The sequence below is a fragment of the Dermacentor variabilis genome, chromosome 2, assembly GCF_050947875.1.
Source record: "Dermacentor variabilis isolate Ectoservices chromosome 2, ASM5094787v1, whole genome shotgun sequence".
Lineage (NCBI taxonomy): Eukaryota > Metazoa > Arthropoda > Arachnida > Ixodida > Ixodidae > Dermacentor > Dermacentor variabilis.
The window spans coordinates 161,904,218-161,976,306 of NC_134569.1; the positions used below are offsets into that span (position 1 = coordinate 161,904,218).

Sequence of the window (72,089 nt, forward strand, 5' to 3'; positions counted from 1 at the left end):
CAAAATACACTATACTGATGGGCGACTTCAATGCCAGGGTAGGCAAGAAGCAGGCTGGAGACAAGTCAGTGGGGGAATATGGCATAGGCTCTAGGAATAGCAGAGGAGAATTATTAGTAGAGTTTGCAGAACAGAATAATATGCGGATAATGAACACCTTTTTCCGCAAGCGGGTTAGTCGAAAGTGGACGTGGAGGAGCCCGAATGGTGAGACTAGAAATGAAATCGACTTCATGCTCTGCGCGAACCCTGGCATCATACAAGATGTAGACGTACTCGGCAAGGTACGCTGCAGTGACCATAGGATGGTAAGAACTCGAATTAGCCTAGACTTGAGGAGGGAACGGAAGAAACTGGTACACAAGAAGCCAATCAATGAGTTAGCGGTAAGAGGGAAACTAGAGGAATTCCGGATCAAGCTACAGAACAGGTATTCGGCTTTAAGTCAGGAAGAGGACCTTAGTGTTGAAGCAATGAACGACTATCTCATGGGAACCATTAAGGAGTGCGCAATAGAAGTCGGTGGTAACTCCGTTAGACAGGAAACCAGTAAGCTATCGCAGGAGACGAAAGATCTGATCAAGAAACGCCAATGTATGAAAGCCTCTAACCCTACAGCTAGAGTAGAACTGGCAGAACTTTCTAAGTTAATCAACAAGCGTAAGACAGCGGACATCAGGAACTATAATATGGATAGAATTGAACAGGCTCTCAGGAACGGAGGAAGCCTAAAAACAGTGAAGAAGAAACTAGGAATAGGCAAGAATCAGATGTGTGCGTTAAGAGACAAAGCCGGCAATATCGTTACTAATATGGATGAGATAGTTCAAGTGGCTGAGGAGTTCTATAGAAATTTATACAGTACCAGTGGCACCAACGACGATAGTGGAAGAGAGAATAGCCTAGAGGAATTCGAAATCCCACAGGTAACGCCAGAAGAAGTAAAGAAAGCCTTAGGAGCTATGCAAAGGAGGAAGGCAGCTGGGGAGGATCAGGTAACAGCAGATTTGTTGAAGGATGGTGGTCAGATTGTTCTAGAGAAACTGGCCACCCTGTATACGCAATGCCTCATAACCTCGAGCGTACCGGAATCTTGGAAGAACGCTAACATAATCCTAATCCATAAGAAAGGGGACGCCAAAGACTTGAAAAATTATAGACCGATCAGCTTACTGTCCGTTGCCTACAAAGTATTTACTAAGGTAATCGCAAATAGAATCTGGAACACCTTAGACTTCTGTCAACCAAAGGACCAGGCAGGATTCCGTAAAGGCTACTCAACAATAGACCATATTCACACTATCAATCAAGTGATAGAGAAATGTGCAGAATATAACCAACCGTTATATATAGCTTTCATTGATTACGAGAAAGCGTTTGATACAGTCGAAACCTCAGCAGTCATGGAGGCATTACGGAATCAGGGTGTAGATGAGCCATATGTAAAGATACTGGAAGATATCTATAGCGGCTCCACAGCCACCGCAGTCCTCCACAAAGAAAGCAACAAAATCCCTATAAAGAAAGGCGTCGGACAGGGAGATACGATATCTCCAATGCTATTCACAGCATGTTTACAGGAGGTATTCAGAGGCCTGGAGTGGGAAGAATTGGGGATAAAAGTTGATGGAGAATACCTTAGCAACTTGCGATTCGCTGATGATATTGCCTTGCTTAGTAACTCAGGAGACCAATTGCAATGCATGCTCACTGACCTGGAGAGGCAAAGCAGAAGGGTGGGTCTGAAAATTAATCTGCAGAAAACTAAAGTATTGTTTAACAGGCTCGGAAGAGAACAGCAGTTTACGATAGGTAGCGAAGCACTGGAAGGGGTAAGGGACTACATCTACTTAGGGCAGGTAGTGACCACGGATCCGGATCAAGAGACTGAAATAACCAGAAGAATAAGAATGGGCTGGGGTGCGTTTGGCAGGCATTCTCAAATCATGAACAGCAGGTTGCCACTATCCCTCAAAAGGAAAGTGTATAACAGCTGTGTGTTACCAGTACTCACATATGGAAATTGAGGACGACGCAACGAGCTATGGAAAGAAGAATGATGGGTGTGACGTTAAGGGATAAGAAAAGAGCAGATTGGGTGAGGCAACAAACGCGGGTAAACGACGTCTTAGTTGAAATCAAGAAAAAGAAATGGGCATGGGCTGGACATGTAATGAGGAGGGAAGATAACCGATGGTCACTAAGGGTTACGGACTGGAATCCAAGGGAAGGGATGCGTAGCAGGGGGCGGCAGAAAGTTAGGTGGGCGGATGACATTAAGACGTTTGCAGGGACAACATGGCCACAATTAGTACATGACCGGGGTAGTTGGAGAAGTATGGGAGAGGCCTTTGCCCTGCAGTGGGCGTAACTAGGCTGATGATGATGATATGTGTACCCCATCTGTAATGAACCTTTGCTTTAAGTTATGACCAGTGTCATGTAATCCCTGTGTGTAATTGTGATTTTACACAATATACCTATAAAGCTTTTGAGCAGCATCCTAGTACATTTCCTTTTATTTGCACACAAGATTTCTGTCGCAACACCCATTTCGCACCCATTATAGATGCTGCAGTCAGTAAAATAGAGCTTTAGATTTTTTCCTAAACTGCTTTCATTCCAGCGAGTAGTCACTGAGCGGACGCTGTGCCGCAAGTGAGCATTCATGAGGGCGTTCATGCTTTCTGCTTACTAATGAGACTGTAAGGTAAATGGAGGTAAAGTGTAGAAGTGAAGCGAAGCTCCGCTGTGACATGCACGTTAACAAAGCTTATGGTTATGGCGTCAAAACATTTTTTGCGTCAGTCCTCCAACCATGTAGCATGTACGGACAGGATGGAAAGCAGAGACGGAGCAGACGGTGCGGCGTGATTGAACACATCTTGAGGGGCATTCACGCTTCCTATTAGCTATGGAGCCCAGCAGATACACCAGTGCTGCAAGGAACTACTGAGATTATTAAGAATAGTACGTACGATGCCATTAACACCATTACCACCATGCCATCGACACCATTAACACATCTTGAGGGGCATTCACGTTTCCTATTAGCTATGGAGCCCAGCAGATACACCAGTGCTGCAAGGAACTACTGAGATTATTAAGAATAGTACGTACGATGCCATACGATGCCATTAACACCATTACCACCATGCCATAGACACCATTAACACATCTTGAGGGGCATTCACGCTTCCTATTAGCTATGGAGCCCAGCAGATACACCAGTGCTGCAAGGAACTACTGAGATTATTAAGAATAGTACGTACGATGCCATTAACACCATTAACACCATGCCATCGAAACCATTAACACATCTTGAGGGGCATTCACGCTTCCTATTAGCTATGGAGCCCAGCAGATACACAAGTGCTGCAAGGAACTACTGAGATTAATAAGAATAGTACGTACGATGCCATTAACACCATGCCATCGACACCATTAACAAGGTATGGCTAGATGACGTTGTCCCTCCAGGGTGGAAGTCAGCTATTGTGATTCCGATTCCGAAACCAAACAAGTCGCCGACTGACCTTGGCAACTTCCGACCCATTTCTCTAACGTCAACGTTGTGCAAGCTGGCTGAGAAAATGTTTGCCACACGAATGTCGTGGTGGCTAGAGCACCACGGTTTCTACCACCCTGCTCAAATTCGCTTCCGTCCATCCATAGGTACTGAAGATGGGCTGGCTGTCTTGGCATCCTCGGTTTTACCGTCAACTCGTAGCCACAGTGTCCGTACAGTCCTCGCTATGGACGTCGAAAAGGCGTATGATAACATCAGTCATGCTGCTATCTTGGCTTCAATTGATATGCTGCATTTTCCCCCTAGACTACGGAATTTTGTCAAATCTTTCCTTGAAGACCGACATTTTGCAATTCGCCTCAGTGGTGCCGCCGTCGGCTCATTTGTCCCTCTTCGTGGCGTACCCCTGGGATTTCTATTATCACCCACATTATTCAATATGGCTTTCATCCCGCTTGCATGACGCTTACACGATGTACCCGACATAAAGTTCTTGTTGTACGCTGATGACATCACGGTATGGAGCACTCTTCACGACCTGCTGACTCAAGCCGCTGCCCTTCAATCAGCTTTAGATATCACGGCGAGTTACGCTTCTTCGATCAGCCTTGGGCTTTCCGTCAGCAAATCTGCTTACATGTCAGTCACCAATCGCTGGGGCCGGCGTAAACTCTCTGCAACACCCATTCGTCTTCATCTATCCGGAACCCCTCTTCAACAATGTTCAACCATAAAAATCCTGGGTCTGATGGTACACGAGTCGGGAACCGGAACTGCTTGGCTCTCGAGCGCTAAAAAGCAGGCAATTCAAGCGTTGGGTCTGATTAGGCACATTGCTCCTAAAATGGGCGGCGCCAGTTCATATGCTGCGCGACAATTGGTGAAGGCGGTTGTGCAACCACGCCTTATTTATCAAGCCCAATTCCAGCATTTGACGAGGCACAATGGGATCACCTTGAGGCTGTTAATCGCGAGGCAATGAGGGTCATCACTTGCCTTCCCCGCATCACCCCGATCGTGACTCTCCAAGAAAATGCGCAGCTCAACACATTAGATGAGCTGGAGCAGCAGCGACGTGATGCTCGCAGGCTTAAGGCCAGCCTTTCACACGCAACGTGTGCTCTCAGGGCTTACGCTTTCTCGAACTCGCTACTACCACCACCATCGCCAGTTCTTCCTCCCAGGAGTTTTGTACAGCTGAGTGATAACAAGCCAACTGATATACATCGCCCGACATCAACTCACGCGGCAGCGTCGCTTCGTGACCGAATTGTAGATCAAGATGCCCACCTTGCGCTTGGCTCCATCGTCCTTTACGTTAAATGCAAGCATTAAGGGCTGTGAAACAACCACTGCAATTTATTGCCCATGCGCACCTGCCCTTAATAAGACGACCCGGTTTGAAGTCCAAGAACCTCCTTCCTCCTTTTGTGCTGAGCTCCTTGCTGTCCGAGAAGCGTTGTGCTCTGTGGCCGCCTTTCCCATGGTCCCCACGGCCCGCATCGTCATCAGCACTGATGTCCTCCAGGCGACGCGGCTCCTGCGACGCGTCAGTCGCAGCCCTGACATATGCCAACAGATCCATCTTCTGGCGGCACGCATCCCGCAGTCCATATCTGTCTAGTGGATCCCACGCGACCTTCTAAGCTTCCAAAGCCGTGCGGATTCTGCGACCCGTCTAGCGACCTCTCCATCGTCACTGCCTCAACTCTTTCACCTGGATGATGCCACCCTCCTTTTAACAAGAAAGGAGCACCTCCGGCGCCGCACACGTGCTCTCATACCTCCGTGTGCGGTAAAACTCCCCCGCGGTCTTACCCGTGCAGAGGAGGTTGCGCTTCGGAGGATCTGGGTCGGGGTAGCCCTCACTCCTGCCGTGACTAGGAAGTAGCCGCACTTTCGCCCGCTATATCCTCGTCCTGAGAGTCCACTCTGCAAGTCGCGAAATGTTGAAGCCGACATCCACCACCTGCTGTGGGTTTGCCCTGCACTGAAACCGACGAGGCTCCGGCACCTCACAGCAGCGGGACTCTCGCCGCATAATCTGAGCCATTACACTGCTTGGACGCAGGGACCGCATTATTGATCCCTCTTGGACTTCCTTAGGTCAGCAAATCTATTGTCATTTATTTAATCATCCTTATTCACCCCCATCCCATACCCTTGTACGCCCTGAGGCATTTATCCTCGCATTAAAAAAAACTACTGAGATGGAGTACAGCTCACAGAACACATTGTTAGCGTGAAAGGCTGGTGTTGTGTTCCAGGGCTTCCGTAAATGAAGAAGCAGACTGAGCTTCAAAAATGCTTTATTTCATGGCAGACATTTCACGTGGCAGAATAACAGCCAACGAAAATAAGGACAAAAAGCACACACGGCTTGGCGGCCAGCGATTATATACACATAGTGGATGAGGGTGATGTGATCGCGATATGGCCTGTGTGAAAGAAAGGGAAACGCTACCCTGCAAGTACATGTGCACGGATATGCGACAGTTGGGCAGTAGCAGAGAAGGTGCTTTGGCTGTGTCGTCACAAGTGCAAAAAATTACAAAAAGGAGAATCGGCATAGTTTACATTACAGCAGATGACACCTAGCACAATAAGAATAATTGCAATACGTGGAGCAGTGATACATCTTCTAAGCTGTTCCCTAGCCTCCCCTCTTCATGAAACGTCAAATGTGCTGGAAACAAATGTGTATAAAGCAAGGATTCTGCTTTGTTACAATACCTATATTAAGATGTAGAAGAGCATAAGCGACCAGTGCTGCTTCTGCAATGTCTATTACGTCATAGACCACGTAATTTACAGAAAAATGTCCCAGACGATGACGACACTCCCTAATACGAAATTTGAGTGCAGCTCTACACGTGTTCTCATTTCGCTAGCGTGGACAATCGGTCTCGTGTGGCATGTTGAAAAAGGGGCGATGTGCGGCACCACTGCCTTGCTAATCTGGAGATTGCGTGAGCCAGCGCGATCTCCCCGCATCACCCACGCACGGGCGATGCGTGGGTGTGATTCACGGAAACCACTGCCAACAAACTCCCTATACATTGCGTGCTACTCTGGCACCATGTCGTAGCTACCGTCACCGCACTTCGCTTTTGTTCTCACGCTTTCGCCATACACTCCTCTGTTTTCTGCCTCATGGTTCTGCTGCACCTTCCTGTCCGCTTTCCTCCTCGTGCCTCTTCTCACTTGCCGCTTTTTCATCTCCCACTGCATGGAGTGTTCGCGCTTATCTTTTGCTGTGCTCATTCGCTTGGTTAAACTGAGCGCAATAGTGGTCCTCACGGTACAACCAAAGCTAAATGGAATGTGCTTAAAAATAAAGGGAATGACCAGCGAAAGTAATAGCCGGAACGCATGCGTTAAAGGACTGGTTGAATGAGCGATAGACGTGGTGTACAAGATACCTGTGACACGTGGAGCTGATTATTTGGACCAAACAGGCTGGTGCGTAAATGATTGACTGTGCGAACATCCATACAACAGCAATCTGATAAAAGCACCCGGAGGCCTTGCCATACATTGTGCTTCATGCAAGTGCAAGCGTATTTACCACAGGTCGGTGATCTTGCTGAAATGTAGTAACCAAAGAAAAAGAGAAGTCGTGGAAGCCTACAACATGAACACGTCCCCATGTGACATCTATATTACTCAGCAAAGAGATTAGCTTAATAATTGCCAATAGAAGGCGTGGGTAGACTAGGAAGAGGATCCCTGTACATGCGAGTAGGCTATATGAAGCTCTCATTTTGCGAAACATACAACAGTTGTTATTTACACTCAGGTGTCGCACATTGTTTTTCTCTCTTAAGCACTGCTCCTTCGTCCCTTTGTGCAACAGTATTATGTCGAAACAAGTAACCCACTGGGAGGTTGTCATTAATTATTTGTAATATGTACTCAGTGCATGTTTGTGTGACTGTCTTGTTTACAATGCACATGTGAGACAGCACAAGAAATATGCAATATTAGTGGTGAGTAGATAGGAATTTTGGGACCGAATAGAATCGAGCCAGAAGCAAATTGAATTGAATACTTTTCTAAACATGGATAGCCATTATCAGAATAATATAAATTGATGTTTACATCCCAGTATTCTTGAAGTTAGCAATTTTCTGTCCTCATATAATACCTTATTAAGTATTGCATTTTAAGAACACGAATTGAGCATTATATTAGTAGTTTATTCCCTTGCACAGGGCTTTTCAGAGGATGCAAAGGACCCCTGTAGAGCCTGTAAAGTGTGGCTACTTGAATGACGTTGCCCGCTCCACTACGCAAGTTCTCATGTTTTATGGCTATACTATGTCTGTCGTGGTGAAAATTTACCGCACTTTTCTGCGATTTATAGTTTATGTGGGTGCAGTTGGCGTTTTCAAATACCGATAGGTATGACAAAAATATTCACGTCTACAAAAAGTAATCACCGAATTGAATAGCGCACTATTCAATGCATTATTACAAAGTTGCAAATATTCGCACATCGCTATGCAATAATAACATCTTCAAATATTGGTTGCGACGCTAACATACACACTACATGCTCCAACAGACAACAGAATATCATAAAGTGAAACAAGGGTGTTTAAGGGGGCTGGTTGGTTCATTCTTCGAAGATTGTAGCAGCAGAACTTAAGGGACATGGACGCAGAAGGAACGACTAGACGAGGACGCAGCTGAACTGTCAACTGATTTCTTTATTGAAATTCCGACTCTTATTTATGTCGCTTCCATATCTGTTCTCTAATCAAGTCTAAGGCTGTCTCATAAAGGTGAGTTCCTTTCTTGTCAGCGCGACTGCCGGTGTGCTTACGCATTGCGCTACTGTTTTACTTATCTCACATGCCTCAAGAAACTCCCGAGTTCGCCGATCGTTGTTCCTTTTCAGGACTTGCATTTCATGAAATCTGGGGGCGCACGTATTTACTCGTCTATTTTTGTCCCTTGTTCATTTCGCAAAGTTTGCAGTCCAAGGCCAGATTGCTGCCAGGGGTCCCTGAAAGTGATGATGCGTGCTCTCTTGTTGGATCATTAAGGCATCTTCCCGTTTGCCCTGTCTATTGTTTTCCACAGGAGAGAGGGATAGTGTACACTACTCCTTTAACACAATCGCAGTCAAATCGAACTCAACAAGAAGGGACAAGATAGGCAAGTAAGCATGTGCACCCCCAAATTTCATGAAAGCAAGTCCTGAAAAGGAACGACGATAGGCTAGCTCGCGAGATATTTGAGTCATTTGAGATACGTAAAACAGGAGCGTAATGTGTAAGCTCACCACTAGTGACCTTGGCAAGAAAGGAAGTCACCCTTCTGAGACAGCCTCACATAGATAAGAGAAGCGATATGGCGAATAAATAAATAACAGTGGGAATTTCAATTAAGAAATCAGTTGACAGTGCGGCTGCGTTCTCATCCAGTCGTACCTCCTGTGTCCGCGTTTCCAAATTTCTGCAGCTAAAATCCTCGAATCATATATTAACTATACTAGTAGTTTTGTCGTCTTTTGTCATACTTTGTTACGTGCATATAATTTTTATCAAAAAATGCGAATTTGCCAAGAATGAAAAGGAAGTATCTAGTTTTCACACATTACACGCTCATCATGCCATGCCACTAGTCTTGGTACAAACAGTATGTACGCGGACCTTAACAAGAAACAGTTGCATTTCTTGTACATGCAAAGCGCTCACATCCCTCAGTATAAAACTGCATACTTTCCTTAATCTAGAAATGCACCAGATGATTTCTGCTGTGCACACCAATGTCCACATGACAAAAATGAATGGCGCCCGAAATTTGCGTGCATGAGAATGGTGCATAAGGGTTTCCACATATGACGACAGCGCGCATGTACGCATGTAACTTTTAAGCTGTTCCTCTATTGCCCTCACCGATTTTAAACACCTTCATAACAGAGAAGTAACTTCTGAAAAACACACAAGATACGCGAACGAGGCAAAAGGGGCCGGAACCAAAACTCGCCCGCAACGCTTATGCACGGGTCACTTCAGAGCATACGAACACTTATACGCCTAGCACCACTGTGACACATTGCACGTACACATCGCAGCATACTTACACTTCGTAAAATTAGGAACACTAGCGCTCGAACGATCTGTACGTGTTTGTGGTCACAAACGCACATCGCAGCCTGCAAACCAGCTGAAATGAAGCGACACACAAACAGCAGATTTTCAATGACGGCGATGACACCACAATGAAGCTCATCGCTACACATCGTATCATCCCTCCTTAAACAAAAGAAAGAGCACTGCACAAACATACAATTTTCGCATCGATGAAGCGCGCACACACAACACCTACGAACGCCATACGCTGAGGTGGGCGATCGCAATCTTTTAATTTTTTAGCGTAGCGAACATGTGCCATGTTTAGTATACACGTATATGCGATGGCCTTCGCGTTTATAATGCACGTGAAAAAAACGGCCTAAAATGCACGAAACCAGCGGCTTCATTCCTTCCGACGCTCGCATAAACACACACATCAGTCTATTTCCTTTGATAAGAGTACAGCGGCTTGCTACGTTCGACAGATAGCTTTGCAGGTGATGAATAGCTCTTGCCATGATCAAGATAAACCACACAAAAAATAAACTGCCCCTGCAGCCTACGCGCTTAGGCCTCGCGCTCCGCTTGGCTTCGAACCAGTGCCATGTTTGGGCGGTCGCCGCATGGAGGCAGAAGTTCACGACCGCCTCTCGTGACGTCAGTTCAGCCATTACGGGCGGACCACCCGCTTGCGGTACGGCTTGCGGAGATGCGCGGCTCGAGCGTAAATCGGCTCTAAGGGGAGCTATAAGGCAAGGGTGGAGGCGGGAGAAGGACAGCCAGGCGCAAGCACTGCCAGAGGCGAGAAATGCCACTGAGGTACGCGCCCCGCGAACGGGGAAGCGAGCGAGACGGTTGAGAGCCGTACAGCGACGCGACGCGAAGACGGAGGAGTGGAGAGCCGTGGATGACGCGCGAGGTGGCAAGGAGCGCCTGCCGCCGGCACCGCGGAAGTGCTGCGACAGCGGGGAGAAGGAACGGCGAAGGCGGAGTAGAGGGTAGCGGTGAGAGTCACCGAAACGGCGCTGCGCGGTGGAAGGGGACGAGACAATAGGCGAGCACACGTGATCCGGCTTTGGAGGACAAGGGGAGAGCAAGGCTCGCACGGACAGGCGTTGCTTATACACTTCGTTCCCAGTTCACGCTGATGGGATTTCAATAATTACAATAATAGCTTTAGCGTCTAATTTTACTGAGAGCTGTTCTCCCTGTTCACGTCTAGGTTAGCCACTTTGACACGAAGTTCAATTTGTCACGTGCCTCACGCAGCACGAGCAGCATCAGCATTTCCAAACATGCTCTTTTCCCGAATCAAGTGCCGGCGGTAGATGAGCCAAAGGTAGTCAGAGGCACACGAGAAAGCGTCTATCAGCGAAACTTTTCATAAAGCTAGCATATCTTGCATACCAGTATCGATATAAGAGCCTTCAGATGTCCATAGTAAAATCCTAGAGTTGTTGGTTATCTTCAAGAGCCACAAAGTAGATGTTCGATAGACAAAAACTGTGCGTAGTAACAACGAAAAAATAATATCTCGCAAATATACAGAAATAGTGGGACTTTACTACCTCACAGCCCAGTTCTCTCGTAGCACTGTTTTCAGAGAAGTTGCAAAATATTATTTGGCTGCAATGAAGCCATGCGCTTTGTAGTGTTGCCCGCAGGTGGCTCGTCTGTTTGTCCCTTTGCCTGCACACATTTGTTTTGAGTACATGTTTAATAACTCTTAAGCAAATGAGGAACTTTACTCACATACCTTACCTGACACATTCGCATGAGCCATAATATTCAAGCAATGTCACCAAGTTTGATCCCATATTTCGTGCTGTAATTGAACCGCACACCGCGAGCTTTCCCTACGCACACCCACGAGCTGCCCCAGATTTCCACGAACTATAAACGAGGTGAATTCAGCTAGCAGAAGACAGCGCGAGCGCCCACTACAACCCCTCATTCTAAGGAAAAATTCAGATTAATTAAATATTTGCAATGTCCTTAATTGCAGCAAAGGTAACTTTCTCCAAACATCCCCCATAATATTGCCCCAAACTCAATTGATTTAAACATAGTATCTCATATAGTTATCCGAAGGCGCTAGAAAACTTCGTGGATAACGACCGGATGACGCTTTGAAGCACTTGCTGAAGAAATTTCTTGCAAGAGCTGCAATTGGTGCACGCATACCCAAATAAAACCGCTCTGTCATAAGCATCCCCCATCATTACTTAATTGGATCTTGGTGACGGTAAAAGTCCTGCACAGATATGGTGGCTCGTCGCTCGTTAAGCACGCTTATACCATTCAAAAAAGACTTGATTCACTTATTTCAAATTCATGTTCAGTCATTGTTTGTATATATTGTTGCGGGGAGTTGTTACGCCACTGTTGGCGACAATATAATTGACTGCATAGAGCAAAAATAGCTTCGGAATTTTACGCGCAAGCGTAAGTGGCCAGCTCTTGAAATCAGCGGTCGTTAACTGATGCCAGGAAGCATTCTATACGACACTAAAGTTGCTCACACATTGGCACTTATTCCTCAGAAATTTGAGAGTAACAGCCCACAAACAAATGTCATGAAACAAAACACCGTCAGCGCATGCTTTTCATGTTAAATAGTTTCATACATACAGTGGAAGCTTTAGCTCGGGATCAACTCCAACATGGCCAATTGAAATACATGTAAAACACAAAAACGTTTTTCTAAGATAACCCCAGGACCGATTTTAATGAAATTCATTACATTTGAGAGAGAAAGTCAAATACAAGTCACGGTTGGAAGCGGAATTTAGGTTTAGGGTCTGAATGTTGTTAAAAAGATTTTCAAATATTCGATTGTTTGAAAAAAATAGAAGCACGAAGTTTACAAATTCATAGCTCTGCATCAAAAACAGATATCGATCATTCAAAGCGCAGAAATTTGATATGTCATATTATATCTTAAGTGAATTTGTTATGTTCGTTACAAGGGTTCTGCAAAAGCTGTATATCAATGTGACTAAATTTGTTATATTCATGTGTAACATATCAGTTTTGTCCGCTTTAGATGTACTATTATATGGAATTCACAAAATTATATTATCTTGCTTGGTTTTGAGTTACAAAGTGGTAAACATGATAGTTTCGATTTTCGAAAATTTTCGATTTTTGCCGATTTTTAATTAAAAAAAGACAACCTATCTCAAAGATTCGAAACAAACAGTCACTAGATTTTAAGTATTTTGTTTGAATGCAACAAACCTCGTCAGATTTGGTGCAGTGTTTGCAGAGAAAAACGAATTCTCCTTTTACATGTATTCAGGTAGGAGCACTCGAGCTAAACCTTCCTGTTAAGAGGAAGCTTTAGCTCGGGTGCTCCTATCTAAATACCAGTAAAAGGAGAATCCGTAAATCGGGCGCCCTGGTACAGAACGCGCCAGAGGCTTGTGATAGCTCCCAACTTCTTTCTTTTAAAATCAATTGCGCCGCATCAGATTCGGACAGTTACGCGGAATCAGACAGTTAAGCGACCGTCTTCTCCTAATTTTAGTGACTGCGCTTGACTATCCTTGAGGCTTGAGAGTTCTGCATACGCGGATCGCGCGCACTTTTTTGGAAGTAATCTGCGCCGGGTTGAAGGTTGCAATCCAAGATGGCTGCTCTCTTCACGTGCGGTGTGTCTCCGCTCGTTTAGTTTGATGTTTCCGCTGGTGCTTATACAGCGGAAAATACGCTTCCTTATCAAGGTCACACATGCTCTCGTGAAGTACGGATGAGCGACGTGCCCGCTGTTGCCACTTTAGTTAGTGCTCATGCCGCGTTCGTAGCCGGTGCAGATTGCGGCGACCGCAGCCGCGGTAGAAGCGAGCTCGACGCATGTTTTTTGCTTCTCGCTTTGTTTCTCGTCATCGCCTGACGTTCCGCATAAAGTCTAAATGCGATATGAATGAGCGACCCATACATGGTGGGTGCGAGAAAAAAGCACGTAAGAGTGAGTCCAAATAGATAGCGGCTTGGTGGGCATTATCTTCCCACGTGAAGATAAAGCCCACCAATGACCGTCAATCTTCCCACGTGCTCAATATTAGGCTTACTTGGAGTTCACGTGATCAAACGCGCGCTTGGAAAGGAGAGCGCGCGTGTTCTCCTCTATCCCTCCCGTAGCTGCGGATGTCTGTGCGCGGCTCACATCTACGCGGCCCGCTGGCGGTATTTAATTTTTGGCAATCATTAGGGAGTGCAATGATATAGGGCGGCAGGGATGGCTGCCAGCTTCGTGCACGCTGTCTTCCTTCCGCTGCTATCTTGCCCTCTCCCCTAGTGTTGCAGATCTCGTAGTCTGAGAGAGAGTGGTGATTGGAGATATCGCTCACAGAGACCGTCTTGTTGTGGATATAGTAAACCGCCTACGATGGTGATGATGACTCCAGTTTGCGGAGGCTACGGCATCGCCGCCGGAGGGGCTGCCTCCCCCCCCCACCCATTTATAACTTCGGAGGTGCTCAGGCCCCGGTTGCACTATTTGAGCGCCTAGGCAGACCACGGAACATCGAGTACAACGCGGGGCCACGCAACAAGCTGAAGGCACGTCAAAAAGCACGCAGTTGTTTCTGTTGAGCTTTTATTGCGGGTCATTTAGGCTTTTATTCTACGTCGTCTCACATATCGCCTCCCTTACCAGGACTTAACAAAAACAGAACTAAAGGCCCTAGATGCGTCGATGAGCACGTCGTGCAAGGGCTCTCAGCCAACCACAGGGAACCTCCACTAAACGCCAGCTGGCCCTCGGGATTCACTATATAATCATGAGAAATTAAGATTCATTAGTGCCCCAATTGTGTAAAAAAGCACAAATCGACGATTCAGCGTTGATCACTATTCCGTAGACACGCAGACATCCACTCATATAAAGAAAGATAAGATTTTATATAAGTCGGTAAGATGCACATTGCATGAACAGCGAGATCTCGCCAGAAACAATGCAAAAGCAACGGCTCCGGAAAGGCAACTTGAAAAAAAAATGCAGATAAATCCGTTCAGAGTTCTCTTCGAGGAGCAGTGCGAACATTTCAGAGGTACGCTCGAAGAAAGGTACAGCTAATACAACGAGGAGGCCGCCACGACTAGATGAGGTGGAAGGATTTTCGCCTCGTCTTCAGCTTTAACTGGCTCAAGCCCTGCCAGTGACACCTGCTCCTGATACTGAGGCACGTCATTAGAGTCATCGTCAGGCCTTTCAACCTGGAAAACATCGAATGGGAGAACGAACCCTCAAAATTCAGAATAAGTGTTCTCCATCTTCACATCCATTGTCAAAGCAATCGAGGTCTTCCTCCCACCTTCCTCCTGGGTGAAGGCGAAGCCACCTTAACTCTCCTTCAATTTATTTCTCCACCTACCACACTACAATGGAATATGAGAAGTCTTCAACGTCGAATTTCAGACATCCGACACATTCTGTATAAAAGCTTGCCTATATTGCGCGTTCCTAGCACTCAAGTTCTGGCACGCAAGCACTTTCAGTTTCCTTAGATATAATCGTCTCAATAACACAACTTAGTGATGCGTTGAGTGTTGCATGTGTTCTGAACGGTGCATGCAATTTCATTTTTTTTCATGCCCATGTCGAGTAGCCAGCTATCCCTGCGGCCATGCCGACTTCAACAACATCGTTTAAAGAGCTTCCTTTCCTTTCAATTGGCGCACTGATATTTTCTCTCATGAAAAAGAAATTACTTAACAAAATGAGACGAAGAACACTGAACACAATCAAAGGGCAGGAACAAAAAATTGGCCACATCACCTTAAGGGCGAAGCATGGACGGTCATAGCCTGGCTTACCCTTGGGCTCGAACCCCTGGGAGCGTGTTCTAAATGTTTGCTATTGACATAGCGCGTAAGATAGCTAATGCTCGGTAGAAGTACTGGCACCTTAATAGCAACCGGGGGTCTAAAAATGCTGGCGTGATTAGCAGCGCCGCTGTTGCCAAAGCAAGCGTCACATCTTGATCGTGCACTGAATTAAACTGACGCGAAACCGTCGGCGTTAGGCAGTTTAGGCAACGAATGTTTAGGCAACGTTCGCTTAACGTGTAATACGCATTCTTCCCAGACTAGTTCGCACATAGAGTAGGTCAGCGGAGGCACTAGTATGACTGGGGTATGCCTGCGCACAACGCATATTCCAGGAACGTGAGGCACAACTTATCCTTGCTCGCCACTGAGGGCGACCGCGTATTGCGTTGACGCTGTGTGCCCTTTGCCTGGCCGTTTTATTAGCCGCACTGTACTCCGCCATCTCTGGAGACCATCTGCCGTCCATTTGTATGTCTTAAGAAACCGAACTTGGCAGCGGATATACATCCGTAAATTTGAACTGTGTGTTATACCGTACCCCTCAGGCACAACGGCTACCGCTATATTTGTGGGTCTGCGTAACAAAAAACTTGGCAGAACAAATGTCATGATGAATGTAGACTAATGCGTTTAGCATTCAAGGAATGTCGCCACACATCGTGTTGCAAATGCCGAACCGTGTATGCATCCTCGCTCCTTTCTCGCGCTTCTTACTGCACAAGCTGCGCCATCTAGCGATGGCGACATAAAGAGCACGCGTGGCGCGGGCTTGATTTCGTCGAGCATTGGATAAATCTAAAGGATGGCTTTTTTTCTTTGTAGAGTATTATATACACCCAGCGCGACATTATTAATTACCCAATTTAATATCACAGCGGTTCATTGACGAGGAGCGGATACCTTCTCGCATGTACACAATGACCAAAATTTGTATTAGAGAGGTTGAGGGAAGAGTACCATAGGCCAAGTGGCGCACACGAAATGCTCCAAATGGGGTCAAAGAAGTTCGTTGAAGAACGGAGTAGGAGAGGTCGGCCTGGAGAGTGGGTCTCTAAGCTGCTACTCCTCAATGGGGAAAGAGGAAATGGTAAATACAGGGAAAGGTAGGTGGCACGTGATTATGTTATCGCGCAATGAACTACTATATACTTGTTTCCCAATATGCGGATGCGCACTGTAGATGCAATACACGCTAGAGTAATCTTGTCCAAACAAAAAGTTAACTCCAAACACATTTCGCACTGTCTGCACGTCTCACACGTTCCAGAGGCGAACGTCGAAACTAGTCTCACGTAGAAAGTGCAAGAGTGACTTGATGGCACGTTGAACGCAGTCAACTCTTCTCCACGAGCCCAAATATTTTTCTTCCCATAAGGGGCGGGAGTCCAAGCAGTCACCATCAGACAAGTGCTCTTCGTTTGGCCGCGTATTGAGGGTACACGCAAAGTGCGTGAGCTGTTGTTTCGAGATTGTGACAGACGCTACGGAGAGGGTCCCGTGCTTCTCCAATCTTCTAAAGTTGTCGGTGAGTGTGCACCACACCCAACCGTAATCGATGGATGAGTCTTTCCTGACCTCTCGCCAACCGAAGTGGAAGCCGGAATCGTAAACCAGCATCAAGTCAATGCAGCCGCTCTTGCTTATGTTCGGGGTTGTCCCATTGTCACGGCGTATAAGTTTTTAAGGAGATATGGAGGAACGCGTTTGTGTCATACTGGAAAAAAAATGAACTTTTATAGGCTTTCCGTCATGTGTGCCTTTTTTTTTCCGTCTGCGTCCACCTGTTGAATTCCAGCTGTTCCACAATGCTAGGAATCCACTGCAGCACGACTATATGCCCGGATTGAGACGCCACAGCAAGCGGATACATGATATCTTAAACCGGAGGACCATGTTCGGTTTCGTGGTTTATATAATTTAGAATGAGTTGCACTGATCTTTTTGAGTCACAGAATAGTGTGCACTTCTCGAAGATTTGTTGCAGTATGCAGAGAATTGCTTCTTGAACTCCGGTCAACTCAGCTGCTGTAGAATATGTTATGTGTGCTATCTTGAACCAGTGTTTACCCGCCGTGGTTGCTCAGTGGCTATGGTGTTGGGCTGCTGAGCACGAGGTCGCGGGATCGAATCCCGGCCACGGCGGCCGCATTTCGATGGGGGCGAAATGCGAAAACACCCGTGTGCTTAGATTTAGGTGCACGTTAAAGAACCCCAGGTGGTCAAAATTTCCGGAGTCCTCCACTACGGCGTGCCTCATAATCAGAAAGTGGTTTTGGCACGTAAAACCCCAAATATTATTATTATTGAACCAGTGTGCAATCCCCGTTCCAGGTACCGTAATAACACGCCGCGGAAGAGGTCTGTGTCACCGCACCATCTGCAAAAACATTTTCGGAATATTCGTACATGTAAGCAATCTAGGATAACGCGAAATCCTTGAGCCCAGCAAGCGGCATTTTCGACTTCCTCGTTATTCCAGGGAATAAGTCTCAGCGTTGGTGTTGCCATCGTCCAGAGTGTAATTTCTGGCATGCCATGTGGTTCGAAGTTCGACGGCAATAAGTCTCGCAGCGCAGACACGGCATCTGAGTAGGCGCAGCGAGTACACGGCATCTGTGACGTTGGTCAGTGGATCATTGCTGTGTCTAGTCAGTAGCCTTCCATGCACTGCCAATGACTCATGTTGCAGATAAGCTCGAGCTGGGCACGCGCGTGCCTCTTCTGTAGTGCTTCAAGGAGACGCACATCGTGTTAGTCCTAGGCAAATTCTCAGCGCGCAAGCCTGAGTAATTTCAGGTGTGCGTACAGCAGTTGTACTAACCTGAGAAAGTACAGGCTCACTGTAGCGGTGGTAGCCAACAAAATGGGCCTGGTAGAGCTGTAGAAGGGGTGATATGGATGGCCCCCACGATTTTCCGAACTTATGTCGAATTATTTGAGTGAAGTTGTCCATATTTTTTCTTAATGCAGAGATGTGCTTCCACCGAGACAAGTAACGGTCGATGATGACTACGGTAAACTTGTGTTGGTTTACCGGAGGTATAACCTTCCCATCAATCATAAGGGGTAGCAGGCCATTGACCTCCGTGTAAATGCCACAGTTACACTTTTTATCGGTGAGAGCTGAAGTCCGCAACTGTTTATGTAACTCGACGGCATTAACAGTGCAAGCAGCAGCTTCGTCTGCACAAGCAAGCGCGCTAAGCTTGTGGTCCATATACAGATGTCACCTGCCCACACAGGAACCGAGACTGTGCCTGCTAGTTCGGTGACGAGTCCAACGAGAAGGACATTACATTAAGTTGGGCTCAGTGCACTTTCTTGATGCAACCCACGATAGACGGGATGGTTCCCTGCTTGACCGTGTAGAGTTGTCATGATTATACTTCTTTGTTGAAGATAGCTGGATATCCACTGACGCATGTGGCGCCCGATGCCATATTGTTCCAGGTCATTTAAAATTGCATCATGTAGAATGTTTCCAAAAGTACCCTTGATATTGCGAAAGGCAGTCGCCATCAAAAGACCGCGACGTTTCTGATGTAGGACGGTTGATACTAGGTGACTAACGCTGTCGATTGACGAGCTGCCCTTTCGAAACCCTGTCACCACGGCTATATATATATATATATATATATATATATATATATACATATATATATATATATTGCGCTTCTTCAAGAATCGCTCTAGACGCGTCACGACCATGCGTTGCATGGTTCTTCCTATGCAACTGGCAAGGGCCGCAGGTCTGTAGGAAAGCATAGAATGGGGTGTATTGCCTGGTTTCAATACTACCACAATCTTCCTTGTGTTCCAGTGTGCAGGCACAGTTTCCGAAGACCGAGAGGTTGTATAACACCAGAAGCTCTTCATTCGAATAGGTAATGCCATTAGGCCCAGATGCACCAGAGTGTGTTGAAAAGGAAATCGCTGCACGTAACTCTTGCAGCGTGAATGGGAAGTCGAGAAGCCCTTCCAATGTTGGAGGAGCGCACCTGAGTAGTGAAGCTACCGCTGTTGTCGAACCGGAGAGGGGCATGCAGAAATCTTCCGCGATTTCCTTCTCATCGGACGTCTGGATGATAGCCAAAGCTCGAAAGGGACGTAGTTGCGGAGGAGAAGATGGTAGGGCACTTCAAGACAGAGCCAGCAGACCTCAACTCATCGTTATCACCAACCCAACGGGGACATGACGTCTCGTTCGCGCACACAGAACTCACGTGCCCGATGCTCTGGCATTTGCGGCACTCTCATGGTCTAGGGATGTATGGACGGAAAGGATGCCTTACATAACCCCCTTTTACGTGTGTTGGTAGGCTGAGTTCTTCAAAAATGAGCTTTATGCACCTCGACCGTCCACATTTGAGGAAATTAGCGTGGGTAGATCACCATTATCAATATCTGTATCCACATCCTAGATCACAGCGGCTACGGTGCTGCCCCCATGAATGATGGATCAGAGGACAAGTAAATTTTCTTGTTGAATTACACCTTTCGTAGTGATCATAATGGTTCGTGTAATCCCATCAACAGTAAGTATGTTCTTTCTGCGAATGATTCGGGCCTCTCTGATTTGCCCTGGAGCCAGCCTCTTGAGATAGGCAGAGAGAGTTTGGATATTGAGGGAGTTGAGAATGCCTGTAGAAGCGACGGGGATGTAGCAGATTGTGCATGCTTGCTGTGAGGGCGGCTTATTGTAGTTAAACTCATTCACCATTGAAGTCCTACGAAGTTACCTCTTCAACCGGTGATTTGTGGCCTAGGTATATCCACCGTCAGATTCCATGTCGTGGACGTCAGAGCAGCTCGATGACCTTGGTAGAGTCACGTTCAGGTGTTCGGGTGCAGCAGACCGACTTGAAGCTTGGAGGCCAGTCTACAACCTTGGTAGCAGAGGTGGCGGAACGTCCTCCATTGCTTTTGATACCGTAACCGCCCCGTGGGTGTCGGTACGCACAAAGTTATCTGGAAAATAAGAGCGAAGCAGGAATAGCAGGTGATCCAGAACTCGTCTTCTTCGTCCTGTGACCATAATAGAAATAGAACTGAAGTTATCTAGCGAAACTCTGCATTACCACCGCAGATATACGTCATTTATAGTGCGCATAGTGCTGGGGTCCTGCCTCACGTTTCGCTCTGGACACGATGCGCCATCAAGCGCCACCACCGCGATGTGCATGTTTGCACTGACACGATTGATAGAAAATATATTACGCTCCTTTAATTACGTCCACCACCGGAGATTCCCTCCACTGTCGGGGACCCAAGAGCCACGCATACCCAGTGGCATACAGTTCGTGTCCCCAGGTTGGCGTCGATGAGGTAGTGGAAGACGGGAACAAACGTAGTGGCACAACAGTGTCATATATTCAGTGACCCGAGTAGGCACCTGTGAGATTTATTAAACAGGGGCCTATAGCCATTGATCCAAGTTGGTCTGGTGGTTGGTTTCGAACAGTGTTTTGTTAAAACAGCTGCCCCATACTTCATTAAACCATGGCCTCCTCAGTGGCGCAAGTTTGCATTAAAATGATTACAGACACATTCTAGCAGGGAGATGGACAGACAAATAATGCCTTACAGCTTCACGGAGTTTCCAAAGAATGCGAGTCGCAATTAAATATTGTTACAATCGAACACATGAGTCGGTTTGCAGCTTCTCAGTGCAGTCGACATAATAGCTTGGGCGCCCTTTCAACACCTCACATGCAGATTTCCTACAAAAGCAAACCTTTCAATCAGCGAGTAAAGATTTGAAGCTGAGAGTTCATGCTGTCAGAGTTGAAACCAGCTGCATTTTGGTGAAGATGGTTTTCAAATTATTTGGGCATTCTGTTTCGCACACAAATAAGTGGGACCGGGTGAGATTTATGACAATGATGGGTTGCTTTCATGGCGGTGGTGGGATGAAGTTTCGCTCAGAAGTGTGCCAGTACAGATTATGTTCCCAGACTGACAGAAATGCAAATTTTTACTTCGGAACTTAAGTTTTCAAACTTTCTTTCGAATGATTGTATGAACATGAGAAAAAAGATATTGCCAGAATGACAGAGAGCATGCCCTTGTCCATATTTTTGTCGCGCCTGCTACGTAGAGGAAAAACTTCGGGAGAAAAAAATGTGGTCATAATGTGCGTATATACAAGAGTTCCTCACGTTGTGTCAGTCAGAGTCTGAGTTAGAATTCTGATTAGAGTTAATAATTTCGCCTTAATTGATCTTGACTAGACTAATTTATTTAGGTCAATGTAACTGTAATTAGTTTCACAATTCTTACTTAGCCAGAAATAATCGTCATTTACGTTGAGTAACTTAATTGTAATTAATCTCAGTTAGGCTTCCTTACCGTTCATTAGTATTAGGCAGCCTTAATTAGGAATAACTCATTTATTCGTGATTAATCTGAATTACAAGGGAGTCATGTTATTCCCTTTAGAGAATCATGATTAGGTTGATACAATCTGTTTTCACTGCTCAAAATTAGACCCAATTATTCTTTATTACATTTAGTACCTAATCTTGACTAGCGTAAATAATTTAACCTTGTTATGTTTCATCAGCCAAATTATTTAGTCTAAATTTATCTTCATTGGCTCACAGTTAACTATAAATAATTACCAGTGATTATGAATTCATTCTTCTCTTCAAGGCTTTCCTACCCTCCAGTTGTCATAAGGAGATGCATTCGTTTACATAATATCATCGTCAATAATGTTATTCTTTTATTAACCTTCATTGCTCTTAATACTCTTCCAATAATGACCCTGTATAGCCATAATCATAAATCTCAGTATTCACAGACAGTCACAAGACATTGTCATATGCACCTCCATTTCCCCCCATGAATACCTATGAATACCTATGGATGTGAGACGATGTGTCTCACACGTCACAGACAGATAGACGGACAGGTAGCAGGAAAGCCTTCAGAGGGAAGTCACCATAAATTATAACGCATTAGAATGCCTGACGAACTGTTCTGATGGCAGCATTCCAGGTGGGCACCGAGCATCTTTCGCAGCTCGCGCGAAGCAAACCACATCGTCATCACGACTACTATACCGACGACGCTACATTGCCCCGACATATTGGAAAGCTTTAGAATAACTGTATTCTGCTTGAAAGAGTCAACGTCTGCGGACTTTAACTAAGTGCAAGAATCCTGACTGCGTTTGCGTAGATCTTAACGTACATTGGAACTTCCCAGGTGCTGCAGATCGCATGGAGCGTTATTCACTGAATAGTCATCTTAACCTGATCCTTCAAGCAAAAAATTTGTGTGTAACTCGCATACAAAGGGGCTATTTGTCGTACGTTCCCTCCCCTTCTCATCTTATATGTCATATGAAAATCAAGAAAGCCGAAATGGGAACGCTTTACAATTAGCGATAGATAAGAAAGGTAAATGGTGGCTACGTACAGCAGCGTAGTGAACATGAACTATGTAATGTGACAGTCCAGGTTGTTAAAAATAAGAGGATGTGCAGAATACGCTCTGTTCGACAGTTGTTGCAGCTTCCAAGCTAGTGACTTAATACGAACACATCGAAACTCATCCGGCTGAAGAACCGGCTGCCTTTCGCAACTATACTTGGCTTCATCCAAAGAAGGTCGCAGATGCAAACATGTCTCGCGCAGAAAGGTTCACACACAGAACATCAAAACATCGCAGCTGAAATGAGACCTGCTTCGAGGAGCTTATGTTGCGGAAGGCAAAGGGTCATCAGTTTCGAGGTGGAGGACAGAATCATTACACTTATTGTCGTGACAGCGGCGTCTGCGAAAACCGGCTTGCAGGGGCTTTTACAAAAATGTCACTCTCAAATAATGTAATGCTAGGCGATATGTTCGCCGTTGTTGGAACCTTTCTCGTTCCGGTATAGAGTATTTCACAGGAGGCGAAGCCGGGCCCATTGTGTGCTCAAGTTTTATTTGTGTCACAGTGATCCATAGAATTAGTGCTCATTTATCCCTTCTTAATTAGAGCCCCCACACCATGTGAGACAGCCTTCGACACACCCTGTTGGATCGCCCAGGCAAATACTTTCTGAAAGAGGATAGACAGTAAATATTCTTCACTTTCAGGATCAAGGTCGGCCTCCAGAGTTGTGAGCGCCTTCAAAGATTCCACGACTGATTCCTCTTCCTCGGTGGTCAGCGGGGACTGATTGCCCAGGAGGAGTTTCTCAATGACTTCGTAGCTTCTCTTCAGCGCTGGAAGGTTGTGCGCTGCGGAAATCAAGACGAAAAATCTTAGTGTCTTGCTAGAAATTCTACATTTTATGATGAATTGTGATATTTATGCGATATAAGTACCGTAATGTTGGTCTATTAGAAAATATACACCCAAATTAAAATTCTCTTCTGCTACCAATTCCTGATAATGTGCAGTACACGCAGAATCGTGAACGACCCCGACAGCCAACAGCCAATTTGCAAATATTTCTTGGTTGGCATAAGAAATAAATGTCCTTTTATGAACTACTTCTTCTTGGTTTATATGCGAATTTAATAAGAAGGCTTGTCGAAAATCAAATACAAAATCAAATACAGAAATTACACAAAAGACAACTATAAATTTTAATAAATTAAAGCTTTAAGGAGAGACTTTATGCCAACCAAACATACTTGGAGCACTGGCTCTTTTAAGAGATCTCACTGATGCAATTGCGTATGCCCAATGACTCTTAGGCCTGAGGCTTGTGTTTCATTTTCCGCAGTTTTTGAAATCAAGAGTTCGATCGTTTATGAAATATATAATTTATCGAGCATTATGGAAAGAGATCATTATGAGCCTAAGGAGGCCTTCTTTGCTCTAGAGCTATTGCTATTTGCATACGTACGCTAAGACTTGGGCTCTTCAGTATAGGAAACCTCATTCAACAGAACAAGCGGATACATCCTACATGCATCAGCTCCCGTAGCTGCTCGTGATAATTTGAAAGATCGTGTTCATGGCCAAGTGCACTTTTAGCGTATCAGCTGTAATCTGCAGCTTCTGAGAAAGCCTGAAGTTCTCCCGAGCGTTGTATGCGAAATTAATAATTACACCATAAATGTTAACGAATCCTGTGATTTTGCGTGACAATTGAAACCGCGATCTATCTGATTATGAGGCATGAAGTAGTCGAGGGCTTGGGATTGATTTCCACCACGGGGGCTTCCTTAACGTGCGTCGAAAGCATCGGTCCCGAGCATTCTTTTTGCATTCTTGCCCTATCGGAATGCAGCCTCAAGGTCAACAGTGTGAACCCTTATCTGTGGGGCCACCACGGTGCGAATACATGAAGAGACATGCATATTGGCGTAAGACAAGTATGGTAGTGTTCACGCTCTATAATACTATAATGCGTATTAGCCTCGGCAGCTAAGGCAGAGGCAGGACCACTGTTTTACGGAGCAGTTTTCAGCCATTAGAGGGGTTTTCAATAGGTTCGAATTGTAGAATCAGACTAGTGCACTACGCTCAAAAAAAAACTTAGCACCCTTACAGGTATGTATCGACTGCCTAAAGGGCTATCGCTTGTACTTCAATATTAAAGATAAACGTTCAATAATTGATGAGAAAATGACGCTTTGTCGGTGACTTTTTGTTGCAAGGAATGTCGAAAAAGGCTTCGAGTGACTACACGACATTGGCAATCACTGCCAAACTCTCGCTGCCTATATTTCTTTGCACACCAGCTTTTCGTAAGCCTAAGGCATTTTTCAACTGCGGGTCTTCCCACCTCAGACGTGATTCAAGCTTGCAGTCGCGTGTCTTGGATGTGAAGGTGTTTGTCAAGGGACACGCGTGCCCTCCTACGGGCTTTAAAATTATGAAACTAATTCTCGTGCCGATAGTCACGTCTAGAAACTATCAAACCATAGCACACTGCGAACTTTCCTTCTCAAACGCGTGCTTTTTTCCTCTGCAGTAGGAGTGCCAAAGAATTGTTATCATGCGCGTTGACACCTATACGTCACACATAGCACTTCCAATGCCCGACTATGTCAAGCAACTTCAGTACCTAATCTAATGCAGTGCGTCTCAACACACCACTGCAAGTGCGCCACAAGTAAAAAAAGAAAGTTACTGGGATGAAAACAATGCTGGCGGAAATCGTAATAGAAACCTGATTCGGTCCACCGTCTCCGGCAGTGCAAAACGCTAACAAAAATTTGCTCCCAGACGCTAAGGGTGACGAAGAGATGGAGCGTTTCTGTTTGCAGTGAGGCCCGCTTTCTTCCAGCTTCTCGTTACGACATTTCAATTTGTTCTATCTGCTCTAATAATGAGCTATAAGGAAAACCTCTCGACCTAAAGTGCTCCCTGTACACGGCGATTCACAACCTTTGCTGTGTATTCCAAACTTCTCTTGGGGACTGGCTGGGATCCTTTAAAACTTCCGATACCTTTTCACTGGAGTTGTCCTGAATGAGTAGCATCCAGAAAAATGAACAAGAAATAAAAATATCTGAAACGTAACAGACAAGTTTCGAAATCCCCTTCTTTGAGTCCATTCAGCATTAGTTGTGACGCGCGCGGAAAGAAATCTAGTTAGACGCGTTTAAAGGTAATTAAAAACCATTTTTTGCATTGCTTACATTTCAGCGCAGCCAGGCTTTTGGTCGTATCTGCGGGGCTTTTGGCATGGAAAGAGAGAGCGTACGATTAGCTTACGTTAATGTTTGCTGGTCAACAGAAAATGGAAGCCGAAAATCAACTTTACTTACATTGTGGCTGCGTCTGGAAGGCATAAGCGGCAGGAAGAGAACGAAATAGAAAAGAAAATGTTAAGTAAATAATTGTGCGAAAAGAAAACAAAAACAAGGACTTATGAGCACGAAGGCTGCTTTATAACGTTGCTTCATAACGAAAGCAAGCTTATTTTTTATGAACCGTTGCGACGAAAGCACTCAAAGGCCCAGTATTTTGGTACAAGAGTCACACTTGTCGCCGCTTATTCGCGATAGAAGAATAAGCGCTCAAAAAAATAATGCATGCAAGAAAAAATTCCCAATATTAGTGGCAAAGTCCTATGATGTATTACGTCCTCTATTGCCCCTTTTTGGTTTGTAATATTATTCGTATTTGCTGTATATTGTTGGTATTTCCCTAATTGTACAATAAAAAACGAAAGAAATAAACCTGTTACATTGTTCATTTCACTACCCTTACCCATGACTGCAGCTTTCATGAAGTAGAAAACAGTGAGACGCTGCGATGCGATTTAAACAGCTTTATACAATGACAGACAACCATGCTACATGGAATATATGGCAGCCGACATGACGCCCCACCCTATGCGACACATCCAACCATCAGCTCAGCGAACATTTAAAGCCATTCTCTGAGAAGCATGCCCTTCCTAGAAAGCAGCTGTATCGGTTTTGGGCATTAAAATAGATTAGCTGGGGCGTATGAGATTTACTTTCCCTCACTTAGGTCTTCACAACATCTCGACTAGGTAGTCCAAGGAAACAAAAGACATTTTCCTCACAGTATTCATAACATATGTATATTTTTGTGTTACCATATTTGAAAATATCTGATCATATATAGAACCTGTTCGGTATTCCACTGCAATCAGATACAGAATAATCTTTAAAAGAACATTGTTTGGCCGCTTCTCACAGTATGCTTGGTGTTACGTAGGTATTTTTTTATCTTTTCATATATATTTGCAGTGACCGCAATGCTCAGTCACACTTGTAATGCTCCAGTTACCTTGAAGGTTTTCAGCACATAGTACATTATATATATATATATGTATATATATATGGTACTGAGTAACATGTATTTATGGCAGTCTAACGTAAGATCACGCGTAAAAGTCCTATGACGTTGACGCGCTGCAGTAAGCTTCAGCCTTTGCTCTGGCTTGGCGCCAGTTCGGAACGTGCGTACGATAAGAAGTGAATCAATTGTGGTGTGCGCATTTCACCTATCGCAATCGCGGCGGAGAAAGATAAACAAAGCTGCAAGACGAAGCGAAGATAGCATGCCTCCACTGAAACAGGTCCTTCAGTGGTCCTTAAGCACTAAGCTACTCCAACTAAAGCGAATTCAGTACCCTGTGTCAAAAAACTCGATCTCATTTTGATCTAGTACTAAGAATCTAAGTACTAGACTAGTACTTAGACCTAGTCTTCTAAGGGAATTGCCGATAGTTAAGATTTTGCTGGGGAGCAGTTGAATGGTACGCTCCAGTTGAGGCAGTTACTCTGTTAACTTCATGAATTGCCACACTAGACTCCATCCAACTCTCCCCCCCAATCAATAATGAGACTCTGGCAAGCTAACCCCACATGCCACCATTTTCCTTAAGTAATGAAGCGTACAAGAGCTGTACCTTGCAGTACAACGTAGAAAACAGTTTCACCCGATTCATTGATTTCACAATAGAATATATAGATACAGCTTCCGCGAGGCATGCTCTTGCATCGTAAGTTTGCTGATGAAAAATGCAACGTGGACATGAATTTAATTGACCAGAAGGGACGCGTATTGAGACAAATTGAGCGTAACCACATGTCTGCCTACATCTTTTGGAGTCCGCAGGCACATTCATCAAGAGCATGTAGCATGTATGGTACCTGGTTTGCACTTGCAGATATTTCATAGCAAATGCTTACAATAGTTCTTGTGTTTAATACGTCTGTTAGTATATAGTAAAGAAAACGATATATTTCCGTTTAATAATTCAATTATATTTCACTTACAGGCAGATGTCGAGAGCGCCAGAAGAAGAATCAGGAGAGCTGTCTTCATGTTGTCAGATCTGCAAAAGTTTAAATGTAGTGTGGAAGCAAAATTTGCAAAGTAAAACACAAGCTGCTCTTTCATTACTTTTGAATGTTTTCCTAATAACAGCAATACTCACACGTTGGGCCGCGCATCAAAAACCCAGACGAAGGAAAGGAATAGATGACATGACCGTATGAAAGTGTACATAATTAAATGTGACTGTTTGTCCAGGTTTCAGTTATTCAGCTAAAAACAATTATTGTTACCAGACGCATTAGAACCGGAAACAAATAAACGAATGTCATCATCAATGTTTACAATTTATTTCCATTGTAAAATTTACCTACTTGGCTAAGCGAAAATATCAAGAATAAGAGGAGCCGCATTACTTTAGGAATTTACTGTAGTTACACGGTATATGAGTGACTTCTTACAAAGCAGCTGGTACGAGGCTTCTGCAAAATTATTTTAAAGTTCAAGTTTTGTTTTAGCTTTGTGTCTTACCTGCACTAGTCAGTGGATGACCAAGTGGGAGTACTAGCCGATGGGGTCGGTCATTCTTTTATAGCTGGCTTGGAGCTTTCGAAGTGCAGATGATATTCGTATCCATCAATGTACGTCAGAAGCCGAGTCTATGAAAGATATCTTAACACTGCGGCAACAATTGAGGTGTTTATCGCTGACCTATTGTTTGAAGTTACAAAAGGATGCGTTTATCTACTTTAATAGGCATCGTACCGTTGAGCAAATTTATTTGCCACTTCAGCATACAACTGCGTTAACATGGGGGAATAATTGCTTTATGAAAGGGTGGCTATTGAAGAACCAACTGCGCACCATTTTTTAAGGATTGTACGACAAACCACACGCGAGAACTGTCACGAGTGGTAACTTTTTTAAGTCGTAATTGATACATTTTGGAGGGCATTAATTATAATGCCTAATTGCAAAGACTAGACTAAGCGCAAGGGTTTGAAAAACGTCAGTTTGTGCATACAGTTAAATATGCATTTCAGAAAAATATTGAAGAGTGTACCATGTCTACATATTTGATGGTACGAGTGGTGGTGTGCACATGTTTCCCTACAACATTGATTTTAAAACAGGAATTTTTTCGGTTACATTCATGGCGTGCGCCACTGTTATTTTTCTACTTAACAATTAGCAGCGGTTTGCTGGACTTTATTTCGCCAGTGTATGGTATACTATGATAATAACAAATGAAATATAGCATACATATTGGATATTGCTGAACAACAGATCAATTTCTAGCGAAACAGTCTTTCTGAGGACGTTCTGTCAGTAACGTTGACTTCCGCTAATACAGTGCTCACAATGAAGCAATCCCCACATATTGCTTTCACACGAACCCCAGTATGTAGCAAACATTTTGTGTAGGGATCAGAGTTTATTCTATCTAGAGATCTGAAAAAAAGGAACACGCGTATAAGGTTTGTCTATTGCCTTAATGAACTCGCGAGTACACAATACGCTTCTGAAGTACACAATAATTTGCCCCCCCCCCCGCCCATCCCCCCACGCACACATCGACATTTCTCCTATGCACAAAGTCTGCCCACCATGCAATAGTTTCAAGAGTGGGGAAAACCCAATACACCCTTTGTATAACTTCTGAAGGTAGGGAAAAACTATATTCAGTAATCATTTGCAAGGTTAGAATCTGGTTGCCGAATGCTCCCCCTTTCATTTGCATAAAATGTGAACTTGGTGGGAGGTGTAAAACATGGCAGATAATTGCCCGAAGGACTCTTTTTTCGGAAGCCGAGTGTTAACTGCGAATGTTCCTTCGGAACGTTTGAAGTTTTTAGGCAGTTCATAAACTACACTTTAAATGATCTGCGGTGCTTCTAGGAAAAACTCTCTTTAAGGGCACTAAATAACCTGCATGGTTTTACATTGCTTGTACCGGGCAACATGTAATTTATCTCTAGTAATCCAGTTCTACGTTGCTCCTTAAACACAGCAGTCTTCAATTATGGGTAAAGAACATGAGCATTGCTTTGCCAATTTCTTTTCTCTAATACAGCTACGTTTGCGACACATGGCCAATACGCAGCAGTGCCATGGCAAACACAGCGATTGAGATTAACACTTCGAATCTCGCATTTCCTGTGATGATAAACAAGTTTCTTTGAAGCTTATTCCTTGAATGATCTAGGTGCAGTAGACAGATATATCATGTACGGGTGGTAGAGCCTCTCTATGATGAAATGCTTTTGGGACACACTTGAAGAACACAACAGGAAATTTCAGTCTGTCGTATTTTGGAACGTTGTTTCTGTCGTTCTCTTGCCTGTGGTTCTCTTGTCTGTCGTTCGGTTGTTTGTAGTGTGACGTCTTGTAGTAGAAAGTTCTGTAGTTCTTGATCAATATTAAATAAAAATGACAGATACCGCTTTAAGGCTATGTAAATTTGTTAGTAGAAAAAAGAAAGATGTAACTGTAAAAAGATGAACAAAGAAACTTCACCGCGGAGAGTCGAATTCGTACCCGAGGATTCCGAGCCCAGCATCTTAACACTTCACAACGCCGAACATATTTCTAAGTGTGCATTTTGGCTATGCCAACAGTAAAAATCTGTCTGCCTTGATGTTAACATTTGCATTTTAAGAGCCAAGATGTGCTATCACTCAACTGCTGTATCTCTAGAAAAGCAAAATTGTTGTTACCATCGACAGGCACATTGTGGAGTGCTAGAACATCGATTTTGCTATACGATATCCATATTAAGTAAGCAATTCAGAAATGCAGAACGGTGACCGCAGACACTGTTAAGGTTGTTACTGCTTATTTCGAAAGTTGTCTCTCGCTGTTGACAATCTTGAGCGCGCCTATAATTCGTTTGTTCAATGCAAAATAGCTTCATAAACATTCGTGGATAATTGTTCATTCCGACAGCATACTTGTTTCTCACGGCAGCGCTGTACCAGAATAATGAGACCCGGGTGAGACAGTTTTTCACGCAGCTTTGTGGAACGACCCAAAACACCTTTTTCGCTTCGCAAACGCTTATGCAATATTTCTGGGCAATTAACTAATGCGTCAGTGTAACGGCACATGTAAATCCACGGGCTTATGTGCCGTATCTTACGAAATAAAACAAAACGGATACGCAGCCATTCTCGCTGACGATATGATTTTGATCAGCGGTGGATTTTGAGGAGGCCGGTAGGGCGTTACTGGTGACTCGTCGTCAGAGCAAAATTATAACAATTGTCCACGTCGACGTTATTACCGGTGTCGGTGCTATCATCATTGCCGGCTTCAGAGACGCACGATTGAATACCGCGCAAGAAAAAAGTACAGTGTACACGCCGATGCGAAACTGACACTCAATTTTAAAGCGTCGCGACGGAATGCGCTTCTGTCGCGGCATTATAACTTATGTCGCTGTGACAAAAAGTGGCACATTTCTAACGCCACGACATAAAATGTGTAGTCCCGACAGAGAGTTCCTGTTGCGACGTCATAATTGCTGTTGCGTTAGGCAGTTGTTGTTGCGACTTCATAAACTCTTGTTGTCGCGACAGACCATTTTTGTTGCGACTTCAGAACTACTGGCCGCCGCGACCGAATGCTTCTGTTGCGACGTCAGAAGTGCTGTCGTAACGTCAAAATTGCTGCCACGATAGAAAGCTGTTATGACTTCAGAGCTCTTGTTGTCGCGACAGAAGATTTCTGTTGCGACTTCAGAGCGGTTGATCTTTGCGACATGATGATTCTGTTGCTACATCAGAATTTTTTTCGTAACATCAGAAATGCCTGTCGCAACTACAGAAACATCAGGAAGTTGTGTCGTACAACAGAAATTTCTGTAGTCGCGACAGAAATTTCTGCAGTTGAGACAGGAATTCCTGTTGTCCTTTTCAACTGGGGAGTGTCTAATAAATTGAGAAGTGGGACATATCTGTTCGCAATATACGCTTTTATTTCTCTCTTCCTATAATAACTTAGCGACTTATTTTTCGCAAAATGTGAGTGAAAGGTCAACTTCCTGCATATGCTTTAGGGTTCGACCTTCCGTTGCGGCATTGACTCCTCCTGGAGATTTCTGGTACCGCCTAGAACTTAAGAATAATGTCTACATTCTCGTAGAGCATAGAGAGGTTTTGGCTTTCTTAGATAATATGGGTAATTGAAAACGGCTTTACATGTGAGCCGTATTCATTGTCAATCATTTTTCTTGCACACGAGGCGAGATGAATGCTATCGTGAATATTGCAGAGATTGCACTATCGTGGCCGTAAAGTAAGCATTATTGAAGAAGCAGTGCATTCCTACATATGATAATGCAGAACGTTTGATGTCAATGTCCTTACCAATCGGTTTAACTCTAGAGTCAGCCTTTGTGGGAGAGATTGAACAAATAAAAACTAACATATTGCTTAAAAGCCAGGTCACTTGTGCAGTGAATGCTGTGATGTACATTAAGATATTTATTGCTCCCATGAATCCCGGCACATTCTGCAACCGGAAACCCTCAAGCGGATACACCTAGTAGCATTTTACACGATAGGCTAATAGACAGATCACTATTGATGGAGGCTCATCTTAGGGCAGTTGTAATATGACAATAGCAGTGCTAAGGTTTTCAACGCCAGAGGGTTGTGCTCCGGCAGTTCATTAGATCCATGTATACGTAGTGATTGTTTTGCCTTGTCTGACAACGCTGTTTTTTTATATACGTACCCCCTCGTCACTACATATAAGTCAAATATCCACACACGCATCCTGCAATATGGCCCCCTTTTCGCCAGGTTTCATGGTGATGCTTTCAATATATGTAGAAACACTTTGGTTGGTACGCTACTGTGCAAACAGGCATACTTTGCCAACGCATGCACTGGAATCACATGGTCTCGAAAACCACTGGAACGAGGAACCTCCCGCCTTGTGCCATTCAAACCTCTGTAGAGGATTGCGATCACGCCACCATGCAATACTTTTCTGCTCTCGTGAAAGCGCTGACCTAGTTGACGCCTTGTTCCGCGCACTAGTTACAACAAGAAATGTTTGTTTCTGCATGTGATGTCCAAAGCATGGCCACTATTACGTGTTTTGCGGCTGCTACAATAGCTTCCAACACTTGCAAGATGCAAAAGCCTGGCCGTGTCTGGTTACAGTGAGGTATCCGAAGTTGGCGGTGCGATTTCGGCTCTACCTACAGAAATTTCCTCAAGCGTCAACAGAAATTTTGCAGCTTCATGTTTATTCTGTCCTTTATCATCATGAAACTCCTACTCAAAGTTGAAGACGCATGATATATAAAACTGATGGAACAAGTCCTTGAAGAAATACTGCTTGAAGAAATAGTGATCGGCGTGCTAGCTTGGTAGAAATTTTCAGGTTCTTCTGCCGTCATGTAGGAAATAATGCCTCGCACAGTGCTTGCGACGGGTTGGATAGATGCAACTTTATTGTACGTCGGGCAAAGTTTAACGCGACGCGATCTCAGGTCCCACACGGGGAATGTCAAGGCCCTGCCTATACGCCGCCTCATCACGGTTTCGCTGGGCTGCCCACGTCTAGATTCCGAGGTCTGAGCTGCGCAGAGCAGCGGCCCACCTCGACGACAGGGTCTTGAACAGAGTCCAAGTCTTTTGACCGTTTTTTGTAGGAACTGGGCATGAGCCTCCGTAATAACCATAAAAGAACAATGCTTCAATACACAGAATAAATAAGGCTGTAAGGTCGCGGCATTTCCACTGTTGTTGCAATTCTCAAGGGTGTATAATGACTAGACAACACGAGAACAGCTTTCTGCATTGTATGAAATATGATCAAGTACTGTCTGGCATATTCCTTCGTGTCTACATGAGCATATGCTTTAGAAGAAATTTGGAAGAATGATTCCCTTGTGACAAATTTGTATGTTGTACTGGAAAAGTCGAATCAATTCGGCCATATATGAAAGGTAATAGCAGGCAAGGGGTCCGCGTAGCGACCCGTTTTGGGTATGTTTGCATAAACACGACGATTTTGCGCCACACTGAGGTACTGAAAATGTCATTCTACATACGGCAAAAGTACATTAGAACTAGTGTGTATTTACACAAGGAACGAGCACTGTTTTTCACCGCTTTCATTCAGTTTCCACTGAAAGTCACAAGGACTATAGATACTTAGCTGCGGTAGAGCAGTAATGTTCTCTTGGTGCCACTAAAGGGTTGTCATTCTTGAATTCCGAGAGTTTCAGCATTGTTATAATATTCGGCATGCGTCAAGCGCGAAGCACTATATTCTAGCCTATCCTTACCAATTTGTTTGTCGTGCTTTCCGGTAATACGCAATTTTGGAAAGGTGCGTTTGCCTTCTGGTATCACGTAAATTCTTGCAAGGCAAACAGTTATTACTGCAGAAGTTACATAGGTTTATCATATCTATCTTTCATTTACATTTTTCATTTACTTTCATTTACATTTTACATAAGTGTGTAAGTCGTATATTAGGTACACGCAATGAAAATTGTAAAATTAACTACTACGTATGCATGTCGGCTCTTAGGACACACTGCTGGTTAAAGGTTTGAAAAAAAAACGTATTCCAATGATCTCGTGCAGTTTTTACGACACTACATGAAGACCGCTGATCTGCCCACTAGCATGAGTAGAAAAAGAGCAGCAATGTTGCTGGGAAGTTGGAAATACATCTAGAAGCTTTCTAATTCATTAAATATATGTTTAGAATTCCCGGCACGCTTACTCGTCAACTCGAGCAGATATTTACTTTCACGCGAAAAGGCTAACAGATAAGATGCTTACTTATTTAGGTAATTTTTCGAATTGCTTCTAACTCGTGTTTAATTTATTAATATTTTGGTAATACTAAGTAATACTTGAGTTAATCATGCTTTGACGACCCTTCAAAAAGATTTGTACAAAATCCAAGGGCAGCGACATTGAACGGCTATGTTAATTTACAATCACTGCATCGGCTCAGCTGCTGACATTGCCAGAGTCACAAATGACCAACGACGCATGGCGCATGTCCCGAACATCGTAAACTAGGCGCCTCGCAATATGCGCTGGCTTCCTGTACCCCAGTTGTAGATGGGAGGGGGGTGGGGCGGCAAAGCAAAGGCGCTCTCTCATGCCACGTTGGTGTTCGAGGATGTCCCGGGCAACAATAAGTGGACTAGAAAAAACGCCATATCAATAGAGTGTGCGCTACCGCGTTCGCGCCATTTCCGTTTGTGCTACGAGGCCGTGAAGTGCTGGCGGACCAACTCAGGGCTGTCCAGAGGGCCTGTGTGATGGCAGAGGGGCTCGGCCTCTCTGTACCGACGTGGGAGCGGCCCGCATCAGTCCCAGACTGATCCCTCAGGATCGAAATAAAGTTCTTCATACCATACCATACGAGTCCGTGTTGCTCGCTGTGCATGTTCGAGGCCTTCATAAACTTCCGTGTAACCCGCGTTCACGAAGTGAAACGCCAATGTAAATATTTTGCTTTTCCTACACATCCCAAATAACCGGCCTCTGACTTTCACCAAATATCACATACGTGTCTGGTTTATTTCAACAGTTACACCTGAGAAACCTGCTAAAAACCTTGTATAATGCACAAAGATAGTGAAAAAACGAGGGTTGAGTAGTTATTAGGCAAATTTGCTAATTCAACTAGACAAAGTAAAGTACTGCCATTGAAGACATCTATCATGCGAAGCATTTTGAGCAAATGTGAACTAGCGTTCTTTCCAGAATGTCAGAAATGCAGCGATAAAAACCGTGTGATAAAAGGCTAATGTTTTTGTGTATTTGTCTACGAACCAAGCACAAAAGCTTCCAAATTTACTAAACATTGCAACTTTGTCGCTACTTCAGTTCTTTCAAACAGGCGGCAAACGTCCTGCGCAGTCCGTAAGACGCGCTTGTAAATCCTGGAACGCATGTATAAGTAAGTTTCTACAAGACGTATATTTATTTCACAGTTTAATGTTTTGCTCCACATCGCCCATAATGTTGTCACCACGATCGCAAATATAGAATTGTTAGCTGTGTTGGTTCTCCCCAGGCCGCAAAGAAACGTTGTAACCGTTCCATCACCCCAAGCATACTCAAACTGAGGGTTGAGCAACGTTTACTGAGCCGCCAAATAACATATCCGCTTGGAAAGTTTAATGAAAATCATCCTTAACATGGGCCACGGATTCTTTAAATATTAACTCCGCAAACTTTCTTGTTTTCAATCCGCACTGTGAAAGTACGCATATCGTGTCTTCTAGTGCTTCTGTTCGCACAACATCGTCAATCTATAAACGCCTTCCCCAGTTGCAAGGCAATTAAACGTCAGATACACATATTACCTCATAAAAACACCAGTATGTTCTTTACCATCTGCGGAAGGCATTTCAGAGATGTGCAAGACGCTGCGTTACCTTAAGAGGCACTGAATTTTCTGAGAAAAGTAAATACAAGATGCGTAACGCTCACCGGGGCAGTTGAAACGCTTTTTGTGAGAGCAGTTTTATTCAAACGCAACCTTGTAAGCACCTTTGTGAGTATATTCTCTGCAAAGCATGTAGGGAATGTACAATCATTGTGACGGAGCTGAAGAAGTGAAGACATTGCCGGAGTCGCACTTATAGGCCGAATGTTGTAACTGTTTCCGGGGAGGGGGGTGGGACCGTAAAAGCTTTTTTACCGAATTCTATATATATATATATATATATATATATATATATATATATATATATATATATATATATATATATATATATCAACAGTTGCACTTGAATCTCCGTGTGCCTTGGTTAGCTGATCCTCTGATGTGACGGCCTTATATGAGCAGTTGCGTGACCTCACAGTAGCAGACAGTTTCTGAGTCTCCTTACAGCACAATGACACTGGCGCCTCTCGGATCAGCAATGCGACAAGCGGTATAAGTTAAACACGTTAGGAAGTTACATTTGTATTGTGCGTGTCACATCGCACAACTACTCACAAATGAAAAAAGCCATGTAAGGCCTTCTAAACATTTAATGAACATAGATACAATCAGGCTATCTTTTCCTGACGAAAGGTCAGTTGAGAAGATAAGAGGTAAAATATGCAGGAATTATGCAGTATATAAGAATTTCTGAACATAACTTATGACTAGAATTATTAGCATAAAGCAAAGTGACTCCGTAATGCCACAGTGTATTTACTTGTCAAAGCATGCCTTATGCTATCGGTTTCATTTGTTACCCGGTTGTAGAATAAATGGTTATTGCGCAATAAATTATGAGTCGCGCAAATAAACAACCATATTAACAAATAAATCAGTGAATAGTAAGGCACAGCGACATCTCATGAGCACGAAAGGACTCGAGAGCAAGTAGGAACAGCGTGCAATATGTTATTTAGCCGCTGATAAAACATTTGACGAATCAAAATTAACTAGGAAAATTCACAGCATTGACTAAGGTGTTTCGGGAAAAGGCACAACCGAACGTTCTTCCCGATTAACCAATTTTTGTTATGGTGTATGAATTCTTGCATTGGTTTCTAAGCTAGCTGATTTGCATGAAGCGTCCCTCATTTCCTCCTCGCCTCGTATTGTGCCTGACAACGTTTGCAAACTGAATACTTCATGTATGCTTTACTGTAAAAAGAACACTCCTTAAATCGGGCGCCCTGTTACAGAACCTGCCAGAGGCATGTGATAGTTCGCAACTTCCTTCTGTTATCAAAACCTAGGGCCAATCAACATTCACGAAGGTGTACCCATCCATTAGAATGAGAGCTAACAATTTTTCAGAAAAAAAAATCAGTTGCGCCGAAACAGATTCGGACAGTTACGCGGAATCCGACAGTTAAGCGAGTGGCTTCTCCTAATTTGTAGTGACTGCGCTTGACTATCCGTGAGGCTTGAGAGTTCTGCATACGCAGATCGCGCGCACTCTTTTGGAAGTAATCTGCGCTGGGTTCAAGCTTGCCATCCAAGATGGTTGGTCCCTTCGCGTCCGGTGTTTCCCCTCGCGTTTAGTTTTATGTTTCAGCTGATGCTTATACGGTGGAAAATACGCTTCCTTATCAATGTCACGCATGTTTTCGTTATTATAGGGATGAGCGACGTGCCCGCTGTTCACTTTATGCTTTGTGTGCTCACGCTGCGTGCGTAGCCGCTGCAGACTGCGACGTCCACAGCCGAGGTAGAATCGAGCTCGACGCATTTCTCGTCATCGCCTGACGCTCTAAAAGCGATATGAATGAGCAAACCTATAAATGGTTGATGCGAGGAAAAAGCACCTAATCGTGAGTCCAAATGGATAGCAGCTTTGTGAGCATTACCTTCCCGCGTGCTCAATATTCGGGTTAGTTGGAGTTTGCGTGATCAAACGCGCGCTTGGAAAGGAGAGCGCGCGTCTTCTCTATCCCTGCCGTAGCTACGAATGTCTGCGCGCGGCTGACGCTTACGCGGCCCGCAGGCGGTATCTAATTGCTGGCCTTATTTAGGGAGTGCAATAATATAGGGCGGCAGGGAAGGCTGCTAGCTTAGTGCACGCTGTCTTCCTTCCCTTGCTATCTTGCCCTCTCCCCTAGTGTTGCGGATTGCGTAATCTAAGAGAGAGTATTGATTGTGGCTATCGATAACAGAGACCGTCTTGTTGTGGACATAGCAAAAGGCAGATGATGGTGATGATGACTCCAATTTGCGGAGTCGCGGTGAATCGCGCGGCTGTACCAACCGTTGGCCCACTGCCGGCGTTCTTGAGAGCTCCAGCGTTTTGATAGCGAGTGCTCGTGGTTATCCAATCAGATACTTACAGCTTTACATGGTCCGTGCTTTACACTATGGCTGCTATTTTATATCCAAGTGAATGTTTGCTACAATTGATATAACCGAGTCAACGTATAGAGTCGTGTAACGGCCACATATTTTGTCGCGATTTTGACCAGCCTTGCCTAGGACCCGGCTATTTGACCTAATTTGTATAACTACTCCATGGAATCCGCCGTAAACCACCGCGATCACATCCTCTCGCAATCTAGTAGCGAAGCGTGAAAGTACGCTGACCGCGAAAAGTCGCTGTTGAGCGTGATCAGAAAGAGCCTACCGAACTCGAGTGCTCCTCGGTTGGACGACGAGAGCCTTGTGCGAGATGAAGAAAGAAATTGGCAGATATACCGTACCAGAGGATACAAGAAAGGAATCGAGCACGCTGCCAAGGGCGACGCCATTTTCAAGCCAGAAGGGCCCCAACAGATGAAGAACAATGCCAAGATGCCGCCGGCAGACGCAGCTTACGGCGGGGTGACGCAATCCGGCGGAGGGCGCACGCCGGCTCAGGAACTTAAAGCAGGAGCACAGCGGCAGCCGAGGCAGAAGCTACCGCCGCTCCCGATGGACGAAGCCAAGATTATTATCCGACCCCATGGAGGACTCAAAGTTCAGGCAATGAAGCCGTATCAAGCCACGTGTGCCATCGTGTAAGCATGTGGAGGAAGAATCAAGGAGGTTGATTTTCTGGTCAGGCTCCGACCGGGCTCAACATAGTGATCGCGAGCCCCCCCCGAAGAAAAAAGCAGCAAACGAAATACGCAAGATCAAGCACTTTCCCTTTGGAGGAACGAGCTACCCAGTACAGGCATATGTGGCCATGCCAGGTGACGTCAAGCGCGCGGTAATTCACGGATTGCCAGCGGGCATGCCATCGGACGTACTGGAATCGAAGCTAAGACTACGTACGCAAGGGGTCGAGATCTTAGCAGCACGAATGCTGGGCCAGACTGAGACAGCGCTCATCACCTTAGACGGTCCAAGCATTCCGAAGTGGGCCATCTTTAGCGCCGGCGAGTAGAAGACCTACCCATACAGACCAGCGAGACAATGCTGTTATGTATGTGGCCTGCAGGGACACCGATCGGACGTATGCCCAACGCCCGAGGCGAGAACCTGCAGAAGCTGCGGAATCAGCAATCCCATCGACGGACACCAATTCCTTCCGAAATGTATGGTATGCGGAGGCGAACTTGTGACCGGCACCACAGATTGCAGGACGCGGCTCAAGACCCCTGAGGAGCTAAGCGGGCGCCCGCCGCCGGGCAACCATGGCCAGCAGCAGCAGCGACGGGGCCGGAGCCGGAACCGGAGACGACGACTGAGATGGTTCAGCTCAGAGGGTGACAAGAGTCAGTCCCGGAGTCTAGGTGGCAGCCAAGCCGGGGCCTGGAAACAGTGACGGAGCCGGAGCTGGAGGCAGACCCAGGGACGAGTCCTTTCCACCCCTGGGAAAGCAAAACAACCAAGAGCCGCCGAAACAACAACAGCAGAAGAAAGGCGGAGTCAAGGTGGGCTGGGGAACGGGCTCTCCCAAACCACTGTTTCCGCACTCAGGACAATCGAGCAATGGCACGAAACTAATAGAGGAAAACAAGACGCTCAAAAGGGAGCTAGCGCTAAGCCGAGAGAAAACCAGGCAACTAAACAAAAGAATCGATGATTTAATAAGAGAGTTACAGGCACAAAGAAAGCGCAGTCCACCCGTATAGCCACCCAGCCCAGTGCCCGAACAACAGATGCAAGAAATACAGTCAGGGCAAAAGAGCCGAGATAAAAAGATTGAAAGCTTTATGCACACGATGCAGGAGCAGATTGCACAGATGTAACAAAAAATGGCGCTCTTCGCAGCTACATAAAAAGTCAAAACACAGAAAATCACAAGCGAAGCCAGGGACAGGCTTTATCACGAAGAAGATTCGGATCCGAAAGCTAAAAGAACAACGATAACAATACAACATGGCCGGACAAAACACACTAAGCATATGTCAATGGAACTGCAGGAGATACCGGCGCAAGCAGGGACCCCTGCAGCGGTAGATAAACACACAAAGCGCACCCCCAGACATCATCATGATGCAAGACACAAATGTCACGCCAACACTCAGGGGATATACATGCCAGGAGAAGGGCCGCACCGCGACACTAATAGCAACAAACTAGTAACCATAGCACATTGCGAAATATCAGATACCGGGATAGAACACGTGATAACTAAGGTGATACCCAAGAAAAAGCATAATGCAAAAAGTACGTTTATAGTAAACTTATACAGCCCGCCCAGACAAAAAGATGACAACTTTAGCAAACTTTTCGCGGGGGCAGGCTGGTTAGCAAAATCCAACACCATTTTTATAGCAGGGGACGTTAACGCGAAGGACCCCATCGGGTGGTATAAGAAAGGAAACAGGAAGAGGCAACTAGTTAGCATGGCCGCGGAGGATACAAACTGCACCACATAATGGACGAAAACCAGCCAACGCGTCTAGGCAACAGCGTTAGCCCAGATACCTGCCCCGACCTAACGTACGTTAGAGGAGCAAAACAGGTCGAATGGGAAAACTTGGCGGAGAACCTAGGCAGCGATCATTACGAACTGAAGATAACTATAGAAGCCGAGAACACCAAGAGGAAGATTGGCACAGCCCTCACAACGGACCGGGACGCCTTTCGGAAGAACAGTAGGAACATGAAGGGGGAGATTACTTCAAAAGAAGAATGGTGCCAACAGCTACAGCCACTGCAAAACAACACACGCAAGAAATCGACAGAACGGAACAAACACCGGAAGTGGACCCGCAGCTACTCAAGCTATGGGAGGCGAGACGTGGGCTCACCAAGAGATGGAAAAAACAGAGGTTATATAAGAAGCTAAAGAAGCAGATTGCTGAAGTAATGCAGAAGGCAGAGGAATACGCAGCGCAATTGGCAAGACAAGGCTGACAGCAGTTTAGCAGCTCCCTAAACAGCACGCTCAGCACTGCCACAACGTGGCGAATACTCAAGGCACTCATGGACCCAACTAAAACTAAATCTGCGAGCAACAAGGCACTTCAAAATCTCGTCCACCGATGTGAGGGACAAGACTACAAATTATTAGAAGTCCGTATCATATGTTATGGCCCGGACAAGCAGCAAGAATACGAAGGGGACTGCCAGGGAACGGAAAACCCCGAACTCGACAAGCCAATTACAAGAGAAGAGGTGTATGCTGCCATCAGAGCAGTCACCAAAAACACTGCAGCTGGAGCCGAAAAATTACGAACTCCTTGATCTGCAACCTCAGCGATGAAGCAGTGGCCCAACTCACGGACTACCTCAATACGCAGTGGCAAGCGGGCACGGTACCAAAAGAATGGAAGCACGCGAAAGTTGTTATAACCCGGCAAGAAACTACAGATAGAAAACTTGCGGCCCATCTCGCTAACCTCGTGTCTCGGTAAGCTTTACAAAAGAGTGGTCACCAAAAGAATACAGCGACACATAGAAGACTACGAACTGTATCCCAGCAGCATTTTAGGCTTCCGAGCGAACCTGTCAACGCAGGATGTCTTGCTACAAATAAAGGAAGAGATCCTTAACAAGATCCCCAAAGCAGGCGAAAACATCATCATGGCCCTAGGCCTCAAAGTGACTTTTGACCATGTCAGCCATGGAGCCATAATGGAAGGGCTAAAGAAGACCAACTGCGGCAAGAGAGTCCACGATTACGTGCGGGCATTCTTGTCAAAGCGCACGGCGACAGTAGGACTCGGACACCTGCGGAGTGATACCTTTGACAGGCCTAGCATGAGTACCCCGCAGGGCTCGGTCATTTAGCTAATTCTTTTTAACATCGCGATGATCGGGCTAGCCCAGAAACTGAACGAGATCGAGGGCATCCAGCACGCCATGTATGCGGATGACATCACGATCTGGGTAAATCAGGAATCATTGGGCCAAAAAGAAGGAAAGCTTCAGAAGACGGCAACATGCGGCGAACAATTCGTCAAGGAGAGAGGCCTCGCGTGCTAAACCGAGAAATAAGAAATTCTGAGGTATGGAAGGAACACAACCAAGGAAAAAATAGAAGTGTATCTGGAAGGTCAAGTCATACCAGAGAAGGACATAATACGCATCCTCGGCATGTGGATCCACAGCACCAAACGGTGCGGACACACGCTAGGCCTGCTCAAGCAATCGGCGGAGCAAGTCAGCAGCATGATCACGAGAGTGTCGCAAAGACGCAGCGGCATGAAGGAGGGAGACGCGACCAAGCTGGTCAGGAGCCTTGTCGTCAGCAGGGTCACGTACTCACTCCCGTACCACAACATGAAGCAACAAGCGAGAGAACAAGCCGAGATTCTCATCAGGAAAGTATACAAGACGGCGCCGCATCTGGCCAGAAACACGTCGAACGACAAGCTACTCAAGCTAGGTATCCACAGCTCATTTGAAGAGCTCAAGGAGGCAGAACTGGGTGCGCAGCCGTGCAGGCTCCAGCAGTCAACCACCGGCAGGGCGCTCTTTAAAAGATTAGGCTATAAAAACATAGAAACAACGAAGGATACGATGGCTAACATGCCAGACTCTTTTCGCCAAACACTGAAAGCTAGCCCCCTAACGAGGAATATGGACCCGAATCTGCATGCGGCCAGAAGGCAGGTGCGAGCAGAATACGTAGAAAACACCTGGCCACTAAAAACAATGTGGTATACACGGATGCAGCCGCATACCCTTGGGACCACAACACCAAAGAACATAGAGTTGCGGCAGTTACCGTGGATTACATGAGAGAGCTGTTAAGCAGCGCTACCCTAAGGAGCTGCACGTTAACAGAGGGGGAAGAAGCAGCTGTCACTCTAGCAGCGGCGGAGGGTTACCATAGAAACAGATCCTTGATAATACTCACAGGCTCCAAAGAAGCATGCAGAAATTACAAGGCAAGTAGAATCAACAATGGGGCTCTGCGAATCCTCCTCGAAGCAGGGCTCCCGAATGAAAAGACACTACATAAGATCTTCTGGATGCCGGGTCACACCGGAATAGAGGGTAACCAGAGGGCCGACAGTCTAGCTCGCGAGGTCACATACCATGTGGGACACTCAATGGACCCGGATACCCCAATAACGGTGGAACCAACGTACGCGGAAATACTAAACCATTACAGAAGCAAAAGGTTAATATATCCACCACCCCTCCCATTTTAACACAACACGAAGCAGTCGGCTGGCGAAGGCTGCAGACAAGAACATTCTCCAATCTACACACCCTACATAAGATGTTTCCCAGTCAATACAGGGACACATGCCCATGGTGTGGGGCCATACCAACACTATATCGCATCACATGGGAGTGCAGAAATAACTTCTCATTCCACAAAGAAAAAAAAGCAGTGCGGACAAGTGGGAGGGCCTGCTAACCAGCGGCGTGCTCACAGTCCAAAAAGGATTGGTGCAACACGTTCTCAAAGTGGCCAGTCTCAGCGGTGCTCTGGAATAGGAGCGCCGACCGCTCAAGATGACGGAGACTTCAGTAAAACAAGAAGTCCTCTATTAGCCGCTGAAAACTCTAAATAGAGCAATAAAGTTTTCCCTTCCTTCCTCCTTTCTGGATGTTTTTTTTTTGTAATATTGGGGTGTCAAGTTGGTGGTGCCACCCTCGCACAGATTTATGCAGTAGATATTTTTGTTCGTGCAATAACTTCGCTATCACTAAAGCTACTTCACCTTTCGGGCGAAACTGCAGCCTCTCTCACTCTCTTTTCTTTTCCAGTGAGTGCGACTATAAGCGATGCCGCGCATGACTATTATTTAGTCTGATTTCGAGTGAATCCGGCTTGGCCTCATTTCCGTTACTGAGTGACTTTATATATATATATATATATATATATATATATATATATATATATATATATATATATATATATATATATATATATATATATATATATATATTGAAGTGGCGCGGTGAACATTTCTGTAGTCATACGGTATTGAAACATCATCATCATGGACACGTCAAGCCTTGCTGGCTTTTGTCCACGGTCCTCAGCATCAGTTTTATGTTGAAATAAACCTGACTTGATTTGATTTGACATCATTAAAACTTATTGCAATTGGCTCCCTCCTTCTCTGGGAGAATATAAAAAAATTTGTCCTGTGTATAAATTTAAACATATTGTTTTTCTGCATGGTGGTCGCAGTGGACCTGAACAACACTGTTTAAGGTATAAAATGCGCATGAGGTAGCCACCGCTGGTGCTTCTAATGCCCCACACAGACCATGGAACATCGATTACAACGCGGTGCCACGCAACAAGGATGCAAGCAAAAGGAAGATGAAGACACGTCAAAAGGGACGCAGTGGCTTCTGTTGAGTTTTTTTGTGCAGCTCATTCAGGCTTTTGAGTTTAGTCGACTCATATATAGCCACCCTTTCCAGAACTCCACAAGAACAAAACTAAATGTCCTAGATGCGTCGAATAGAATGATGTACTTGTTGGCTCTCGGCCTACTACAGGGAACCTCCACTGAACGCCTGCTGGCCTACGGGATTCACTGCATAATCATGAGAAATGAAAATTCATTAGTGCCCCAATTAAGCCAAAAAGAAGGAATCACGTTTCATCGTTGATCACTATTCCTTAGACAGGAAGACATCCACTCATATAAAGAAAGATAACATTGTATAAAGTCGGTAAAATTCACATTGCATGAACAGCGAGATCTCGCCAGAAACAATTAAAAAGGAACTTTTCCGGAAATGCAACATGAAAAAATGCAGCTAAAGCAGTTCAGAGTTCTCTCTGAGGAGACGGCGGGAAAATTTCAGAGGAGTCCTCGAATAAGGCTACAGCAAAAACACCAAAACAACGAGGAGGCCGCCCCGACTAGATGACGTGGAGGAACTTTCGCCTCCTGTTCAGCTTGAGCAGGCTCAGGCCCTGCCTGTGACACCAGCTGCTGATATTGACGCATGTGATTAGAGGCATAATCAATAGGTTCAATCGAATGAGAGAACGAACCGTCAAAATTCAGAACAAGTGTTCTCCATCTTCACATCCATTGTCAAAGCAATCGGGGCCTGCCTCCACCGTTCTCCTGACTGACGAAGAAGGCCACGTCAACTGTCCTCCATTTTATTCCTCCTAAGCTCGTATAATGACGCTAGTGCCAACTTTTGCAGCACTGCCTATCGACCTGCTGAAGTCAAGGTATACAGCTACCATACTACAATGGAATATGAGAAGTCTTGAAAGTCGAATCTCAGACTTCTGACACATCTGTAAAAAAGCTTGCCTGTATTGCGAGTTCCCAGCCGCAACTACAGGCAAGCATACACGTTTGTGTTTCCTTCGAAATAATGGTCTGAATAAGACACCTTGGTGATATATGAGTGTTGTATGTGTTGTGAAGTGTGCATACCGTTTCATTTTTTTATCATACCCATCTCTATTAGCATACCATGCCTGCGGCCGGGCGCACCTCTCCAAGATTAATTAAAGAGCCTTTCTTTACTTTCGATTGGCGCATTAATATTTTCTGGCATTACAAAGAACTTATGTAACAAAATGGGGCGCAGAGCACTGAACACAAACAGAGGGTAGGAACAAAAAGTTAGGCGATATCGCGATATTGCGATATATAGCAATAGGAAGATATAGCGTTGACGGTCATAGCAAGGCTTACCCTTGGGCTCGAATTCCTGGGAGGGTGTTCTAACTGTATGCGATTGATACAGCGTGCAAGGCAACTAATGCTTGGTAGGAAGGATGGCGCTTTCATAGCTAACGAGGGTCTCAAAATGCTGGCGTGATTAGGAGCGCCGTTGTTGTCAGCGTAGGTGTCACATCTTGACTGTCCCCTGGACAAAACTGACGCGAAACCATTGGCGTTACGCAGTAGTCAAGGAATGTTTAGGCAACGTTAGCTGAACGTGTAATGCATATTCTGCCCAGACTAGGGTTCGTATAACGTAAAAGTATTGCAATCTATTTTTATTCCAATCTCCTTACGTCAATTTTTGCGTAACCGCAAACTGAACAAACCAATCTGAATTTCTGAACAAACCAATCAAACGCTCTCGTCGTTCATAGGAGGCCGCTTTGCTTGCTCGAAAGACAAATAAAAATGCCTACGCTGAACTCCTTGTCTTATCTGACTGTCTGACAAGATGCGTAGAGCATGCTCAAGTGGAGAGGGATTCGATGGGGCCGAGCCACTGCACTGAAAATCGATAACCGGATGAAGAAGGTGGTGCCGGCGTCTGCGATTGGTCCACTTTCCCTTTCCCAGCTAGCGGTGGCTGGTCGAAAATTGCGACGACATGCAACGGAAGGTTAAGAATGCCGCTAAAAAGGATCCTCAGCAAAGAAACGTTGGCTGAGCGAGACCGTAAACGTGCCGAATGTGCTCGAAAACGTTACACGTTACGCAAAAATTTTTATATACGCAAAGAAACCCTTGCTCTCCGGCATGTGCGAGTAGCCCGTGCCTGAACGATCGGCGGCCGCCACCTTTTATTTCTTTCGGAACAGGGCAGCCTGCTGCTATTCAGAAGAAAGACCGGTTTAGTTCGGCATAATAATGCTTCTTTAATGCGTACACGTCACTTTGACGCGGTGAGTTTTCGCGGTTTTGTGACATCGCGTACAGGCAGGTGAAGCATGGGCAGCCCGAAAACTTTTGACCTATAGCCGAGGGCTAATGGCGAAAAGGCGTCGAATCAGAAATAACTATTTTCTTTTTGTGCGGTAAATTCATGCATAATCAGTGTGTACACGTCATATAAGATGGGGAGCTATCGCTGTTTTCGTGACGTCGTGTGATAGACAGGTGAACTGGGGGTCGTCCAAAAACGTTTTTGACCAATCGCGGAGCGCTTATTCCAGAATTAGAATAGAAAAGTTTGAAATAGTTTTACATTATAGTGCCCTAGTTCGCACATTGTGCAGGTCAGATGGGACAATGGCGTGATTGTGGTATGCCTGCGCACAACGCATATTCCAGGAACGCAAGGCATAACTTATCGTTTCTCGCCACTGAGGCGATTGCGTGCAGCACTGATGCTGCGTGCATTCGCTTCGCCATATCATTAGCCGCACCTACTCCGCCGTCTCTGGAGACCGTCTGCCATCCATGCGCCCTCCATTAGTACGTCTTAAGAAACGCAACTTGGCAGCTCATATACATCCGCAAATTTTGACTGTGTATTATGCGTGAGAGATACACTAGGGCTCAGGCACAACGGCTACCGCAATATTTGGGGGTCTGCGTAACCCGTCACGTGGCAGAACTTATTGTACGATGAACGTAGGCTAATGCGTTTAGCTTTCAAGGAATGTCGCCAGACATCGCTTTGCAAATATCGAACCGTGTATGCATTCGGGCTCCTCTCTCGCGCTTCTTACTGCACAAGCTTACATAAAGTCCACGTGTGGCGTTGGTTTGATTTCCTCGAGCATTGGGTAAATTGAAAGGATCGTTTCTGTCTTTGTAGGGTGCCATATCCACCCAGCGCGGCGTTATTACTTACACAACATCCCAGAGGTTCATTGACGAGGAGCGCACACCTTCTGGCACATGCACAATGACCAAAGTTAGTATTAGAGATTTTCGCTGAAGAGTACCATAGACGAAGTGCAGCATACTAAGTGCTCGAAATGGGGAGCAAGATGTTCATTCAAGAAAGGTACATTGCCAGTGCCGCATGCCCCGTTCCGCTTCTTCACTGACACATGTCAGCGTCAAAGGGGAGCGGCACAAAGGTAAGGTGTTTGACATAGCCAGTGACCGAAATTTGTGCGATGGTTGGATTCGAGCACTGTTCCATCAGAACAGCAGCCGATTGCGCTACCCATTCGACCATGAACTATCATGACGAAGGTTGGTGGGAAAATGGCTAGAGGCATATATGGATAGGCCCATAGATACACACACAGATAGTCAGCCAGGAAAAGGGCGTGAAGTCCACTGAAATGCTAGTCGCGTCAAAAATTGTGGCGGAACCTATATAACAATGAATGCCGACGTTAATAAGGTGGAAAAGTGAATTTTAACGAAGACAAAGGAGCAGAGGTTGGCCTGGAGAGTGTGTCTCTAGGCTGCTCCTCCTCACTGGGGAAAGTGAAAGTGGGAAATACGGGGAAAGGCAGGTGGCAGGTGATTATGTGATGGCACAATGAGCTACTATGTACACCTTGTCCAATATGCCGATACGCACTGTAGACGCAATACACGCAAGGGTAATCGTGTCCACACAAACGTTATCGCCCAAACACATTTCGCACTGGCTGCACGTCTCACTGGTCCTAGAGGCGAACGTCTAAGCCAGTCTCACGTATAAAGTGCAAGAGGGACTTTATGGCAGGTTGGGAACAGTCAACTGTTCTCAACGCACCCAATTTTTTTCTTCCGGAAAGGGGCGTGAGTTCGAGCAGTCAACACTAGACTTATTTGTCCTTCGTTCAGCCGCATATTGAGAGCACACGCAAAGTACGTGAGGTATTGTCTCAGGATTGTGGCAGACGCTACAGTGAGAGTCCTGTGTTTGTCCAAACTTGAGAAGGTATTGGTGAGTGTATGCCACACCCTACCGAAGTCGACATATGAGTGTTTCCTGACCTCTCCCCAACCAAAGTGGAATCCGGAATCGTAAACCAGCGTCAAGTCTTTTGAGCAGGCTCTTGCTGATGTTCGTGGTTGTCCTATTGTCCCGCCATAGAAGCTTTGATGGAGATATGGAGGAACGCGCTGGTGTCATAACGGCAAATACGAATTTTTTTAATGTTTCCGCCAATGTGCACCTTTTTTTCTTCCGTGTCAACCTGTTCATTTGCAGCTATTCCGCCATGGCTAGGAATCCACTGCAGCGCGATGGCAAAATCTGATTGAGTCGCCTCAGCAATCGGAGATGTCATATCATGAACCAGAGGACTATATGCGGTTCTGTGATTCATATAATTGTGGATGAGTCACAGTGCTCGTTTTGAGTCGCAGAACACTGTCCACTTCTCGAGGCTTTGTTGCAGTATGCAGCGAATCACTTCTCGAAGTTCGGTCGACTCAGTTGCTGTAGACGATGTTCTGTGTCCTATTTTGAACTGTTTTGCAATGCTCATCCCATGTACCGTATAAGCCGCCGCGGAAGAGGTCTGTGTCACAGAACTATCTGCAGAAACATTGTCGGAATGTCCATACATGTTAGCAATGTAGAATAACGCGAAATGCTTTAGCCCAGCGTCAACCCGACACAAGGTACACAAGGTTGGCTCTTTTCTGGAATCTTTTAATCCCATTCCCCATCCCTATACAGAGTAGCATGCCAGCAGTTATATACGCGCCGGCAAAATTCTCTGTTTTTCCAATAAAGAGACCTCTCTCTCTCTCTCTCTCTTTAGCCCAGCAAGCGCATTTTCGGCTTCTTCGTTATTCCGGGGATTGAGCCTCACCCATGGGTTTCCCATCATATAGAGCATAACTTCTAGTGTGTCATGCGGTTCGAAGTTCGATGGTGACAAGTCTTGCAGTGGCAACACGGCTTCTGAGTAGGCGCCAACGGGCCGTATGCTTGGAACGTTCGTCAGTGGATGATTCCTCTGTCTAGTCGGTAGCCTTGGATGCACTCAAAATGGCTCATGTTGCAGTTAAACACGACCTGGGCGTGGGCACGCCTGTGCAATAGTGCCTCAAGTAGCCGCACTTTCGGGCAGCCCTAGGAAAATTATCAGTGTGCGAGCCTGAGCACTTTCAAGTGTGCGTACAGAATTTGTGCTAAGCTGAGAAAGTAAAGGCGCACTGCAGCGGAGAGAGAGAGAGAGAGAAAGGCAAGCAAAGACAGGGAGGTTAACCAAATATTATCTCCGGTTGGCTACTGTGGACTGGGGAGTGGCAAGGGGATGCGATAGGTGAGAGAGAAAAGGAGTGAAAAAAGAAAAAGAAACTTACCCACACGCACGTACGCACTAATTGTGTCTGTGGGCACTGTCACGCAGCCCGCAAACGCTTTCCTAGTGTTATGCAGTGTCACCGTACAATCCTACTTCACACAGTGAAGTCACAATCTGTAAGAAAGTCCAGTGTATTTTAAATACCGCAGCAGCGCCTTCATAGCCGATCACGCTGATGTTCGCGTGGGCCAGATTCCAAGGATCTTGTTTTCTGTCGTTGGGCGCTTGTCCAGTTTTTCTAGGGAGGTAGCCAACAAAACGTACCTGGTAGAGCTGCAGAAGATATGATTTGGATGGCCCCCACGATTTTCTAGACATATGTCGAAATATTTGAGTAAAGCTGTCCAGCTTTTCTTTAAATGTAGACATGTGCTTCGGCCAAGATAATTCACGGTCGATGATGACTCCGAGAAACTTGTATTGAGTTACCGAAGGTATAAGCTCCCCATGAATCATAACGAGTTAGCAGGTGACTGACCTCTGTGTAAATGCCATGGTTCCACTTTTTGTCGATGGGACCTGCAGTTCGCGTCTGTTTATGTATGTGGACATTATTGATACCGCAAACTACAGCTTCGTTTGCACTTGCAAGCGCGTTAAGCTCGTGGCCCACATGCTGGTATGCTCTGCGCATACAGAGACTGAGACTGTGCCTGCGAGTCCTTTGACGAGTTCAACGAGAAAGACATTAAATAAAGTTGGGCTCAGTGCACTTTCTTGATGCAACCTACGATAGACGGGATGGTTCCTTAATTCACCGTTTAGAGCTGTCATAAGAATCATTTCTTCTTGAAGATTGCTGGCTATCCATTGATGCATATGGCCACCGATGCCATATTCTTCAAGGGCACATAAAATTGCATGATGTAGAACTTTGTCAAAAGCACCCTTGACATCGAGAAAGGCAGCAGCTGTCAACCGATGGCGATGTTTCTTATCTACAACAGTTGTTACTAGGCCAATAACGCTGTAGATTTACGACCTGCCCTTTCGGAAACCTGTGATCGCGTGTATATATATATATATATATATATATATATATATATATATATATATATATATATATATATATATATATATATATATATATATATATATATATATAACGCTTTTCCAAAAACCACTCCACACACGCCAAGACCATGCATTTCATTGTTCTTCCTATGCAACTGGAAAGCGCTACAGGTTTGTGGGAAAGCGCAGCATGGGGTGTATTGCCTAGTTTTAATAACGCCAAGATCTTGCTTGTATTACAGTGTGCAGACACAGTTCCTGAGGACCGTGAGAGACCGCATAAAGCCAGAAGCTCTTCATTCGAGTAGGTACTGCCATTAGGCCGAAATGCTCTTGAGTGTATTGAAGAGGAAATCGCTGCACGTAGCTCTTGAAGCGTGAAAGGGAAGTCGAGAAGCCCTTCCATTGTTGGAGGAGCGCACCTGAGTAATGAAGTTACCGTTATTGTTCATCCGGAGAGGGGCATGCAGAAATCTTCCGCGGTTTATTTCACACTGCGGGTCTGAACGACAGCCAAAGCCCGGAAGGGGGTAGTTGCAGAGGAGATGGAAGGGCACTTCAAGACAGAGCCAGCAGACCTCAACTCATCGTTATCACCACCCCAGCGGGGACATGACGTCTTGTAGGAACTCACGTGCCCAATGTTCTGGCATTTGCGGCACTGTAATGGTTGTGGACATAAACGATGCCTCACATAAACCACTTTTACTTTTGTTGGTAGGCTGTCCTCTTCAAAAATGAGCTATATGCACCTCGACCGTCCCAAGCAGTGTATGTCTGTGATATAGCCAGTTGAGCAGATTAGCGTGCGTAGATCGCCATTACCTATATCTGTATCCACATCCTAGATCACACCGGCTGTCGTGCTGCCTCCATGAACGATGAATCTACGGACAAGTATACTTTCTTGCTGAGTTACACCTTTCGAATTGACCAGAATGGATCTTGTATTCACATCAACAGTAATTATGTATATTCTGCGATTAACTCAGACCTCTCTTGTTGGCCCTGCAGCCAGCCTCTTGAGATAGGCAGAGAGAGTTTGCATATTGAGGGAATTGAGATTGTCCGTTGCAGCGACGGGGATGTGGCAGATTGTGCACGCTTGCTTTGAGGGCGGCTTATTGTAGTTAAACTCACTCACGCTTGTAGTCCCACGAAGTTGTCTCTTCCACCGGTGATTTGTGGCCTCGGTACATCCGCCGTCCAATTCCATGTCATCGACGTCAGAGCAGCTCGATGGCCTTGGAAGAGTCACGTTCAGGTGTACGGGTGCAGCAGACCGACTTGAAGCTTGCAGGCCAGTCTCCAACCTTGGAGGGAGAGGCGGCGGAACGTCCTCCATTGCTTTTGATAGAGTACCCGCCACGGAGGTGTTGGTACGCACAAACTTTTCTGGAAAACAAGAGTGAAGCAGGAATACCAGCTGATCAAGAACTTGTCTTCTTCCTCCTCTTAAAGTAATAGGAATAGCATTGAAGCCATACAGTGACACTCTGCATTGCCACTGCAGAGAAACTTCACGTATAGCGCGTATCAAGCTCGACTCCTGCCTCACGTTTTGCTCTGGACACGATGCGTCATCTAGCACCTCCACCGCAAAGTGCCTGTTTGCGCTGACACGAATGACTGAATATATATAACGCCCGTTAATTACGTCAATAACCGGAGGTTCCCTCCCCTGTCGGGGACCCAAGAGCCACGCATACCCAGTGTCATATTGCTGGTGGGCCAGGTTGGCGTCGAGGAAGTGCGTGGAAGACGGGCACACACGTAGTGGCACAACAGTGTCACATATTCAGTGACCCGAGTAGGCATCTGAGAGATGTATTAAGCAGTGGCCCATAGCCATTGGTCGAAATTGGTCCTGTGGTTGGTTTCGAACAGTGTTTTGTCAAAACAGCTCCCCCATATTTCATTAAACCGTGGCCTCCCCAGTGACACAAGTTTGCATTAAAAAGATTAGAGACCCATTCCGGCAGAGAGATGGTGAGACAAAAAGTGCCTTAAAGCTTCACTGAGTTTCAAAGAATGCGAGTTGCAATTAAATTTTGTTACAATCGAACACAGGAATTGGGCTTTACAACACCTCATATGTCGTATTTCTACAAAAGGTACACTTTCAATCAGGTAGTAAAGATATTAAGCAGAACATCTATATAGACATAGTTGAATCCGTCTGCAATTAGAGGAAGATTGTTTTCGAATTATTTGGGCATTCTATTTAGCACACAAATAAGTGGGACCGAGGAAGACTTATGGGGGGCAGTGATGGGTTGGTTTCGTGGCGGTTGTGTGATGAAGTTTCGCGAAAAAGTGTGCCAGTAGAGATAATGTTCCCACACTGATAGTAATGCAAACTTTCACTTCTGAATTTAAATTTCCAAACTTTCTTACAAATAATTGTATGAATATGAGCGAAAGAGATTTCCTGAAAGAAGGAGAGCTCGCCTTTGTCTATATTTTCTGTCGCACCTGCTACGAAGAGGAAAACGGTCTCGAGAAAGGAAATGTGCTTATAAGGTGCTTATATACAAATTCATCATGTTGTGGCAGTTAGAATCCTGATTAGAGTTAATAATTTCAACTTAGTGGATCTTGACCGGGCTAATTTATTTAGGGCAACGTAGCTTTAATTAGTTTCACAATTCTTATTGAGCCAAAAATAATCGTCATTTACGTTGAGTAACTTGACCGTAACCAATCTCAATTAGGCTTCCTTACCTATCATTAGTAATGAGCAGTCTTATTTAGGTCTAATTCATTTAATCGTGTTTAATCCTACTTACAAATAAGTCATGTTATTCCCCTTATTTTTCATGATTAGGTTTAATCAAACTGTGTTCACCACTCAAAATTAGGCCCCAATTATCGTTAGTACATTGAGTACCTAATCTTCACAAGGCTTAAATAATTCTACATTATTATGCTTCAATAGCCTAAATATTTAGTCTAAATTTATCTTCATTCGCGCACAGGTAACTAGTCCTAATTTGTAGTGATTATGAATTCATTCTTCACAAAGCTTTCCTACCCTTCAATTATTTTAAGGAGTTTCTTTCGCTTACATAATTTGAACGTCAGTAATGTTATCATTCTTTTATTAACCTTCCTTAGTCTTAATACTCCTTCAGTACTCACCATGTACTCACCAGTACTCACCATGCCATAATCATAAATCTTAGTAGTCACACATAGTCACAAGGCATTGTTGTATGCACCACAATAGGACCCCGTGAATACCTACGGAGCGCATCGTCTCACACGTCACAGATAGATGAACGGACAGGTAGGACAGCTTTTAGTGGTAAGTCTCCATAAAGTTATTACGCATTAGAACGCCTCCTTAAATGTGTTGATGGAGACAGTCCAGGCGGGCACCGACTTTGTTCCGTAGCTCGCTCGAAGCAAACTTCGTCCTCATCACGACTACAATACCGACGACGCTACAAGCCACCCGGACGTATTGGAAAGCTTTAAAATCACTGTATTCTGCTTGAAAGAGTGAACGTCTCTCAACTTTATGCAAGTGCAGGAATGTTGACGGCGTTTACGTAAGTGTTAACGTACATTGGAACTTTCCAGGTGCTGCAGATCGGATGAAACGTTACGCAATTAAAAGTAATTTTAGCCTGACCGTCTTAGCGAAATATTTGTCGATGAAAAATATCCAAAGGGACCCTTTGTCATACCTTCCCTCTCCTTCTCATCTTTTATGCATAATCAAAACGAAACAGGCAAAATGGGGGAGCTTTACAAATAGCAATAGATAAGAAAGATAAATAGTGACCAGCTACAGCAGCGTAACGAACATGAAATATGGAATGCGACAGTCCAGATTGTCAAAAATAGGAGGATGTGCAAAATAGGCTCTTTTCGGCAGTTGTTCCCGCTTCCAAGCCAGTGACCTAAGACTGACTCATCAAAACTCATCCGGCTATAGAACCGGCCGCCTTTCGCTACCATACTTGGCTTCATCCAAACAAGGTAGCAGATGCAAATTTGGCTCGCCCATAAAAGTTCAGACAAAGAACTTCAAAACATCGCCGCTGAAATGAGTCCTCCTTCGAGGAACTTATGTTACGGAAGGCAAAAGGTCATCAGTTTGGAGATGGAGGACAGAATCGTTACACTTATCGTCGTTATGGCGGCGTCTGCGAAAACTCGCCCGCAAGGACTTTTAAAAATATCACTCTTAAATTATCTGCTACTAGCGGATACGTTCGCCGGTGTTGGAACACTTGACGTTCCGGTATAGATTATTTCATAGGAGGCGGAGCCGTGTCCGTTGTGTGCACATACTTTATTTGTGTCGCAGTGTTCGATGGAAATACTGCTCATTTATCCCTTGTTAATTAGAGCCCCCACACCATGTGAGACAGCCTTGGACACACCCTGTTGGATTGCCCAGGCAAATACTTTCTGAAAGAGGATAGACAGGAAATATTCTTCACTTTCAGGATCAAGGTCGGCCTTCAGAGTTGTGAGCGCCTTCAAAGATTCCACGACTGATTCCTCTTCCTCATTGGTCAATGGGGATTGGTTTCCCAGGAGGAGTTTCTCAATCACTTCGTAGCTTCTCTTCAGCGCTGGAAGGTTGTGCGCTGCGCAAATCAAGACAAAAAATCTTAGCGTTTGGCTAGAAATTCTACATTTTATGATGAATTGTTATATTTATGCGATATATGTATAGTAATGTTGGGCTATTAGAAAATATACATCAAAATTAAAATTTTCTCTGCTACCAATGCCTCACAATGTGTAGAACACGCAGAATTGTGAACGACACCGACAGCCAACAGCCTATTTGCAAATATTCTTTCGTTGGCATAAGAAATAAATGTTCTTTTTTTGAACTGCTTCTTCTTGGTTTATATGTGAATCCAATAAGAAGGCTAGTTCAAAAAACAAAAGCGCAGATAGACATAACACAATAGAGAACTATAAATGTTAGTAAATTACCGCGTAAAGGAGAGACTTTATGCCAACCGAGCATACGTGGGGCACCGGCTGTCTTAAGAGATCTCACTGATCTAAATGTGTATGACCAATGACCTTGTGTTTCATTTTCCGCTGTTCCCGAAATCAAGAGGTCGATCGTTTCTGAAATATACAATTCATCGAGCGGTATGGAAAGAAATCATTATTAGTCGCACGATTCCTTCTTTCCTCTAGAACTATTACTATTTGTGTGCGTACGGGAAAACTTCCGCTCTTCAGTAAAGCAAACCTCATTCGGCAAAACAAGCCGATACATCCAACATGCATCAGCTCCCATAGCTGCTCGTGATAAATCGAAAAGTTCGTGTTTGTGCTCAAGTGCACCTTTTGCGTATCAGTACTAATAGGCTCCTTCCGGGAAGGCATCAAGTTCTCGCGACCGTTAAATGTGAATTTAATAAATGCCATTAACCGTTTACGAACCCTGTACTTTTGGGTGATAATTAAAACCACGATCTAATTATGAGGCGTACCGCAGTTAAGGACTTCGGATTGATTTACACCATGGGGGCTTCTTTAATGTGCGTCCCAACCATCGGTGCCGAGCATTATTCTGCATTCCTCCCATACCGGAACACGGGCTCAAGGTCAACAGCGTGAACCCTTATCCGTGGGGCAACCAACGCCGAAAACAGAAAAAGAAGCGCATAATAACGTAGGACTTGTGTAGTAGTGTTCATATTCTAGCATACAATCAACAGTATTAGCCTCGGCAAATAAGGTAGAGGCAGCACCACTGTTTTACGGAGCTCAGTTTTCAGCCATTAGAGGGCTTTTCAATAGGTTCGAGCAGTAGAATTAAACTAGTGCACTAAGCATATAAAAAACTTAGCACCCTCACAGCTGCGTGTAGACTGCCTAAAGGGCTATCGCTTGTACTGCAATATTAAAGGTAAACATTCCATAATTGATCAGCAAATGAAGTGTTTTCGGCGACTTTTTGTTGCAAATAAAGGCGAAGAAGGCTTCGACGACAACTGCATGAGATCAACTGTAATGGTAATCACGGCTAAACTCTCGCTGCCTATATTTCGCTGCACAGCAGCTTTTCATAAGCCTAAGACATTTTTCCACTACGGGTCTTCCTATCACAGGCGTAATTCGAGCTTGCAGTCGCGTGCAAGAATTTTTATAGCCTTCAATGTGAGCGGGTTTGTCATGAGACAAACGTGCCCTCCTATGGGCTTTGAAATTTATAAACTAAGTGACGTGCAGACAACCACGTCTCGAAACTATCAAACCTAAGTACACTACGAAATTACCTTCTCAAAGACGTGCTTTCTTCCTCTGTAGTAGGACTTCCGCTTCCTACCAAAGAATTGTCATCATGCGCGCTGGCCCCTCTACGTCGCACGTATTACTTCCAATATCCGACTACTGTCACTTCAGTACCTCATCTAAAGCAGAGCGTATTAAGATGCCACTGAAAGTGCGCCACATGTAAAAAAAAGTTACTGGAATAAAACAAATGCAGGTGAAATTCGTGATCTAAACATGATTCGGTCCCCCGTCTACGGCTGTGCAAAACGCTAACAAAATTCGCTCACAGACGCTAAGGGAGGCGAAGGGATGTTGCGTTTCTGTTTGTAGTGAGGCCCGCTTTCTTCCAGCTCATCGTTACGACATTTTCTATCTGCTCTAATAATGAGTAACTACGAAAACCCCTCAAACTTAAATGCTCCCCATTGGCTGCGATTTACAACCATCATTGCATATTGCAAATTTCCCATGGGGACTGGTTGAAGCTTCAGATATCTTCACTGGAGTTGTCCTGAGTGAGTAGCGTCCAAAAGAATGATCAAGAAATAAAAATATCTGAAACGTAACAGAAAAGTTTCGGAATCCCCTTCTTTAAGTTCCTTTAGCATAAGTTGTTGACGCGCGCGGAATGCAATCAATTTATACGAGTTTAAGGGTATCTAAAAGCCATTAATTGCATTGCTTACATTTCAGCGCAGCCAGGCTTTTGGTCGCATCTGCGGGGCTTTTGACATGCAAAGAGAGAGCGTACGATTAGCTTACATTCCTGCTCGCTGGTAAACATAATAAGAAAGCAGGATGTCAACTTTACTTACATTGTGGCTGCGTCTGGAAGGCGTAAGCGGCAGGGAGAAAACGAAATAGAAAAGAATAAAAAGAAATCATTGCGCGAAAAATTAAAAGAAGCAATGACTTATGCGCGAGAAGGCTGCTTTATAGCCTTGTTTCATAATGAAAGCAAGCTTATTTTTGTGAACGGTTGCCACGAAAGCATACAAAGACTCAGTGTTTCGGTACAAGCGTCACACTTGTCACCACATATTCGCGATAGAATAAGTGCTCTAAAAATAGTGCATGCATAAAAAATTCCCAGTATTAGTGGCAACCTTTTATGAAGTATTACGTTCTCTACTTCCCCTTTATTGTGTAAATTTATTCGCATTTTCTGTGTACTGTGCGTATTGCCGTACTTGTACAATAAAAAATGAAAAAAAAAATAGATCTATTACATCGTTCATTTAACTACCTTTACTCATGACTGCAGCTTTCATGAAGTAAAAAAACAGTGAGACGCTGCGATGCGATTTAAACAGCTTCATACAAAGACAGACAACCATGCCGCATGGAATATATGGGAACAGACATGACGCCCGACCTTATGCGACACATCCAACCAGCAGCTCATCGATCATTTAAAGCCATTCTTTGAGAAGCATGCCCTTCCTGGTAACCAGCTGCGTCGGTTTTGGGCTTTAAAATTGATTAGCTGGGGCGTATGAGATTTAGTTGCCCTCACTTAGGTCTTTACAACATCTGAACTAGGCAGTGCAAGGAAACAAAATACATTCAGCTCCCTCACAGCATTCATAACACACTTATGTTTCGTGTTACCATATTCGAGAATATCTGGTCATATAGAGAATCTTTTTCGGTATTCGACTGCAATCACTTGCAGAGTAATCTTTTAATGAACAAATTCTTAGCCGCTTCTCAAAATAGGCTTTGTGTTGCGTAGATATTCTTTAAATTGTTTTCAGCTATATTTGCAGTGAGTGCAATGCCCAGTCTGCTCAGTCACACTTCTAAGGCTCCAATTTTCTTGAAGGGTTCGAGCACATAGTGTGTGTATATATATATATATATATATATATATATATATATATATATATATATATATATATATATATATATATAGTGCAGAGTAACACGTATTTATGGCAGTCTAACGTAAAACCAAGCGTAAAAGTCCTATGATGTTGACGCGCTGCAGTGAGCTTCAGCCTTGCAAAGGCATGTCCTCATGTACTCTGCCTTGGAGCCGTTTCGGAGCGTGCGTACGATAAGAAGTGACTCAATTGTGGTGTGCGCATTTCACCTATCACAATCGCGGCGGAGAAAGATAAACAAGGCGGCAAGACGAAGCCAAGATAGGATGTCTCGACTACTGCAGGTCCACCCTTTCTGCGGTCATTAAGCACTAAGCTACTCCAACTCAAGCGACTTCAGTACTCTGTTGCAAAGAACTCGATCACATCTGCGGCTAGTATACTTATCAAGGATGCTAGTCTTATAAGGGAAGTGCTGATAGTTAAGATTCTGCTGGGGAGCAGTTGAATGGTACGCTGCAGTGGAGGCAGCTACGCTGTTTACTGTATGAGTTGCCGCACTAGTCTCCATCCACCTCTTCCCCCAATCCGCAATTAGACTCTTGCACAATAACCCCGCATGCCACCAGTGTTCTGTAAGTAATGAAGCGTACAAAAGCTGTACCGTTCAGCACAACGTAGGAAACAGTTTCTCCCGATTCATGGGCTCCATAATGGAATCTGTAGATACAGCTTCCACATGCATGCTCTTGCATCGCAAGTCTGCTGATGAAAAATGCAGCGTCGATATGAATTTAATTGACTAGAAGGAACGCATATTCATCCAAATTGAGCGTAACCACATACGTGGATACAGGAGTCTGCGGGCACATTCATCTAGAGCATGCTGCACGTATTGTACCTAGTTTACACTTGCAGGTATTTAACAGCAAATGCTTACATAATTCTTATGTTTAATACATCTGCTAGTATACAAAGAAAAGCTTATATTTCCGTTTAATAATGCAATTATATTTCACTTACAGGCAGAAGTCGAAAGCGCCAGAAGAACAATTAGCAGAGTTGTCTTCATGTTGTCAGATCTGCAAAAAATTTGCAAAGTGAAATGCAAGCTGCTGTTTTATTCGTTTGCGACGTTTTTCCTAATAATACCAATACTCATACAATGGGTTGCGCATCAAAAACACAGGCGAAGAGAAGGAATGGAGGAGATGACCGTATGAAAGTATACATAATAATAGGTATCAGTTTGTTCAGGTTTCAGTTATTCATTTAAAAACGACGAGTGTTACCAGGAGCATTAGAACAGGAAACAAATAAACATATACCATCATCAATGTCTTCAATTTATTTCCATTATGAAATTTACCTCCTTGACTAAGCTCAAATATCACGAAGAACAGTCACTGCGTTACATTAGCAATTCGCTGTTGTTATAAGGTATATCAGTGACTTTTCACAAAGGAGCTTGTACGAGGCTTCTGGAAAATTACCTTAAGATATACTTTTGTTTTAGCTATGTGCCTCACCTGCACAGGTCAGTCGATGAGCAATTGGAAGTACTAGCCGTTCGGGTTGGTCGTTCTTTTATAGCTGGCTTCCAGCTTACGAACAGCAGCTGATATTCATACACGTGAATGTACGTCATAATCCTTGTCTGTGAAAGATATCTTAACAAATGAGGCAGAGATCGGGGTGCTTATCACTAAGCTATTGTTTCAAGTTGCAAAATAAGGCATTTATCTACTTTAATAGGCATTGTGCCCTTGGCACAATTTATTTGCCTTTTCATCATACAACTGCTTTGACGTGGGGTAATAATTGATTTATGAAAGAGTGGCAATTGAAGAACCAACTTCGCGCCATTTTTTAAAGGAGTGCACGATAAACGATATGCGAGAATTGCCAAGAATGGCAGCTTTCGTAAAGTGGTAAATGATACGCGTTGGAGTGCGTTAATTATAATGCCTAATTGCGAAGACTAGACTAAGCACAAGAACTAGAAAAAAATATGAGTTTTTCCATGCAATAAAAGAGCTTTTCTGAAAGATATTGAAAAGAGTACCATATATGCAAATTCGTTGGCACTAATGGTGGTACGCACATGTTTCCTTAAAACACTGACTTTAAAACAGGAATTTTTATGGTTACAGTAATACCGTATGCCACTGTTATTTTTCAGTTGAAGGCAGAAGTTTGAATTCCAAGGCTCCCGCTATTGACTGGATTTTTTTTATAGTAATTAAAGGAAAAGACTAATGGTAGACGGCTTTGAACAGGCATAAGAATGTATCATACGCTTCATCAACTGTATCTGCGTGATATATAGTGGCCCAATCTATCCGTTTTAGCTTAAAGCGAAATGTTTGAAACGTGATTCGATTAATGATTTGAATTTTCCGATTATCTGAAATTCGTGTGCTAATTCTCTGGTGCGGTGACCTAATAAGCAATAACGCAGGTAAGTGATCGCTAATATGGGAGGCGATAACACCACTTATATTATCATGCGGTGCTAACTTGGTAATAAATAAGACGACTAATGTGCTGTGGCCGATGGAATGTGTGTTGCCGTTTTAATCGTGCAGCGAATGCCATTCTAATCTAAAAGCGGCTGGAACGTGGGCCGCGGGGTGGATGTTTGCAACGTATCAATATTAAAATCTCCGACCAGGATAAGTGTGAATGTATTTGATTTACGCACATAAACATATCTTTAAAGTAGGCAAAAAATTGACTAAATTCACATCAGGCGGACCGAACGTGAAAGCAAACTTATGATCATTGGACCGGACAACAAGACTTTCTACGTCATTCGTCATTAACGAAAAGTTTTCCATTAAATCACGTCTCACAATTTTCACATTTTGACACTTTCGCAATATGAACATTGCATTGCGAGTTGATTTTCTCTAATACAGCTACGTTTGAGACACATGGTCAGTACCCAGCAGTGCCATGGCAACCACAGCAATTGAGATCAATACTTCAAATCTCGCAGTTGCTGTGATGATAAACAACTTTCTTGGGAGCTTATTCCTTGAGTGATCTGGATGCAGTAAATATATAAAGCGTGTCCAGGTGGTAGAGCCTGTGTAGGATGAAATGCTTTCGGGAGTGCCTCATAGATTGACAGGTGGGACATCCCTGTTCGCAAATTACGTTTTTATTAATCTCTTCCTTTAACACCTTGTGACTTATCTTTCGCTAAAAGTGGGCGAAAGGTCAACTCCTGCATAGGCTTTAGGGTTTGACCTTTGTTGTGACATTCACTCCTCCTGGAGATTTCTGGTACCGCCTAAAACACGAGAATATTGTGAACATTCTCGTAGAGCATACAGAGGTTTTGGCTTGCTTAGATAATATGACTGATTGAAAAGCGCTTCACATGTGGGCCTTATGCTTTGTCATTGATTTCGCTTGCACACGAGGCGAGATAAATGCTACCGTGGATAATGCAGAGGTGGCACTATGGTGATCGTAAAGTAAGCATTATTGGAGAAGCAGTGCATTTCTACACATGATAACGCAGAATGTTTGATGTCAAAGTCCTTACCAATCGGTTTAACCCTACAGTCCGCCTTTCTGGTAGGAAGTTAACAAATAAAGACTAACATACTGCTGAAAATCAAGGTAACTTGTGCAGTGACTACGCGCAAATGATGCGATGTACAGTAAGATGTTTATTGCTACCATGAATCCCGGTACCTTCTGCTACCCAAAATCTCCGAGCGGCTACACCTAGTAGCACCTTACAGGATAGACTAACAGCCAGATCACTATGGATGGAGGCTCATCTTAAGGCAGTTGGAATCTGACCATAGCATTGCTCGGGTTTTCAGCGCCAGTGGGCTGTGGTCCAGCAGTTCATTAAATCCATGTGTATGTACTCGTTGTTTTCCCTTGTCTGAGAACGCCGTTTTTTATATAAATGCCCCCGTGTCACTACATATAAGTCAAATATCATTATACGCGGCTCGCAATATAGCCCCTTTTTTGCCAGGTTTCATGGTGATGCTTTATAATATGTGTGGAAACACTTTGGTTGATACGCTTCTGTGCATACAGCCATACTTTTCCAGCGCATCTAATGGAATCGCATGGGCCCGAAAACCACTGGAACGAGAAGCCTCCGCCTTGCGCCTTTCAAACCTCCGTACACGGTTGCCATCACGCCACCACGCAATACAATACCGCTCTCGTGAAAGCGCTGACGTGGTTGGCGCCGAGTTCCGCGCGCTAGTTGGTGTTTCCGGCTGCTACAATCGCTCCCAGCACTTTAGGGATGCAAAATCCTGGGAATGTCTCATTACAGTGATGTATCCGAAGTTGGCGTGGCGATTTCCTCACTACCTACCGAAATATCCTCAAGCGTCAACAGAAATTTAGCAGCTTCATGTTTATTCTGTCCCTTATCGTCATGGAAATGCTACTAGAAGTTGAAGACGCATATTATATCAAAACATTCGTGCTTTTATAGCTTGTATTTACGTTACGTTATTGACGTTACAGCGCCAATCCACTTGCATACTGCGCCTTTTATTACACTCCCTATGATGCAACAAGTCCTTGAAGAAATACTCCTCGCTGCCTTCGTAAGAACAAGAAATAGTGATCGAAGTGATAGCTTGAAAGAAATTTTTGTGTTTTTCTGCCGTCGTGGATGACGTTTTGCCTCGCACAGCTACTGCGAATAGAAGGATAGATACATTTTTATTGTACGTCCGGCAAGGTTTAATGCGACCAGAGCTCAGGTCTCCCACGGGGTAGCGTCAAGGCCCTGCCTCTACGCCGCCTCACGGGCTTGCTGGACTGCCCGTGTCTGGATTCCGAGGTGTGAGCGGCGGCCCACCACGACGACAGGTTCTTGGACAGGGTCGAAATCTTTGGACCGTTTCTTGTAGGAACTGGACATTAGCATCGGCTATAACCAGTAAAGTACAATGCTTCATTACAGAGAAAAAATAACGCCATAAGGTCGCGGCATTTCCACTGCTGTTTCGATTCGTAAGCGTGTACAGAAAGTTAACAACACGAGAACAGTTCTCTGCAGTGATTGTATGAAATATAATCAAGTACTGTCTGGCACAGTAAATAGTGGGCACTAGAGCATATATTTTACACGAAATTACGCAGAAAGATTCATTTATGACATATTTGTATGTTATACTGGAAAAATGCAATCTATTCGACCATAAATTATACACTAATACCAGGCAAGGGGCCCGAGTAGAAACTCGTTTTGGGTATGTTTTTGTAAACACGATGATTTTCGCCGCTTTGAGGTACTAAAAAGGCCATCCTACATACTGAAAAAAAATCGTCGTAATACGTTAGAAATAGTGTGCATATACATAAGAAACGAGCATTGTTTTTCCTCACTGTTCATTCAGTCTCCACTGAAAGTCACAAGGACAATCGACACTTAGCTGTGGTGGAGCAGTAATGTTCTCGTGCTGCCGCTAAAGGGTTGTTATTCTTGAATTCCAAGAATTTCAGCATGGTTCCCATATTCGGCATACGTCAAGCGCGAAGTACTATATACTGGTATATCCTTACCATGTTGTTTGCAACGCGTTTCTGCAATTAGCAATTTGGAAAAGGTGCATTTGCATTCTTCTATAACGTAGATTCTTGCAAGGCAAACCATGATTACTGCACAACCTACATAAGTTCATTATATCTCGCTTTCTTTTACATTTTTGTCTGATATAACTTAGACTGCCAATGTGTGTGGCGTATATTACGTACACCCAATGAAAATATCAAAATTAGCAGCTGTGTAAACAAGTGAGCTCTTAGGGCACACTGAAAGTTAAAGTTTTGAAAAAAAAAATTATTCCAACAATCTCGTGCAGCCTTTTTTTCCACACAACATCAATGCCGCCGATCTGGCCACTTGCGCGGGTACAAAAATAGCACCAAGGTTGCTGGGAAGTTGTAAATGTATGTAGTAGTTTTTTAATTCATTACATGTATGTTTAGAGTCCCCGGCACGCCTACTGGCCACCTCGATCAGATATTTACCTTGACGAGAAATAATCTCATATTTGGGGTTTTTACGTGCCAAAACCACTTTCTGATTATGAGGCACGCCGTAGTGGAGGACTCCGGAAATTTTGACCACCTGGGGTTCTTTAACGTGCACCTAAATCTAAGCACACGGGTGTTTTCGCATTTCGCCCCCATCGAAATGCGGCCGCCGTGGCCGGGATTCGATCCCGCGACCTCGTGCTCAGCAGCCCAACACCATAGCCACTGAGCAACCTCGGCGGGTTCTTGAGGAGAAAGGGCCACCAGATAAGATACTTACTTATTTTGCAATTTTTTACGAATGGTTTCTTCCTCATGCTTAATTTATTAATATTTCGGTAATACGAAGTAATACTTGAGTTACTCGTCCTTGGCTGAATGTTAACAAAGATTTGTACAAAATACAAAGGCGGTGACATTCAGCTGCTATGCTGATTTATAATCACTACATCGGCTCAGTTGCTGGCATTATCATCGTCACAAATTACCAACGAAGCATGACGCATGTCCTGAGCATTGTAAACTAGGCGCCTCGCTATATCAATTTTACGTGGCTACTCCACTACTGCATTTTGCTTTAATTAGTAACTCATTCACTACTTACAAGCAGAGCGCAGTGCAGCGCACAACACGTGGCTGTCGTTCTCACATTTGCGTGGTAGCATAAATTAAGGAATGTTAGTTTTGAGAACTGCACCAATGTTGAAGCAGCTTCTGTTTCTCTTTAATAGAAAAGAACAACAAGCATTATATGTTTTTATTGCTGTCTGTAAAGATATTGTTTCTTCGTTAAACTAAAGCCCTTTGACAAATAAAGAAGCAACTCAGCCAATGCAAACGACAATTATGCTAAGGCCCCGGTAGCGGCTCTCCATCTTCCCATTTCATGGCATATACGTACACACTTTTTTACGTGGCAGCATACTGAACAGAATACGAAAGTCGATGCGTTGCTTCTTAAAAAGAAGCTTTCCAGTTATATCCTGCGCCACTTTGGTAAACCCTACGGGTGCTGTATTGCCTTATCCTTAATACGCAGGAAAGTACTGAAAGAACTAATCGCCCTAAATGCCCTTACATGTGTATCCTCGCAAGCTCTGTTTTCTGGTGAACTGCGCAATGAACCAGTGCACGGCACATAAACCTCCTCATGACGAGAAATAAAGGTTTCAATAGCCTAATTTATGTAACAAAACAAATTTTCTGTGGCCTTTTTTCTTTACCTTCACACGTATGTTGGATCACTTTCTTGCCGAGTGAGGCAGGCCGATCCTCGCAACAACGTGATAGTAACCTAAGCCGCTGCCACAGATTGTGTCATGAAAATTGGGCGAATGCTTAAGATTGTGTAAACTGCGGTCTAAAGGTTCGCCTGGGGTTAAGTCACAACCGTTCGACGGGCAGGCAGTCAACACGCATGCTGCAAAATGCGTATGCTGCAAATTTTCAAACATTTAGGTGACCGCATCAGAAAAGCTACGCTTCGCATAAACTCCAACAAGTGGCACTGCATTATGTTTGGCACGTCGCCATTCCAACTTGGATACCAGCTTCATAGGTTGACGGAGGAGGATACAAGAAAAAAAGTGCGCAGCACAATGCGCTCACTTCAACAGTTTATTCCCAGAAAAAAAAAGCACTTTGCACACCACGCGCAGGGGTGTTACACCTGATCAATACGTCAAAGTCAGCTTTCCAAAAAGGCACTTTCTTTATCTAGGAGGTCGATAGACGGAGTGCTTACGCAGCCTTGACCGCTCCGATTGATAACCTCTGCTTCAACAATTTCGTGCGCATCTTTATCTCTGTTGCTGGCTAGAAACACAGTCACCAATGAAAGGAGCACATCCGCATTTCTGGCAGTAGACAGACGACCGCCATGGTAATTCACATTGAAATTACGCTATCTAAAGCGGTCAGTAAGACGTCGTCCTGTCTTGTCTATTCACGGCTTATCTCCGGACAGTGGCAACTTGTACACCAGTTCCTCATCACTACCCATAAAAGGATTTCGATTACACCAACCCCACATTTTCAGCATGGGTGCGTCAACCGACGCACTCTGCTACGCTGTTCCGGATCTGAAATAATGTGTTCAACAAGTAGCAATTTTTTATCAGTGCGCCCTCCGGTGTAGGTAGGGCACAAGCACTACCTTTCGCTTGTTTTGTGCCTGCTAATGTTCTGGGTCCCAAGTGCTTTTTTATACAGGGCATCTTTTCAGCAAGCCCTCTGCTAGAGAAACCTGCCACTGAACCTTATGTAAACGGAGTTCTAAGGTAATAATCTCCTATTAGCTCTGTTCTCATATGTCGATCACGTGTTTTGATTCGAGAATTCAAGCTGGATATCTAAATACCGCCGTGCTCTTTCGGCCGCCAATTCGACTACCATGGTTAGTTGATTAAGGGCTTCAGTAAGAAGTTTAAAAATTTTATCAGTTATTTGAGAATAACGCTCCCACTGCTATTGGTTCTTTGTTCAACCAGAGCTGTGACGTATCCGTAAAGCGGCTTTAAGGTAGAGGTCAGGAGACTGTGCAAGAAAGGATATTTTATTCCTATAGTGCGTGAAATCGACAATGCTAAAGCTGGATGCCTGTAAACCGTGTTTAGTGCAAAGACCCAATAATGAGAAGGTCATCTGAGGGTAAGAGTTTCAGAAAATTGGAGCTGGAACAAAGCGATTGGACTATTTTGAAAGAAACACTCGCAGTTAGGGACGTTGACGACTCATTTATAGTGAAAATATCAGAGGAATGCATAGATTTCCCGAAAGAAAAGTCTTACATAAGGCATTTTGCATGTTCTTTTGACGTAAAGATCATGAACTACACGTTGTCTCTTAAGAAACTGCTAAGATGCGTGGAAGAGTGTATTGATGACTTCAGCTGTGTAATCCGTACAGCGTTTCTGACATTTTCTCCGATTTTATCTTTACTCGACATGTACACAATGTAATGATGCTGTAGCTATTAAGAACGAAGAAGTCAGCATATTATCGTGTTAGGGGCCTATACTTAGCGAAATACCTTTGCCCGTCATATCGGAAGTTTCTCAGATGCATTGATTTATTGCAGTGCTTTTAAGATGTTCATATATGTCGATGCGTATTTATTTCTTCTCAGAGTGAACGCATCCTCTACAGTGGATAAACACTGTAGTGTTTTTTTCTGACGCGTTTAGTCTACTAACCCTGACCACTGGATTGCTCGCCGAAGGCGCGCAGTGGTATTGAATATCTACCTTGAGCTCTCGGAAGAACACACCTGTTGTATACATAAACCTAGAGCTAATAAGCTCTTGTTCCCGTTCAACTACGCCTCTTCAAAACTTCTTAAAAGAAGTGTTGCTAACTTATGTCTTGGAAATTTATTAAATAAGTCATGCCATCAGAAGAGCTTGGCTGTCCTGAAGAATCAATAGGTACAGTTGTCTACAGCAGCGTTTCCGCAGTCGTTGTAAGTTTCTGTAGAAGAGGGCATGCTGAAAAAAAAATGGTAGAAAATGGCACACGGGGCACAGCATATAAGCAGACTCAAACAAACGAAAGGTAGCCGTTGTGCCCAACTTACACAGGACGGCCTACTTAAATAAATGCTACTCGTGTGAACATGAATTATTTTTGCAGCTCCAGAAAGTCTTTGCAGAGAGTGTCGGTTGACAGACCCTAGACGAGAAGCTGCCGCTGGGTGTTCCACGACACATCGAAATCCTTTTGTGGATTCAGAAGAGGCAACGGTGAACGAATTGGCGCTGTCCAAAAGTAATAACAATATTTGGGGTTTTACGTGCCAAAACCACTTTCTGATTATGAGGCACGCCGTAGTGGAGGACTCCGGAAATTTTGACCACCTGGGGTTCTTTAACGTGCACCTAAATCTAAGCACACGGGTGTTTTCGCATTTCGCCCCCATCGAAATGCGGCCGCCGTGGCCGGGATTCGATCCCGCGACCTCGTGCTCAGCAGCCCAACACCATCGCCACTGAGCAACCACGGCGGGTCTGTCCAAAAGTAAGACGTATGTAAAACCGAGAGGACACTGTCGTAATGACCACTTAAGATAGGATAACTTAGACGTTAATAATTACGGTTATGTGTGTGTTGGCTGCCACAAATGCGGCTGCGCTCCTTTCTTATGTGCGATTGTGGTTCTGTCCCGGCCCAGTGATAAAGACGTCGGCAAAATTTTGAAGCAACAGGTATCAGTCGGAGTGGTCAATGCTTTGTAAGCAGTCTGTCTATCGACCTGCTATATAAATACCGGCCCTTTTGCAAAACTCAGTCTGGCGTAGTGATCAGATCTGGCGCTCCTGCGTACTTTGTACACATTTTTTTTTGGACTGAATTTTTAAAATTAGCAGATTGCATTGTCAACGTCTTTCTTGGAGCCTCGTCCGGCCGGCGCTAAAAACGTTATGCAACTTGTTCGTCAGAAAGGGATGCTTTTTATTAAAAGATCTATGTTGTCACAGCCCAAATTACAAGCCCATTAACTAATACTGAACACAGTTCTTTCCACCGGAACAATCGGCTGAGCCGCGACAGATATGTGGAATCAATTTCATAGCTAATATTTTTTTCAATGGAGTAGATAGCAAGCATTTATTTTTGGTTAGGGTGCTCCGTATGAACTCTACTTGATGTCTAATAAAAACTGCTCAATATTTTGCTGACCGGCGGACCTCTTCAGCCAATTGCCTCGCTCATAACTACACTTTCCAGAAAACCAATTATGTATTTCGAAGGTAAATGTTGCTCACAACACTTAACCCTTGGACGTGTTTCATCAACGTTGTTTACCTCAACAGTCTAGCGCGTAAAGAAAAAGACAGGTAATGGTATCGGATGATAGGGAGTGTGCTAACTTATTACAAATTTCCAGATTAGTAGGTGTGCGCTGACATTTGAAAATCGCTCTTCTTGAAGACTAGGGCACATTACATGCAGGTAAAAAGAAATGTCCTCGTAATTCACCAGTTTCACCTATTCTGCCCATAGCCTTCTTATCAGCATTGTCAAATACACATAGACGTGACAATAAAGGAGAAAAGCTTAATTTAGCAATGTGAGAACAGAATATTCCTAATGAACAAAAAGTATGCACGCAGTCGAACTAGCAAGAATGCAACGTCTTGAATGATCCAGGTGGCAGGGAAATAAAGAAAGCATTGTTAATTTTTAGTGATGCTAAGTTGTTCACAAAAGTAACCACTTCATATTATTTATACAGTCTCGTCGGATAAAGGGTGTTTTAAGTTCCTTATGGCTCATTTAAGACAAATCTTCTCTCCGCTTTCTAAGTATTTGAACTTGTGATGCACTTTAAAATTCTAATGAATAGTCTGTACTGTAATGCCACCACATGAGTAAAATTCACTTTCGCTATGGGGCTTTCCTATAAACACAGTGTGCTGCGATGCGAGAACGTGCTTGCAGTCTCAGGTAAAGCGCGTGTCTCTGACGTAGGAATACTTACCGAAAAGACGAGTTCATTGTCTATGAAGTTGCGGGCTTGCTAATAGATTATTGTGGTATGTTCTCAAAGTAACCTCGTCGTCCTGAGTGCCTTCCTAAAATTTGACGACGTACATACAAAGGCAACCAGACGCAAGCAGCCACCAGTTGGTGTGACCATGCTGACCACATATGCTGCTACTGCAACAGCCAAGCTGTGTCTTAATTTATACAACCCACGTTCTCTCAATAAAGCGCGTATAGTTCATCCTGTCTGCTTGTCATGTGAAAAAGCAATGTGTCATTAGGAATGCTGCTAGGACGGAGCTCACTTGCTTCGTCGCAGACACTTGATGATGTGGCTGATACTTTGGAGTCTCTTGCCGCATTTGTTTCTTATGATTACAGCATTCCCTGATTAATGCAGCCATGTTCGCATTAAGGCCAATGAACATAACCACCCTTCCGGGTTACATGTCGAAACTAGGGCACTCGGGTGAACTCCCCGGGCGGTACACCCCGAACACTACCGGGGGCCGGTTTCGGGAGCGCCTCTACCCATAATTTAATTTTTCCCATTTGCGTTGGGTGCTGGCGGCGGG

The 72,089-nt window shown here is 44.6% G+C and overlaps 1 protein-coding gene and 1 long non-coding RNA gene across 2 annotated transcripts; both read right to left on the reverse strand.

Annotated features, from left to right (window-relative positions):
- Positions 1 to 28,157: 28,157 nt before the first annotated feature.
- LOC142572895 (uncharacterized) lies at positions 28,158 to 55,072 on the reverse strand. The gene is made up of 3 exons (XR_012826159.1): positions 53,055 to 55,072; positions 28,687 to 28,814; positions 28,158 to 28,216 (listed from the first exon to the last, which is right to left on the reverse strand). It is a non-coding gene; the product is annotated as an uncharacterized LOC142572895 (long non-coding RNA).
- A 1,124-nt stretch (positions 55,073 to 56,196) lies between these two features.
- Positions 56,197 to 61,645, reverse strand: LOC142570516 (uncharacterized). Its single transcript, XM_075678893.1, has 5 exons — positions 61,527 to 61,645; positions 61,021 to 61,079; positions 58,987 to 58,999; positions 58,858 to 58,895; positions 56,197 to 56,514 (listed from the first exon to the last, which is right to left on the reverse strand). Exons 1-5 carry the CDS (start codon positions 61,643 to 61,645, stop codon positions 56,252 to 56,254), a joined length of 492 nt encoding a protein of 163 aa, XP_075535008.1. The 3' UTR covers positions 56,197 to 56,251.
- Between the last annotated feature and the right edge of the window lie 10,444 nt (positions 61,646 to 72,089).

Coding starts and splice junctions, on each gene's coding strand:
- LOC142570516 (XM_075678893.1), bottom strand. CDS start 61,645: ATGACGTACATTCACGTGTATGAATATCAGCTGCTGTTCGTAAGCTGG. Junction 61,080..61,526: donor TCATCGACTGACCTGTGCAG/GTGAGGCACATA, acceptor AATTTTTTGCAG/ATCTGACAACATGAAGACAA. Junction 56,515..58,857: donor AAGCCTGGCTGCGCTGAAAT/GTAAGCAATGCA, acceptor TGATTTGCGCAG/CGCACAACCTTCCAGCGCTG.